Below are 72089 nucleotides of genomic sequence, written 5' to 3'. Positions count from 1 at the left end.
TAGCTGTGACTCCACAGCTGCTTCTTTTTTTTTTTTTCAGAGTGTGCAGCACAAACCATATCACAGTCCCCTACATGCTGCAGAGCCCAATGTCAACCCTGCCCTTGGACTTCACAGTGCAAAAGTCCCCAGAGGTCACCTGTGCCAGTTGAGTGCCACACTCCGCACTAGCTTTGTGATGCATGACAATGTCAACATCTGCTCTGATGTCAGACTGCACAGCCCACATAACCCTAGCTCCTTCTGGTATGCAGGGCATCTGAGAGATATTCCGACTGGAAATGACCACAAACCAGTCCCCCTGAAAGACTGGAAAGCACACCTAAAGAAAAAAGAGGAAGAATAATGTCCAGGCTTTGACCTCTCCAAGAGGTACACAGCCTAAGACAAGAAGAGAAACTCTGATCACTGTGGTTGCAAACATCCACTCTTGCCTGCATAATTAAGCACCTCAGTAGAGCAGATATTTTTAATTTTTATAATTTTTATTAATTATACAATTTTTGTTATTGTTGTGTATATATTTTTTCTATTGTTGTTATTGCTGTTGTTTATATATTTTTCTCTCTTTTTTAATATTTAACTTTTTTCTTTACCTCCTTTTTACTTTCTTTTTTCCTTTTTTCTTTTCCCTTTTTTGACTTTCTCTACTTTACTCCATTTCTCCTTTTTCTTTTTAATTTTTAATTTTTCTTTTTTTTATTTTCACTTTTTTCTTCCCTTTTAAAAATTTATGTTTTATTATTTTAAAAATTTAGTTTATTCCATTTTATTTTTGCTTCCTTCTTTTGTGGTGGTGGTTGTCATTTGGTTTTTACTTTATTTCTTTATCTTTTTATTAATGTTTTGATGTTTTCTTCTTTCTGTGCAGTGCTGAGAATCAAGTTCTGGCACTCTGAGCATGTTTGGTGAGTCTTCTGATGCTGAGCTACATTCCCAACACAATTCACAAAAATCACAGTATACTCCAGTAACAACCTAGCCCTGCTTGAACCTTGACAGATACTTAAGAATAGGAAAGATAATAGTCCCCAGCCATTGACCCAATCCCAAGTATACATATCTGGGGGAGAGTCTGAAATACTACTCCTAGATATTCACCACCATAGCAGTAACAGAGAATAATACACAATAGTGTGGAAACTGCATCTGTGCAGAACCTCAGCACAGGTTACTCCCACACCCTGTAAGACAGCATTGCTGACAATACTGAAAGAGTAACCCATATACCTGAACTACCAGAGGGACCCCACTCTCATGAAACCTGCAAAGAAAGTGCATCCTTCAGGCTGCAACATAGTTTGTCAAAACCTACTAATCACAGCCAAAGAATCCACAGGGAAACTACAAGTCAAATTGGAATTTAACTCAACACTACACAAACTGATATCCCAGGGCACTTTGTCAAGAGAAGGCTATTTACTACGAAGACCCTCCTATAAAAGTGTAAGAGATATTCATCCCAACATATGCACAAATATTAAAATAGAAACACAAGAAATGTGGAAAAAAGGCAGCATGACAACTCCTAAAGTTTGTAACTCTTTTTTAAAAAAATATTTTTAGTTATAGATGGACACAACATCTTTATTTTATTTATTTATATGTGGTGCTGAGGATCAAACTCAGTGCCTCACATGTGATAGGCAAGCACTCTACCACTAAGCTACAACCTCAGCCCAAAGTTTGTAACTCTTTAGTAACTGATTCCAAAGTGGATGAAATGCTGGACAAAGAACTCAAAAGTATCACTTTTATAAAGCTCAATGAGCCAGGTGTGGTGATTCCAAGAGGATTCAAATAAACAGCTGGGTTAATTAAGAAAGACAATGAAGGAAATAAATGAGCAATTCAATAAAATATAGAGAATTTGAAAAATAACCAAATGGAAAATTCAATAAGCTCAATCATCAGATTTAAAAATCAGTTGAAAGCCTCACCAATAGACTAAATCAAGCAGAAGAAAGAATATCATAGCTTGAAAACAAAGTCAAGGAATTGTTGCATTTGGATAGTAATGAAGAAAAAAGAACAAAGAATGAATAGAACACACAAGATCTCTAGGACACCATTAAAAGACCAAACATATCCATCAGTGGAATAGATGAGCAAGAAGAGCTACAGGCTGAAGAAAACTTGTTCCATGGAATAATAGCAGAAAATTTCCCAACTCTTGGTAAATACATGGACATCCAGGTACAGGAAGCATTGAACCCCAAATAGACATAACTAGAAAAGAACCTCTCCATAACATTGTACTTAAATTGTCAAAGTACAGAACAAAGAAAGAATATTAAATGTTGCAAGAAAGAAGTACCACTACATTTAAAGGTAAACTCATCATAATAAAAGAATATTTCTGAGGAAAAAAAAAAACTCTAAAGGACAAGAAAGTACACAATTATGTATATCATGTCCTGAAAGTAAATAACTGCCAAACTAGAGTACTATACCCAGCAAGATACCTTTCAGAATGAAAGAAGAAATAAGTAACTTCCATGATAAGCATAAACTAAAGGAATTCATGAATGCTAGACCGTCATTATAAAAGATACTTAAGATACTCTTACACCCAGAAGAATAAGAAGGATAAATACAATCATAAGAGCACGGGGAAAAAATAAATCTCATAGGAGATTAGATAAGCAAATGAGGACTAGGAAAGAACCAAACATTATTGTCATAGAAAACCATAAAACTTCTAATATGAGTAAGAAAGTAAGTAATGTATATAGAATTCTCAAAAAAAAAAAAACAGAAGAAAAACAAAAACAAAAAAAATTACAAGAATAAATACATACCTTTCAATAATAACCCTGAATGTAAATGGTCTCGATTCTTTGATTCAAAGATGCAGACTGGCTGATCAGATTAAAAAATAAGAACTTCAATAATATGCGGCCCATAAGAAACTCCCTTCACCAGTGCAGACATAAACAGACTGAAAATGGAATAACTGGAAAGTGACACTCTAATGGAATCCAAAAGCAGGCAGAAGTAGCTATACCATTGACAAGACAGACTTTAAGCCAAAATCTGTTAGACAATCATTATATATAGATAAAGGAAATGATGCATCAAGAAGATATAATGATTCTAAATATATATGCACTTAACTTCAGAGCACCCAATTTTAAAATACTAATGCTATTAGAGAAATAGGTCCCAGTGCCAGAATAGTGGGTTATTTTAATAATCCTCTCTCACTAATAGATCATTAAAATAAAAAGTCAACAAGAAAACATCAGAGTTATATCCACTACAAATGGACTTAATAGACATCTATAGGATTTTCATCTAATAGCTACAGAATATACGTTCTATTCATCAGCATAGAAAAACTTGATCTAAAATTGATCCTAAATTAGATCCTAAAGTGAGATCAACAAATTTTTAAATATTGAAATAATTACCTACGTCTTATTACATCATAACAGAATGAAACCAGAAGTCAATAGCCAGAGAAACTACACATATTATATAGACACTTGGAGATGGAATGATACACTTCTGAATAAAGAGTGGATCACTGAAGAAATCGGGAGGTGGAAAGGAATTTAAATTTCTAAAGATGATGAAAAAGGGACCATTACAACAAGATGTCACCTCAATTAAGAAAGATTCTAGAGGGAAAATGTTAAAGAATAGCAAAGTACCCACTGTAATCAAAGAAATAAATGAAGAAAATTTTTTTGTAGCTTGAAAATACTCTCAACAAGGCTCCGTGTGTGTGTGTGTGTGTGTGTGTGTGTGTGTGTGTGTGTATGCTATAAAGGACTAATCCTTTCAGAAACAATTTCTAGAAGACTTGACTAAAAGAACTGAGAACTTAAGCCAAGGAGCTGCTGGAAGCAACCTCAGCCAGAGCCAGGAAAGGCACTATTTCCTGATACAGAGGAGGTAGCCACCTGGTGTAGCCAGTCACCCTAACTATGAGTCAGGGAGCTGAGTTCCTATTTTAGCCCAGTTACTGCCTCCCTAGTGTGACCTTAGGTGAGTCACCTAAACTTGGTCTCCCTATCAACAAAATGGGAAGTAGGTTTTGAATGAGATAATTTTCAGTCTCTTCTAGCTCTGTCTTCAGATACTTTTATGATTCTAAAGCAGGATCTCTCAGAATGTGATAGTCAACTATGTGTATTAGAATCACATTCTGATTAAAAAGGCAGTTTGTCCTGAGGTGTTGTCTAGGTGGAGGGAGAAGTAAAGACCTCACATCTCCAACTCTTCTTATATAGCAAGCACCATAATAGGCTCTTTGATTATATTAAATGAGATATAATATGCATGATTATTATATTATTATATTCTGTATATTTAATATATAATATTATATATTAAATGAGAAATAATATATAGTTACCTAGTTCAGAAGGTGGCATCTGTCATATAGAAGAGAAAAGGAAAAACTCTTGAGAGTTTTGGTCACAGAACTGGTAAGTGATGGGCCCATCTGCATCGACTTCTCTAAAAGTTAGAAAGGAAATTAAATTCACTGAGAAGGTGTCCCAGGATTGGAAAGATCTTAACAGCATGGCCCTGTTACACCTTCACCACAGGCACACTCCCCATCAAATTTCTGTTTCTTTTATAAAGAGAAGGGCAGGTGGGGATTAACAGATAGGGGTATAATCTTCCCTTTGATTTACTTGGAAGCCATCAGAAGACACTTAATGCCTAGAATTTTATGATGCAGAGAAATAAGTAGCCAGAAAAATCTTAAAGTTAAATAGCCTAAATATGGAGAATGAAACATGCAAGATTGGCTTCTGACTCCTGAAGGTGAAGGGGGAATATGTAATAAAGCAACATATAGGCATGCTGATTTCTTTAAAAGTTGCTGTTAAATAAGATATTTAAGTATTGAGGTTATTTTGGGATCACCAAATAAAGAAGAATGTTCACCAAAGAGGACTAAAAGATATTGTGACTGGAAGCAGATCACGTGTTTGAGGCCGGGGTTCAGCATACCCAATATGAAGAGAGAGAAGTGTGTTTCCTTTGCTCTGCAGCAGCTTTTAATGATGATGTAATTCCGTTTGTTTGTTTTTGCTTTTGTTTTTTCTGCTTTGCAGGTAATGTCCCCCGAATCCTTTCCCATTCTGATGTCCTGAAGTATCTCACCTTTGTTTTCTTCTAGTAATTTCATAGTTTTCAATTTTTCACTTAAGTCTTTTCATCTTGAGTTCATTGTGGTAAATGATGAGAGATGGGGTTCTAGCTTCTTTCCTCTGCATTTGAATACCCAAATTTTTCCCACACTATTTATTGAAGAGACTGTTCTTTCTCTGATGTGTGCTCTTAGCATATGTGTTGAAAATCAGTTGTCTATAGATGCATGGGTTTACCTCGGGGCTCTCTATGTGGTTTCATTGGTCTGTACACCCGTTTTTATATCAATTACCATACGTTTTGATTGCTAAAGTTTTGTACTATAATTTGAAGTCAGGTAGTATAATGCCTTCTATTTGTTCTTTTGGCTTAAGATGCCTTTGACTATTTGGGGTTTTCTGTGATTTTATATTAATTTTAGGATTACTTTCTCTAGTTCTGTGAAGAATGTCATTGGTGTTTTGTTAGGAATTGAATTGAATCTATAAATCACTTTGGGTAGTATGGACAATTAATAATATTTGGTTCTTCTAAACCATAAACATGGGATGTCTCCACTTTTTGTACCTTCTTCAATTTCTTGCATCAATATTTTATAATAATCATTGTAGAGATCTTTTAACTTTTAGTTAAATTTGTTCTTAGGTATTTTTGTAGCTATTGTAAATGGGATTGCTTTTTTGATTTCTCTTTCAGATAATTCATAGCAACACTGCTGATTTGTATATGTTGGCTTTGTAGACTACAATTTTGCTATGTTCATTTATTAGTTGTAATAATTTTTGGTGAAATTTTTGGGATTTTCTATGGTGACAAGTTGACTTTTTTCCAATGTGGGTGCCCTTTCTCTCTTTATTTTGCTAATTGCTTTGACTAGGACTTCAAGGACTACATGGAATGAAAGTAGTGCAAGAGGATATCCTTGAGTTGTTACAGACCTTGGAGAAAGGACTTTAGCTTTTCCCTATTCAGTATAATGCTGGCTATTGGTTTATTATAACTGGCATTTATTATGTTGAGATATATTCCTTCTAGACTTAATTTGTTTGGTGCTTTTATTATGAAGGATGTTCAATTTTATCAAATGCCTTTTCTGCATCTATTGAGATGACCATGTAGAGTTTGTCCTTCATTCTGTTGATATGGTGTATCATATTTATTTATTTGCATATGTTGAGCCATTCACACTTGATCATGGTAAATAATGGTTTTAATGCCATTTTATTCTATTTGCTAATATTTTTGTTGAGCGTTTTTGCATCTTGTTCCTCAAGGATTTCAGCTTATAGTTTTCTTTTTGGTGGTTGTTGTGTCCTTCCTTATCTGGTTTTAGTATCAGGGTAATGTGGGCCTCATAGAATGAGATTGGAGAACTCCTTTCTTCTACTTTTTGAAATAACTTAGGATAATTGATATTAGTTCTTTAAATGTTCAGCAGTGAAACCATCTGGTCTTGGGTTTTCTTCGCTGGGAGGATTTTTATTACTAATTCAATCTCATTACTTGTTATTGGTCTGTTTGGATTTTTTATGTCTTCATGCTTCTTGGTAAGTTGTATGTGTCTAGGAATTTTTTCTTCTAACTTATAAAATTTGTTGGTATATAGTTATTCATAATAATCTCCAATGATCTTTTGTATTTATGTGATATCAATTGTAATGGCTTCTCTATTTTGTGTTTTCTCATTTTCTTGTCAAGTTAAAGGTTTGTCACTATTGTATATCTTTTCCAAGAACCAACTCTTTGTTTCACTGATTTTTTTAACCTTTTTTAACTTGTTCTTTATAAATATACATGACAGTAGAATGTATTTTGACATATTTTACATATGTGGACTATAACTTTCCATTCTTGTACATGATGTGGAGTTACACTTATTGTTTATTTTTATGTGTCTCATTGATCTTTTGTATTAATTTTTTAGTCTCCATTTCATTTATTTCTGCTCCAATTGTTATTTCTTCCCTTCTACTAATTTAGGGTTTGATTTGTTCTAATTTTTCTGGTTCCTTGAAATGCACCAATAGATTGTTTATTTGAGTTTTACTTTTATGAAGGCGTTGATTGCTACATACTTTCTTTTGATACTGACTTTAGTGTATTCCATAGGTTTTGAAAATTTTAAATTTCTTTCTTGATTCTTTCTAGATCCATTAGTTGTTCAAAAGTAAGTTGTTCGATTTCATGTATTTGTATAATTTTCAAAGTTTTTCTTTTGTTGATTTCTAGTTTTATTGTATTGTGGCCAGAAAAAGATAGATGATATGATTTAGATTTTTAAAAATTTGTTGAGACTTCCTTTGTGGTCTATCACACAATCTATTCTGTAGAATGTTCCATGTGCTGATGAGAAAAATATGCATTTATCAGATGTTGGGTGGAATTTCTTTATATGCCTGTTAAATTCATTTGTACTCTAGATCAAGATTAAGCCTGCCATTCTTTGTTAATTTTCTGTCTAGATGATCTGTCTATTGCTGGAAATGATGTATTAAAGTCCCCAGTGATTGTTGTATTGGTTTCTCTCCATGTCTTTAAGTCTATTAATATTTTCTTTAAATATTTGTGTTCTGATATTAGGGACTTAAATATTTTTGAATTGTTATTTCCTCTTGCTGAATCAACCCCTTTGTCATTATGTAACATTCTTTGCTTCTTTTTAAAGTCTGTTTTATGTGATATAATCATAGCTACTCCTGCTTTCTTTTGGATTTCATTTACATGGAATCTCTTCTGTCCCTTCACTTTCAGTCTTTGTGTATTCTAAGAGGTGAAATGAGTTTCTTGTAAGAAGCATATTTTGGGGAATTTTTTTAATCCATTCACTCACTCTGTGTCTTTTACCTGAATACATTAATTCACTTATATTCAAGATAATTACCAATAGATAAAGCCTTATGATAGCCATCCTGTAATTTTCCTTCTATTATTATTGTAGCTCCTTTCTTTCTTCCTCTCTCTTACCATCTTCCTTTGTGGTTAAGAGATTTATTCTAGAAGTATGTTTTGATTTCTTATTTATTATTTTTGGTTTGCCTATTACAGATTTTTGCTTTGTCATTACTATATGGCTTACAAAAAGAAATTTTTATTATAATAATCTATTTTGAACTGATAGTAACTTAAGGACTATAAAGGTAAGAACAAAAAACAAACTAAAGAACAACAGAAAATATGCTAATATGAAAAATACATTTATACTCATACCTCTCCAAATTTTTGAATTTTTGAGCTCCCATTTTACATTTTATACTATCTACATCTTAACAAGTTAATATAGTTATTATTTTAACTTCATTTTTGATTTTCATACTAAGAATGTTAAAGATTGATGCCTCATGCTTACAATATTAGAACATTGCAAATTCATTTGATAATCACATAATTACTCTTACCAAGCAATTTTATACCTTCATATATATGTATTTTTTTTACTCCTTAACATCTTTCTTTAAGTTTGAATAACTCCCTTTAGCATTTCTTTCTTTCTTAAACTTTTTTTTTTTAAGTTCAGTCTGTGTTGCCCTTGAACTTTCAATTTTCCTGCCTTGGCACACTGAGTAACTGGAATTACAGGCATGTGCCACCATCTGTAGTTTCCCTTAGCATTTCTTGAAGAACAGGTCCGGTGGAGATATGTTCTGTCAGCTTCCATTTGTCTGGGAAAGTTTTTATCTCTTCTTCTTTCTAAAGGATTGCTTTGTTGAGTGTAATATTCTTGGTTGGCAATCTTCTCCCTTCAATACTGAGAAAATCTCATGCTACTCTCTTTTGGTCTATAAGGTTTCTACTGAAAAATCTGATGTCAGGCAAATTGTAACATACTTATGTGTTGTTTCTTTTCTCTTGCAACCTTGAGAATGTTCTCTTTATCTTTCACTTTTAAGAGATTGATAATAAGATGTCTTAGGGTAGACTTGGATTAATTAAATCTGACTGGTGACCTTTAAATCTTCCTATACCTATATATTTGTATCCTGCTCTAGGTTTGGGAAGTTTGATGCTATTATTTATTTGAATAATCTTTATATTCCTTTGGCCTTCTCCAGTACTTTTTGAACACCAGTAATCCAAATATTTGCTCTTTTAGTACTATTCAAGAGTTCCTGTATGCTTTCTTTATTTCTATTTTTTATTTTTTCTCCTTCAACATGTGTTTTGAGTGGCCTCTACCTTTAAACTCACCAATTCTTTCTTCTGTTTGATATATGCTACTATAGATGCCTTCTATCTCAATTTTAATTGCACTGATCATATTTTTCAGCTCAAGAATTTCTGTTTGTAGATGGGCACGAAGGCAAGCACCTGTTGTCCCAGCTACTCAGAACAGTTGGGTAGGAGGATCCCTTGAGTACAGGAGTTCTAAAATAGTTTGGACAACATAGTAAGACTTGATGTGAAAAAAAAATCTATTTGATTTTTTTTAAAAGCTTCCATTTCTTTGTTAAATTTCTGTTAGAATATTAACATTTTTCTGTCTTTTCTTCAAGCTGATTGAATTTCCTTACAACAGTTGTTTTAAATTCTCTAAGAGTTTTCCCATATGATTACTATATGGTCAGTTTGGGGTGCCTTATTTCGATCATAAGGTGGTATCATGGTCTCCTGAAAGTTCTTGATACTGTTGGCATGTGACATCATCTGGGCATTGAAGAATTACGTATTTATTCCTGTTAATCTAATCTGGCCTTGTCTGTGCCTGTCTTTCCAGAAATTCTAAGCAGGCTGTTGTCAGGCACTGTAGAATTCTGCCTGGCTCTGGGCAAAATCACCATGGATAGACCAGCCCCAGGCTCCTATGTCATACTTGTGGCCACCAGAACTATCAAACTGTGCCATAGTATCAATAAAAGTAGTCCCTTGGCCACTGAGGCTGACCCTAAACTTAGTCATGCCTGAATCTCATAGCTGTAGGTACCTGCACAGTCTCAGGGGTGCACTGAGGCCCGTGCCACAGCTGGAGGTGATGCAGGCTGAAGCCCAAGTCCATCCCACTGAGGCACAGATCTCTGCCTCTAGACAGAGCAGTTCCAGAGCCATCTTAAGCACTTCTGTGATAGAAATAGTCCCTCAACCATTGAGGCTGATGCCAATCTAGGTTGTATCTGAGTCTCATAGCCACAGGGTCTAGCACAGTCTTAGGAGAAGGTAGGTGCTCCCCAGGCCATTTCAAGGCTGGCAAGGATGCAGGCTAAAACTCAAGTCTGTCCTTTGGTACACAGGTCTCTTTCTGATGCCTGGGTCATAGAGGCTCTGAGTGCCAGCCCATGTATGGCACTTTTAGTTTCTATGAGTTGCTGGGTCTACCATGACAGGCATGGTATGAGGCTCCAGGACAAATCCCTAGCTTTTGTGTTCTGCTCCCCAGTAGTGCTCCTCACTCTGCCACCTATGTTTAGAGAAGAGGTAGTAGAGGCAGTCTCTGCATCCTGGCTCATTTCTAGTGACTCAGTTGTGGGTAGTGGTCTGGGTTAGTGGTTGTGAGGCTCTGCCCAGTGCTGGATTCACTATAGAAGGCCTGGTACTAGATTTCAAGTCTAAGAGCTGGACTTATTTCTCTCTCCCTCACCCAAGCAGGAGGCATCTCTGTCCATGCTGGGCTGCTTGAGATTGAAGGAAGAATGTTGCAAGTAACTCTTCCCCTCCTGCCTTTTTCAATAGGTATTTTCATCTTATTATACTAAAAGCAAGCTCTATGGCCTTTTATCTGATTTCCTTGCTCTTGTGAAGGTGGTTTGGCGTATAAATGGCTGTTCAACCTACTATATCTGTGAGGAGATGATTACCAGAGCATCTTAGCTGCATCTTCAGCAACTGTCTTAAAAGTTAAATCTACAAAGAACAAACTCCCAGCCAAGGGAATAGCCTTGTGGGAGGAGCATGAAATCTGCTTGTAAGTATCTGTTAAAATATTTTAAAGTAAATAAAAGGATTGGAAGGGGCTGCAATGTAGTTAGGGCCTGGCTCTCTGGACTGTGAGAAATTCTCAGAAATCCTCTGGATGCCAAAGTCAGGGTGTGAAAAGTGGTTTAATCAAATGGGCAGCCACTGAGGTCACAGGAGGGTTGCAGCCTACTAGTGTTAGGCACTGAGCTTGGCACTGAGAGAGGTATGTCTGCCCTCAGGAGCTTTTCAAGCCAAAGAGAGCTAGTAACACATCAGAAAATGTAAGCCCTCTAGGCTTAGGGATTCCAGCAAAGCAGGTTTTGAAAGTGAAGCCAGACTCCAGATGGGAGCCATGTGAGCAAAGGCACCATGTGAGCACTGCACTGCATCACACAGTTGGGGGACAGTGAATTGGCCTGGGAAGGTTTCCTACAAGAGAGATAAGGTTGAAAAGGGCCAAACCAAGGATGGAGTAGAGGGCTCAAATGATAAGATTAAAAAGTTTGCAAGTTAACTTATAGGTACTAGAGAAATACTGAAAGATTATGAATAACATAATCATTATAAATCCAGATCCTTGCATCCAGTCTCTATATAAAGTTACAAAAAAAAGAAGTCCAGTCAAAATGAACAAAAGTAAAGAAAAAATAAAAATTCCAGTTTTTTATTTTCATGTTCTCAAATAACCTCCAGCAATTCTTTAACCCTTTGTTGTCCCCTCCAAACATACTACTTCATAACCTCTTTTTTGCTATGCAATGAGCTCTTTTGCGCTACTCCCTTCTTTCTCTTCCCCCCTCTCTCTCTACATTTTACTATAACAATCAACTTCAGTTTTCTAGTTCTGGTCTTTCCCCTCCCACTTCAACCTTTCTGTTCCAATCTTTATTGCAAAATTCTCATAACCCTTTAGACAAATGGAAACTCCCTTACTCCCCTATCATGGAAATGGGAGTGGCTGATGTGTGGGAAGCAAAAGTTGAGGTGTAAAGACAACATTTTCTGAATCAAAACGAGAGATGGGTATATTGCATCACTGTGAGATAGGGTACTGAGGAAATTTGGGATCTTAGGAAAATGTCTACAATTTTTGATCTGAACTAGTGATGTTCAGTATTCCCAAATATTCTGTCTGTTATGATCCACACAGAGAGAATCTTACCCAGATACACACAAAACCATGGTCAGGTAAATTGGATATGACACAGTGTTTTGATGTTGGGGAGCCAGTGGGTGGATGGACAAGTTCAATGAAGGAAGGGCAAGCGTGGGAGACATTGGTGAGTTGATGGATTGTGTGTCATCAGGGCTGGCAGGAAAGATGGTGAGTGATCGGCAACACTGACAAAGAAAGCTAAATTTTGTGGGGTTTTTTTTTCTTCAAGGTTAATGAGTCATGAATCAACCATTTCCATGTCAACAATTTCCAAACATTTTAAGCTTCATGTCTCAATCTTCTGACAGGAATAAAAATGAAAGAGTTTAAGTTTATATTATCATTAAAATTTATTTTATTTTTTAAACTTTAAACATAATTTCAGACTTTAGAAAAGTTGCAAGAGTAGCTAGTTGTTTTGTAGAATTCCAAATGTTGGTTTGTTTGCTGTTTTTTTTTTTTTTAATTTTTTAATATTTATTTTTTTTTTAGTTTTCGGTGGACACAACATCTTTGTTTGTATGTGGTGCTGAGGATCGAACCTGGGCTGCACGCATGCCAGGCGAGTGCGCTACCGCTTGAGCCACATCCCCAGCCCATTGTTTGCTGTTTTATCGTGCCTTTGACAGCAATGCCACACATATGATGCCATGGTCCTTCTCTATATCAGAGTACCATATTTTCATTTGAAAATAAAATATATCATGTGGACTGTTTCTTTTGAGGATGATTCTGTAGAAATTGTGTTTAGATATAAAAAAATAGAACAACAGTTCCTGAATGGAGGGAAAAATGAATAATGGAGTTGTTTTCCAAGATGGCACCAGATCTGGGGGCTAGGTTTTCTCTCCCTATCTCTCTTTCTGCTCCTCCTCCTCTTTTTCTTCTTCCATTTTCATAATGTATCTATGTGTCCAGTCCTAAGTGCATGTAACCCCATTTAACTTTTAAAAACTTTAAAAATCATGCATTATAAGGAATATAATTCTGTATTAATATCTTTATGATACATCCATAAAATTGGATGCTATGCAGCCATTAAAATGATAATGTCTAATCATATGATTAGACATGAAAAGATGTTCAGAATAAAGTTTTAAAAGCAGGGTACAGCTCTCTCTGCTTCCTGTTGTCATGTCCTGAACTGTTTCCCTCTGCCATGCCATTTCACCTTGATGTTCTGCCTCACCTTGGGCCCAGAGAAATGGAGTTGGCTGTCTATGAACTAAGACCTCTGAAACAATAATCACCAAATAAACTCCTTCTCCTTTATGTTGTGCTTGTCAGTTACCTTGGTCAAAGCAATGAAAAAGCTGACTAAAACAGAAATTGATATCCAGAAATGGGGTCATTGCTGTGACTAATCTGAACAAGTGGTTCAAGTGCTTTTAGAGCTTTTTGAAATTTATGGGACGAATTTTGAAAAGTTTAGATATGCAAGCTGGACAAGTTTTAGAATGTTGTAAGTGGAGCTTAATGGGCAATTCTGGTGGGAGCTCAGAAGATCAGAATGCTGAAAGGACTATGGAAATTAAAGACGGGGCTGATGGGGTTTCAGAGAAAGAGGAGGACTCCATTGGAAATTGGCCTCAAAGCCATTAATGTCACATTTTTGCAAAGAAGTTGTCGACATTTTGTCCATGTCCTGAGGTTTTTGCTGAGGCTGAATCTAAAGATAATGGAATAATTAATCTGGCAGAAAAAAAAATTTAAGGCAGCATTCAGTGGATGGAATGGATATTGCTGGTAGCTTTTAGTCAAGTTTACTGTGATAATCAGGAGCAGAAAAATTTGAAAAATTTGGAGTATGGCCAGAAAACTCTGAATATAATTGGGGTTATAGAAGGTTTAGTTGTTAAAAAGATGATAGCTACTAAAGAAATGGCTTGAGGGTAAGATCACACCCATCTCAGGGTCAAGAATGTAAAAGTAAAACTTTCTTTGAGAAAAGACCAGGAGGGCCTAGGAAATTGTTTCACCATGCTCAGCCACGCAGGCAAAGACTGTGGCAGCCATGGTCCCAGGAGGCTTGGCTACTGCTTAAGATGGTGGCAGACCTTGGTATCAACCACATGGTACTATTTCTTCATGAATACAGGATGCTGGAGTTGGGGAGCCCTGGAGGCTTCCACCAAGATTACAAAGGAAGGCCTAGAAGACCAGGCAAAGTACAGCAGAATTTGAGTTCCTGTGGGCAGCCTGTGACAGGGCAATGCATGGAGATGTCAGAAAGAAAGTAAAGCTGCAGTGGAGACCCTCCCAAGATTAAAATATGCTGGTAATATGTGATGGCTTCCAAGGAAAGCTGCAATCATCAAGAAGAAACAAGCCAAGAGAGAGGCCATGTGGGCTACAACCAACAAGGGCATAGGGACAAAGCTATACAAGCCCTTTGGAGAGAACATCATGATGTCATGTATCCCATATGCTGGATGTGGAGCTACAGGACTTGTTTGCCCAGCTGAATTTCATTCTTTGTTTGGTCCCATCCCTTCTTTCTATGCCCCTATTTTCCCACATGGAAATCTTTACTCTGTGCCTTTATATATTGGATACATGGAACTTTTGATTTTGATTTTATAGGGGCTCATGCTGAGAGTTTGCCTTAAGTCTGAGAGGAGACTTTGGACTTGTTAAGGGCAATGCTGAATCTGTTAATACTGTGGGGACTCTTGAAAATGGACTAATTGTATTTTGTATTGTGAAATGGGCGGTCAGGGGCAGAATGTTATGATTCAGATATGTGGTATCCCCCAAAATCTCATGTGTGAGACAATGTAACAAAGTCTAGAGGTAAAATGATTGGGTTGTGACAACTTTAATTTAATCAGTACATTAATCTACTTATAAGGATAAACTGAGAGGTTAGGGTGTGGTAGGCAGGTAGAGTGTGGCTGGAGGAGGTAGGGGCATACTTTTGAGGTATATATTTTGTCCCTGGTGACCAGAGAGTCAATCTCTCTCTATATATATATCTATCTACCCATCTTCTATCTTTTTTCTTCTTTTTCTCTCCTTGTTGTCACATACTGAGACATTTTCCTCTGCCACACCTTTTCACCTTGATACTCTGTCTCACCATGGGCCCAGAGTAACGAAGTTGCTCACTATGGACTGAGACTTTGAAACTGTGAGCACTGAGTAAACTTTTCCTCCTGGTGAGTGGGGGGACAGGGTACAAAGTTATAATCACAGTCCCATTTTTGTAACAAAATCATAAGAGAGAATAGAAATAGAAATGAGAGAGAGAGAGAGAGAGAGAGAGAGAGAGAGAGAGAGAGAGAGGGAGGGAGATCTAGAAAGATACATACCTAAGAGTGCTTATTTCAGGGATTGGTATATAGGCAAATTTCACCGTTACCTGTCTATATTTCTGAATAATTGGAAATTGCATAAGTATTATCACTCATGATCAACAAAAGCAACAAGGAATTTTCCAAGAAAACTGCTTGTAAAACAAGTTTTGGCAATTTTGGCATCTCTTTAAGAAGATCCCCTCTTACACACTAGAAAGAAAGGGAATCCCCCCCCCCCATTTCCCTGCACACACCTCATCATTTCTCTGCACTACTTTCAACATTTGCCAGCTGCAATGGACAGAATTACTTCCCCCTTTCCCTGGCCCCTTTGCTCTGGTGTCTCTACCTCTCTCTTTCCCCTGAATTCCTCCCTTGCAGAGAGGTTCAGGACTCTATCCCCTTCCCTCCCTTCCCCTCCAGTCAACCTTCCCAGAGAGGTATCTACCTTCACTGCCCTGAGTCTTGAGATCCTTCCACTCCCCACCCTATCATATTATGCTCTTAAATGCATGTCAAATCTAATAATGGCCTTTCCTGGAAGGGTCCTTCAGCATCTGACATCTGCAATGACCTTTTTGAAACACTCTCTCCCTGGCTTCTAGGTTAAGCTGCAATCCCAGATTTCTTCTCCCTTCTCATTGCTCATCTCCAAACCCTACCATCCCAAATGAGTTGTTCTCCCAAACTCTGTCCTGGGCCTTCTGCTCTCCTCTTTCACATCCTTTCTTTCCCTGGACGATCTTACCTTTCAGAAGCTCATCAGCTTCCCTCCAAGTCTCCAAGGTTCCTCTTTCAGCTTAGCATCTGGTCTTTTCTGTCATAACAGACAGACAACGCTGGCATTTTCACTTCCTCAGCTATCTGCCTACTGAGTCCAGGTAATTCCACCCTGAACTCTCTCTTTGTTTTTTTCCCTCCAGTGCTAGACAGGTGCTCTACCACTGAGCAACAACCCCAGACTTGAAATGTGCCCCCTTTTTTGGTTCAGCTTTATTGAGGTAAAATTGATTTTTAAAAAATGCTCACATTACAGTGGTGCCCTTTTCTCCCACTCAGCTGCCCCTGCCTGGTTTAGGCCTTTGCTTGCTTGATTGTGGCAGATGCCTCCTCCTCAGCTTGACACACTACCCCTCAAGCTGTCACTGGAGTTCCTTTCCTGAAAACATCAGCCTGTCCATGGCATTCCTCCACTCAGAGTCAACATTCAGATTTCCCACAGGATGCCTGTTCCGTGGGATATTAATAGCTGACAGGCCAACATTTTTAAAAAGCTCACAGAAGTTTGACTTATTGGTAAACACTGGGTTTAACTAAGTCCAATAGGCATCTCTACTGATGACACTCATCAGGCTAATGGACACTTTAAGTCTCCAAGATGGAGCTTATAAGTATATTGTTTCTCAAATTTATTTGACCTCAGAATTCTTTAAATTTTCATGGAGCATTCAAACTTTGGGAAAGGTTCTGGAGTGGGCGGGGTCGTAAGGCAGAAAGAACCGAGGCCCCTAAGTCACCACTGGGAGCTGAAATGCCAGCAGAGCAGCCCTACGAAAAATACCTGTGCTGGATCATTGGGTAGGTGAGACACTCTGTTGTGTTCAACCACTTAAGCTTCTGGGTTATTGGTGACAGCAGTTAGCCTATGCTGCCCAATGTATAATGGGTGCAGATTTTTAAGTTATTTGCCAGTGAACAGATCATCCTTTTCAGCCTGGGGAGTTTGTCACAAGCAATAATAAGTCACATGAATTTCACCCTTATTAAATGTTGGGACACTGCAATAAGCACTTTGCAAACATTATCTCATTTAATCCTATGACCATCCAGTAGGATATTATTGACCCATTTCATAGATGGGGAAAGTAAAATTTTTAAAAATATTTTATTTTTCAGTTGTACATAATACCTTTATTTTGTTTATTTATTTTTATGTGGTGCTGAGGATCGAACCCAGGGCTTCGGATGTGCTAGGTGAGTGCTCTACTGCTGAGCCACAACCCTAGCTCCCCTAGGGAAGTAAAATTTACAGAGGCAAATAACTTAAGAGATTTGAATGCTAGTTGTTTGTCATCTTAATTCTTGATCTTAATCATATCAAGGTACTGCCTGCTGAATCCAGGTGATGACCTCAGAAATGCTGGAGTTCAGGTGTAATTTGGTTAGTTATTATACTAACAGAATATATGGATGATTTATTCATTTCTAGTCTTTTTATTTAGACCAGAGGTTCTCAACCAGGGTCAATTTAGCTCCCCCATGAGCTATTTGGCAGGCAATTTGGCTATCTATAGGCAATTTGGTTGCTACCACTGGGAGGTATTACTGGGGCTCAGTGGGTAGAGGTAAAAGATGCTTCTAAAACATCCTAGAGCTCACAGTACAGCCTACACAACAAAGAACCATCTTCTCACAATGCCATAGTGCCAAGGTTAAGAAACCTTAAATTAGACATTTTATATGTTTATTTAACAGAGCACAATGTTCACATTAAATCTACACTATTACTTAGAAGAAGAAGCATGCTTTAAAACTCTGCTTTATACTTTGATACCTAAAAGAGCAGGAAAAGCCAAGGCTAACAAGTAGCTTTTGGTGCTCAGAGATGTTGAGCCCCAACCAATTTTGGAGAGAATCCAGCTCAAAGAAGACTGGCCAGGGATAAAGAATTAGGTTTGGCAGAACCTCAGGAACAATGTATGGTGGCAGAATAGAAATTCCTCTTGAAAGAATGCCAAACCTGTTTGGTTTCCTAGTAACGTAATTTTCCTGAGATTCCTCTCATCTTTGAATCTGCAGCATTTCTACACCTATTTTAAATCAAGGCAACAAAAGAATTTTTTTTTTTTAAGGAGACAGAATCAGAGCTTCTTGGGGGAGGGAAAGAAACCTAAAGGACATCTGGTCCACCTCTGCTCATCCATTCTGGTATACAGTGCCCCCCATTTCAACAATCATATGATACAGGGATGTCACCATACACAGATCCAATCCATATCCAGAGTGCTCTGTCAGAAAGTTCTCCCTCCCAAGAACAGAAACCTGCTCTCTGAACTCTCTGCTGCTTCTAATTCAATCCAGATGTTAGGGGGAGGGGACTTGGAGATGGGTACACAGAGGACAAGGGGAGACAGACAGTGTTCTCCTGTGAAGCTTGCTGAGTCCCAGTGGCTGGGCTCTGTGCCTTATTTTTATGTGCCTTATTTCTAATCTTTCAGCAATCTCTGGAAGCAACAAAAGGTAACAACCATGCATAGACTCCCCGCCCTCACTCCCAGTTATCTCTTTTGCAGATGAAACATCAAGAGATCTGTTTTCACATGCATACATTCCTTTTACATCTTGTTCATTCATTCATTTATTCAGCATGTATTTAGTGGCCACCAACAATATACTAGACTTATGCCAGATACTGGGGATGCAACTGTGGGCAAAATGGCCTTTCAGACTAGCAGGGGTGAGAAGCCCTCAAGGAGAGGTTATAAGTATTATCTATAGCAGAAAAAAAAAAAAAAAGTCCCACACCAGAACTCTAACAAGGTAGCCTGGACATCAGGGACACATTGCAGAGGAAGTGCACCTAAGCTGAGATGCAGAGGACTTCACCAGGTGATGGCGTGTGGACTGCTACAAGCAGAGAGAATAACCTATGAGGATACCACAGATAAACTTGGGGCACTGAAAACAGGTTTGGGTGGCTATTTTCAAAGAGAGGCAAGAGCAGCAGCAGTGCAAAAGAGGCAGGCCCAGACTGGTGAGCTCTGTAGGTCATGTCAAGGATGTGAGTCTTCCCCAGAAAGGTGAAGACCCATAAAACTCAGAAACAGTATGATTGGATTCAATTTTCAGAAATGAGCAAAAACATCAGAGGCCCAGGATGGAATTCAACACAGTTGTACCAACCCCTGGGAGGTGAGAAAGGGGTTGCCATGGTGACCATGGGGACTGAGAGCAGTAATGTGGAGGGGTTGGGAAATGTTCACCATTTTCCCTGTCTCCATCAAGTCACCTCCCAAAAGTCACCCCAAATTAACAATCAAATTTAAAACAATGTGTTGGCTATGCAACTGCAGTTAGAAAATAAGCCCCCATCACCTTAGGATTACTCCCTGGGCTGCCCAAGTCGAAATCCCGTATCCAGCCTGGAGAAATAGGACCATTTAATGTAGACAGGACTTGGTATTTGGATGTGGGACACAGAGAGGGAGGAGGAAGCAAGGATGGCTGGCCCCTGGCTTCAGTAGCAGGTAGAAGATGGACGGGTGCGTTTCCTGAGGATGAAGACAGATTACTGGGACCAAGCAGAGCACGAGGCACCTGAGAGTAGTCCAAGTGCAGGGAGAAGAATTGGAAGCCCTGGAAGAATCAGGTTGTGAGAAGTCAGAGGACAAAGAGTTGAGCCTAATGGGCCAGTGAGCCCTCCTGAAAATCTTCAGGGGTCTCTGAAAAATTCACAAAGCATTTACCATGATGGTCACCCCTATGAAAACCAGGATGTGGCTGATCTCTGCATCGGGATGGATGAGAGATGGGATATGGAAGCCAAAAACTGAGGGACCACAAGACTGCCACACCCCAGAGCTTCACTGAACTTGGGAATTAGTTCAGATTAGGAGAGGAAGATGTCTAAATGATGTCAGCTAGAAAAAAGAGAGAAGGAGATCCTTAATTCACACCTAATTCACATACATCTGGGTCTTTGGTACAAGACATTTAAATGCAAAAAGAGCTCCATTGCATTCTGTCATTCCCCCAGAAGAGTATGGAAACATCATCAAAGAAATAAACAAGTTCCTAGTGTTGGAATTTTAGAAAACATGTAAGGCTGTTGGGGTTATAGGTGACAGGGAGGGCATTTTGGCCCCTTACAAATCACCCAGCCTGTTGCTCCCTCCTTGTGCCCACAGGTGACCTTGAAGGAATGATCTTCCAGCTGTACCTGATGGACCCTCTCCCCATCTGTCAGTCTCATCATCTCTCCTGAAGAAGAGGAAAGACCCAGATGAAACAGCAACAGAAAACACGTTACACTTTCTGAGACCAGCAAAACTGTGTACAATTCTGTTTTTGTCATTACTTCTGGAAATGGGCATCAATTTTCCCTATGAGTTTCACATCTGGAGACCGAACAAAACTAACCTTAACAATTGCATAGGAGCTCTCCTAATCTACTGGAAAACTCTTGAAAATCCATGTGAAGTAAATGTGGAAAATTTTCGAAACACGAGTTTACTACAAAATAATTTACCATTTGAATGTTATATAAAAAAAAATAATATAATTTCCATTTTCATTGCAGGCTCTTGTTGAAATAGTGTCGTCTTTGCTTGTTTTCTGTTTTGTTTGTCAAGAAGTGGCCTAGGGTAGGTTCTGCCTGCCAGCACAGTGTTTGGGGTTCTTGTCTGGCATGGGCCCTTGGCTTGCCCCGCCAAACTAACGAATCAATTCCTTCAGACTGAGAGAATCTCATTTCTCACTGAGCCCTTTGGAAGCTGGAGACCATGTGTTCTCACTGAGAACTCAGGGATCTGAGGGAATTGTGATGAAGACGGCAGAGTGGGCTTTTCCTCAGGAAAACAGCCATCTCAAGGGGTTACTTGGTCCTCTGTTCTGGGTAACCCAGGACTGCAGGGTCCAGGTTGTGATCAGCTTTGCGTTCCCCAGTCCTTGGTACCCAGAAGGCACTCCACAATGTTTGATGTAAAAGGCTAGGCATCAGGGCCAGGAAAAGAGAACGTCTAAACATAGGGGGAAATCCTACAAATGCAGGCCTTCTTCTCCTTGGAACTGGAAATCTCCAGGACAGAGTAACAGCACCTTTTTGTATGTTGTAATAAGAGAACAGCCACTGGTGGTGGATGGTAGGAGCTTTTTCAGGCAAGATACACAGATCCACTTGTCCATGCCCAGGACAATTAAATTAAAGTTCTCAATTCAGAACCTCCCTCTACACGCATTCAAGTAAAAGAAGCTCAGAGGAAAGACAGATTTGTATTTCAACAAAAACTTCACCATTGACTAGCTATGTCATCTTAGGCAACTGCCTTAGCCTTTCTGAGCTTCCATTTTTTTCATCTGTAAAATATGGGTAAAATCTCACTGGGAAGTTGGGAAGATTCCGTGAAACCTTGACACCTGTAAAACACAGTGCCTGGAACACACCAAGCACTCACGGAATTTCAGAAGGGCAGGAGAGGCTTAACTTAGGGTGGACCCTGACCACAAAAGCCAGGTGGAAAGTGTTTGTCCATAACCCTGCTAACAGCCTCTTTGGTGATATCACGGCCCAAGCTCAAGAATGGGGTGGGAAGATGGTTGGGAGGGGAAGCAGAGAAGCTGGGGCAGGGAGGGGCTAGGGCTGAGGGCACTGCCTGAAAGGTGCCTGCTCCTGGTCTTGTGTAGGGGAGGTGGGAGTTGGGGGTGGTTGACTGAAGGCTTCTGCGGGCCATCACACAATGAGGGCTGTGAAGAGAAGCTGCATCCTGGATGGGCCTGCTGATGCAGAGAGGAGGACTGGGGTTACAATCCTGAGGGAACTGACAGGCATTTCCAGGGCCTCTGCCAGAAGCTGACTCTCTGGCTGGAGCTCCCTTGCCTTCTTGGAGAGAGGCTGAGCTCTCATCTACCAGGGCTTAACCCAAGCCTTCCAGGCTCTAGGACTGAGACATTAGGAGTGACTGCTCCTTCCTGCCCCGCCCTCTACCTTCCCCAAGACCACCCCTCTCAGCCCTCCCCACAGCCCACCAGGCCTTCCTTCCCTAGCTGCTCCCTCTCCCACCAGGCTCACCCCCGTGGCTCGCTCACAAGCCTGCTCACGCCTACCTAATTGTCACTTTAGCCAAAAGACTGTCCCTGTCAGCTACATAGAATATCAAACCCATTATTCTCCACCTATCATTCTCCGGTCCCCTTATTTTCTTCAAGGGCTGATCACCCTGTGACTCATTGTACGTCACTGGCGAATTCTCTTCCTCCTACACAAGCTCTATGATGGCAAGGACGCTGCTCACTCCAGTATCTCCAGAGTCCGGCCAAATACCTGGCACTTGAGCATGTTTCTGCTCAAATGAATTTTTGATGGGTCAATGAATTTGTGAAGGAGTGATTAACTGCCACACGTAGCTGCTGTTATGTGAAGAGCATTAACATTCTAAACGGGTTCCAGAACTCGCCAGCACCAAACCAACCTGCTAGCAAATAGAGGTTGTATATACTTCTTGCTAGCAGGTTGGGAGAGGGGAAGAAGGGGACTGAATTTTGTTAAGGAATAAACTCACCTTGGGGCTCCTGGACACCTGCTTCGAGTATCTATCCTGGGATATTTTTATTAGGGGATAGTTGTACACTGGAATATTCCTTTGGATTCAGTGGTGTGACCTACTGATGGTGGAACTACAGGCATTGCAGCCAGCAGGGAAGGTGAGATGGCAAACTGTTTGGCTCACTCAAATCAGACTCTTTGACTCACTTAAGGTATATGCTGTCTAGCCTTAGAGAAACCTGAGAATCGAAGTCAGTTTCAGCAGTGTTCCACCGAGGAATGACAGCTGTGGTTACACGTTGGCTGGAGTTCTTGCCCACAAGTCTGGGTTCTCCTCTCTGGTGTTTAAGATCACTGCTGTGCCAAGGAGGCAGCAAGCAGGGTAGCATTACAGTGAGCAACTTATGACACAGAAATGCAAGAATGTCCACGCCCCACCCAAAAGCCCATGGTCACGATGCGAGGCTGATCTGCTCATGACTGAATCCGTTGAGAGGAATTATTTCAGTACCAAGAGCACATTTCTCCAGTTCCCGTCCACACATGGGGAAAACGGCACAGGCCTCACTGTGCAGCAGTGCCCAGGAACAAGCAGGCGCTCAGACTGCAGAGTGACAGAAGCCTCCCCTCAGTCAGGCCCACAGCCTGGAGGCTTTCCAGGGAGCCTCCTTGAGGAAGCAATGATTTTCCAGAGAAGGGAGGAGCACAGGGGTCACAAAGTGAAAGAGAAGAAAACTGAAATGCTATGTTATGAAAGTGCAAGCTTAGAAAGTGGTGGCTATGTAAGAGGCTGTCCCTTGCTGGAGTGTCACCCTTTCCTGGGGCTCTATCTTCCCTGCTTGCTACACAGAATTCCTCCTGGGCCGTGAACTAGTTACAATGAAACCCCATCCCCACAAAAGAGTTGCACCTGGACAGAATTCAGGAGAATGGGATGTGATCTTTGCCGTCAGCAAAAACAGATATACACATGCTCATGGAGTTCTTTGATCAGGATTAAATGAGACTAAACGAAATTGTATACATAAAAGACCTAGAAAATCTATGCCTAGAAGATAGTATGTGCTCAAGAAATTTTACTTTTTCTAAGCACCTCATTGTTTTGCTTACTAAATAATATTAGATTACTTTGTAATGATTATTATTTCTTTTAACTTCTGTTTTAGGCTGTACCTTTTAGCTTCTTACATTTTTCTTTTAAAGAATATAAAAGATAAAATATGAAAGGGTTTTAGTGATAATAAAGCTATATGCTACAATATAGTTTTTAGATATGAAAGTAATTTAAGAAATATTCATTTCCCCTATGAATTCATATTTATCTCCCCTTGCTCCAAAAGCATTTTGAGGTTCTTCAAAAAATAAATACAGCCAGATACGAAGGAAGAAGATAATTATAAGTTGGTCACAAAGCTGGTCCCAAGCTTCCTAGAAGGCAAAGCAAAGAGGTAAAGCTAAGCAATAATAAATCCACAATGCTCAAGATACCGTGGAAACTATTTTTCCTCCACTCATAACTGCCTTTGATCCTGCCTGGTGGTACAAGCAAGGGCAATGCACCTGAGGGCTGCTAAAGTAAAGATCCAAGCAAGGTGGGTTTCTCCTAGTTTCCCTTGATCAGGGGTGGGATTTCACTCACAGGGGAAATTAAATGTTTGTTAGTGTTACTTAAATACTAAACAAATTACCCCAAAACCTAGTACCTTAAAACTACTATTCTATTTTGCTTATAATTCTGTAGAACAGGAATTTGGATAGGGTACAACATGGATAGTTGATCTCTGCTCCATGGTATTGGGACTCACCTAGGGCAAGGTGAAAGCTGGACTGCGGAGGCATCTTCATGTCTGGTAGTTGACATGACTGTTGGCTGGCACCGGAGCACTCACACGTGTCCTCTCCATATGGCCTCAGTGACCTCACTGCCTGGAGGCTCAGAGGGGTCCAAATTCACACATGACAGCTCAGGGATCCAAAGGAGGGTGTCCTAGAGAGCCAGACTGCATTTGGTTGGTTACAAAGCAAGTCACAGGCCACCCAGATTCAAGGAGAGGTGACAAAGACCCCACTTCTTTCTGTGAGACATGTCAAGTTCATATAGTAGAAAAGCATGTGGATAGGAGAATTATTGCTGCCATCTTGGGAAAATTCAATCTGGTACCACATCCTTTTACCACAACCACCCATTAATACTGTATTTTACAACCAAGATTTGATGAACATTGAGCAAATGTAAGGGGCCTAACGGGTGTCTTCCTGGTGTCAAACAGTAGGTAAAGAGATCTAAATAAGCCTACAGAATGTTTGAAAGTCACAGTGACCAAGCTAAGTAAATCGTCAGAATATGGGTCTTCATGTGTATGAGTCTTCTCAGGCTGCCATAACAAAGTTTCATAGAGTAAGTGACTTAAACAACAGAAATTTGTTTTCTCCCATTCTGGAGGCTGGAATTCAAAATGAGGGACAGTCTCTGTTGAGGACTCTCCTTTGGGTAGCAGCTAGACACTTTTTCTCTGACTTTTTCTTAGTGAAAGCACAGAGAAATAGAGACAGAGACACAGACACACAGAGATGGATCTTACAAAAAAAAAAAAAATTGCTTAGGAGGCTGAGACAGGAGGATCACTTTAGCCTGGGAGTTGGAGGGCAGCCTGGGCAACACAGCAACATTCCAACTCAAAATAATAATAATAGAACCCACGCTTGCCTCCCTCTAATTACCTCCCAAGGCCTCATTTTCAAATACTGTCACATAGAGGCTGGGGCTTCATATATATGAACTTGTGGGGGACACAAACCTTTGACAATGACACCACAGTTACAGACATACTAGCCTTCAGTAGAAAATGACATCAATCAATGAATATTTCCAAATATCCAGAGTCTTTAATCAAGTAGACAAATCACCCATACATGTGAATTTTTCACTTTCTTTCCATCTTAGTCTTATAGCCAAAATTCAAGCCTGAGATTATGACACAGATAAAAATAGACCCAGAGCATCATTATATATAATTTGGAAAGGGTTTCACTGGCATACATCTGTAAGCAGTTCGGGAACACTTTCAAGCTGTGTTTACATGATATTAAACATCTGGATGAAAACTGGAAAAAAAATAATCAATTTGGATTGGAAACAAAACAGAAGTACAAATCTTGATGCACTGCCCCCTTGGAATTCTGAATGCAGAGCTGATCCCCATACCCCAGGCATGAGATAATGGTGCACAAGAAGGGCCATTGAAATGGTCAAGGCGGAAAGGAGGCTTCCGTGGGAAGACAGACTTTAAAAAAAGAACTCCATTATGCAAACAGGAGATGGGAAGGGATGAAATCAAAGGCTATGAAAAATGTGAAGAATATGAATCGTAAAAGAATTGAACTGTTGGGGCTGGGGTTATAAGCTCAGTGGTAGAGCACCTGCCTAGCTCGTGTGAGGCAGTGGGTTCCATCCTTAGCACCACATAAAAATAAATAAATAAAACAGAGATATTGCGTCCATCCACAACTTAAAAAAAAAAAAAAAAAAGAACCAAACTGTTGAGCCCAGAAGCTTTGAAGCTTGAAGCAATGATTTTAGTTCAACGAAAATCCAGTAAGTCTTTACTATCAGGACAAGAGGTCCTCAGGAAATGTGGGCTTCCAGATAACAATGAATTGATTATTCCTTTAAGCATCACAACCTGTTTTTGACTCTTTCAAGTAGAAAACTTTCTAAAATGTTGAACTTATCAACATTTTTGCCCTTTAAAGAAGATATAGTGCACCCAGGTCACCACCATAGCCTCAGTGTGTTCAGAAACTGTCACATAACTACATGTCTCGGGCCCCTGGTAAAGAAGCCCAGGGCCCTGAAATACTTCCATTCCTATCTCCGTTTTTTCAGAGTTCCTTTTTCTCTTTGCATCATTTCTTGGCTTTTCATTCTGGCAGCACATCTTAGGGTAGATTCTGTCAGAAGCAGATTCTGAGGTAGGTATTTGAGGACAGGTAGCTTCTACGCCCCACTCTGGTGCTCCGCTGCCCTCCGGTTCTCACACTCCACAGAGATTTTTAGTAAGAAAGATAACTCGGCAATGAATGAGAGCATAAGGGACTCTCCACTGAGCAAAAGATAACTTTTTTGAATAGTTCAGGAAGACTTCCTCCATGATTTCTCCCCGGTTCTTGGTTATATTGTTAAACGATGCTATGAGGGAACTAATAGTTTATAAAAAAAAAAAAAAAAAAAAGTTTTTGTCATTCAATATATCCAATCAAGGGCTGGGATGTGGCTCAAGCGGTAACGTGCTCGCCTGGCATGCGCGGGGCGCTGGGTTCGATCCTCAGCACCACATAAAAATAAAATAAAGATGTTGTGTCCACCGAAAACTGAAAAATAAATATTACAAATTCTCTCTCTCTCTTATATATATATATATATATATATATATATATATATATATATATATATATATAATCAAATTAGCTTTTGAATCAAAGTACAAATATACTAAATGGCAGGTTGTGTTAGATAAACTCTCTGGAGATGAACACTGACTTATTTCCTGTTTTTTCAAGTAATGGGGAAATGGCTCTACCTCAGAAAGAGTCAGTGTGCAGGTCGGGGCTATTGTTCCAAGACAGATGGCATCTGAATGCAAATGGAGGCACTGAGGCAAAGCCCAAACAGGAACTAGCAGGGAAGGGTTGGGGGTGAGCAGGAATGCATGGTACTCAGAACTGTCATCTGAAGAGGGCTGTGACAGGCAGCCCTTGACTTATACCAAGTTCATGAACAGCCAGGACAAAAACCCAGGTGTCTTCACTCCAACACAGCAGAAATTACCCAACACTTATTTGTCCAGAGGCAAAGCCAAGAAGAGGATATGTGTTCCAGAACACCAGGGCATGCTGGCCAGAAGTTCCCATGAGGATAATGAAGGGGAAAAGGGCTTGAGGCCAAGCGGGAGTCCAAACCTCCAGCCACCACAGCAAAGCTGGCAGGGAGGAGACAGACCCCAAGCTGGAGGAGGCTCTGGAAGCCTGCACACCAGGGAGGGGCTGCTGCAGACAGAGCCAGAGAAATGAAGTGTGGCCGGGGCAGGCAGCAGAGAGAGACTGAAATAGAGTGGACATGGGACAGGGCTGGCTTATGACAAACCTCTCACTGCCTAGACTCTAGGTAGGTCTTTGTTTTGTGGATGGGGAGTGATTAAGACTGTTAAGAAGTAGGCTCTCAGACCAGAAAGATTGACAGTTGCAGAAGCTTGAGCTTTGGTTTGGTGTCCCTGAATTTGGGCAAGGCTGGAGAAGGGGAGACAAACCAAAAGGGAGATGTGACAGCAATCAAGACATGGGTAAAAGCTGGGTATGGTGGCACATACCTATGATCGTAGCTACTCAGGAGGCTGGGTTCATTGAGCCCAGGAGTTCAAGACCAACCTGATGGGAACTTGGGTGCCAAAATAGAAGATAAAAATAAGGGAACTAATTTTTAAGACTGTAATCCTGGGAAACTGGGAGGCCGTTGGCACCTTGGACTTTGGAAAGATGGCTTTTTGGAGCTGAGAGTCTAGTTGCACTGACCCCACCTCTGCTCTGTCAGAGGAAGTCATGGTGGGATTGTGAGGTTCAGATTCCTGAGATTCCTATTGAGATTCCACTGAGGCCTTCCTTGTTTCTGCCAGTGACTTCCCATTCTAGCTAACTCTTGCAGCAGTATCACCTATACTAGGGAAGAAAGCAGGTGTCCTGAACACTTGTTTTCTGGGACGCAACCTCAGTACTTGATTTTTGGGCCTATCAAATTCATCAAGAGAAATTAAAGTATGAGTTATAGGAATGTGGAGGATGAACTTAATTCCTGGGTTCTCAACAATTATGTGCCTGAGACAAAATCCACACAGGAATAAAGAAACCTATTTGGGAATGATAGAACAGCATTAAGCCAACTGGAAACATCTGGTCAACGTGTCTGTGTTGGAAAAAGACTAGTTCACTTGAACGAGGTCACTGTGACTCAAATATTATATTTTAAATGGCATTATTCTGAAAAAGCTTTAATAAATCTAACCACTTATGGATGTCTAGATAACACAAATTTGGCAAGATTTAAAAACCAGCTAAGATTGATACTAACAGCCAAAGGAAAAATTTGTTGAAACCCTTTCATGGGATGATATATGTTAATGGTTTGAATTAAAATAAATTTGACATTTTGGCTACAAGAGGCAAATAGTATTTGAGGTATTAAGATACTCACATTCACAGTCAAGAGCCAGGGAATAACACAGATAGGCCCAGGGGTCCTAAATCTAAGAAATGACATTAATTTATGCCTTTCCTCAGAGAATGAGCAAAGGTTTATGGCAAGCAGGGATCAGATCCAGTGCTTGGAAGATTCCTCCCTTAGGAGTGTGGATAGCTCCACCAGACAGATTGGCCTTGAACCAGAAGGGAGGGATCAATTAAAGGACAATGCCAAGGGAAAACTGGTGAAAATAAAATGCTGGCTAGACAGGAGAGAGGAATGGAAAGTTTGAAAACCCATGAAAGAAGGGAAAGGGAAGGGAGGGGAGAGAGTCATTGATGAAGAAATTGAAAAAAAAATTTTAAAAAGAAATTGAACAGAGATGTTTGTCCTGCTTTGGATAGTTCCACTCCAGGTGGAGATGGGCCACTGGATGGGGTGAAAAGATGGGAAAGATCAGTGTTGAGGACAGAGTATGTGGAAGCCAACTGAAAATAGGATGCAGGCAAGGCGAGTAGAAGGACCATAAAGGAGAATGGTAATGTGGTGGGACGTCCTAAACTAGAGCCAGAGACCTGGCTTCTATCCCAGTTTCCCTCTAACTTTAGTCAAGCGGCTCCATCTTTCTGGACTTCTTTCTTCATTCTAAAGGGATAGCAATAGCATTAGAGTAGGTGACCTTGAACATTCTGTCCCCCTTTCACTCCTCTATTCAACATAGACGTTATGAAATCAGACATACATAAGTGGAACCTTCCATATTGGAACATGTATTTAGCTTTTCTATGTAGAAAATGTTTCAAAGGGAAGAATAAAAGGTTCTACTCAACACTTGGCGAGCAATATTTGTTCTGTAAAATAATTAGCAAGTAAGCATTATTGAACTGGGTTGTCACATAATACAAGAGAATTAAAAGGGGAAAAAAACCCACAAATTTAGGAGACTCAATTTTCCCTTCCATAGAGATCAGAAGGATGAATAACATAAACCATGGGAGAGTGGTAAATAAAGATATGTGCAGGAGGAGAGAGCCAACATCAAATAAAAGGAGTGCTGGTGTAGAGATGAAGAATCTTGAGTTCTAGTGCCAACTCTGCCACTACAAGGACTTGGGCATATCATTTCCCTTCTATGCCTCAACTTCCAAAGAAATCCAAAAGATTCTGGATTCCACTATCCCACAGTACCCCTGCCTGTGACTATCCAGTCACAATCATTTAAAAACTTCTTCTTCTTGTGTCTTTGTACCAAAAGGGTCTAACTAGGGAAGCATTTTAAATATTTTTGACAGAGCTAATACAGGGAACTGGCTGAACATGTCATCAAAGAGCTGAGAAACCAAGCAGAAGACAATGAGACAACTTAAATAACTGCAGGAAGCCACTGACACTCCAGGCTGTCATAACTAGAGGAAGGAGATGCAGTTATTGGAACTCAGAGACTAGAGTCACCTGATGGAAACTGGAGCCACAGAGGAGGTACAGCTACTGTCAGAGCTGCCAAGACTCAGGGATAGAGGATTGGGAAGAACATCCCTGCTATCCTTCCTCTGCACTCCAGTCTCCTGCCAATGCTTCCCATAAGCAGGATCCAGAAACCAGCTGGCACAGGAACCAGGCAAATGCACCCTACAGGGTCAACCCTTCTTCCATACAAAACAGGGAAAGGACAAGGAATGGTTCTGAGATAGACATGCCAGGAGTGGTCCAAGATCCAAATTCACATTCTTATAACTTCCATTATTAGTACTGCACCTATGTGGAATCTAAGCCATTATGCATCCGAGGACGTCAATCCAGTCATTCCTTGCTTTTTTCCTTCCCCAGGGTGACATTCAAACTTCCTCATAAGGAATGGTTTCCAAATTTCTTTCATCCTCCCTCTTCAGGGACCTCCCTGATATGCCTCCTTAAAATGTGGCACCACGTGCTCCTAATACCCCAGGTGTCCATAATACCAGCTCCAGTATAGTAGGACTATTCCTAGCTTTCTGAAAGTAATATAGCTACAAGTTATCCCTCTGTTGACTCATTTTTATCTATAGACAATGAAGACCCACATATTTTTTCCATGATTCCAAACTTTCCCTGAATTGTCCTAGCTAGGGAATCTACACATTTGATGAACAGAATCATCAAATTTTTCTATAAATCACTTTTGTTGTTTTTGTTTGGTTGGACCAGATCTAAGGGCAGAGCTCTGTGTCACTCCACTGAAGACCTCCCTCCAAGTTAACCCTTTGCCATGAGTCAGGGCTCACTGGGTAGCATTGTTCAGCCAACTCCAGGTCCACTGAGCAGCAAGAGAATTGTATGGGTATCCATTATATTCTTTACTTAAATCACAATATATGATGTCTATGGCAGTCTGTTACCTTTATCTTGCACCTAAAGCAGAAGGGTGCTCAGCTAATACTGGCTACGTTGAAGCTAAAGAAAATTATTAGAGAGTGACAAAAGAAATCCCCCAGTGGATTATTTCTGAGATCCACTCTTTTCTTTTATTTAAAAAGTGGGGCAACATTGCCCCTATCCAGTCTTTGGGTACTCTTCTGTTTCCTGAAAACTGCCTATATTCTAGTTCTTTCTGAAGCCTTATGAGACTTGATTCTGTCTTCTCTCCCATAGGAATAATACTGACCCTTCCTATGTCACAGAGCTGTGTAGGGGTCCAGAAGAAAGGCTCGGCACAACAAAATAGTCACTTAGGCTGCCTGCACAGGGGCTGTGTGGATCTTTGGAAGAATAGTTACAGCATAGCAGCATAGTCACATCCTGCAGCTCCCAAAGTAAATGTCACACATGGGACCAGACACCATATATGATCAGGGAGACATCCCATGGGGAGGAACCTCTCATCATGGTGCTGCTGTTTCAAGGTTAAAAAAAAAAAAAAAAAAAAAAAAGGAAGCTGGGCTGGGGTGCAACAGAGGTTTGGTCTCAGGTTTTGTTCTTTCTCCTTCTTTGTCAACTTCCCTTTTTCTCTGAGTGCTTTAGAATCACTAAAATGGCATTAGCTTCTCAGGAAGCTACCCTATGGTAGCTCATGAGGACAGAAGCTAAGAACTCAGGAGAACAGCCTAATGCCCGCATCACCAGCCTCATCCACCCTCTGTCTCCCATGAGGTGTCTGGACTTGGATGGGGTTGCACAGAAAACACACCCATAAAGAAAGTGTGGAAAGAAACATTCTACTCTTCTCCTAAACTAATAGGAATCCCCTCCAAACTCAATTGTGTAATGAATGCAAGAATGAACTCCAACAACCCACCCCCTGCCTACCGGTGATCATCCCTCTGGAATTCTTACTAAACTTAACGTCTTGGGATACATATACAGCAATTATTTTGTTACCTACAATTTTTTGTCTTCTCTCTTCCAAGGTGAACCAAAGAGGGTACGGAAGGTTTGCAGACATTGATTAAATATGTTTGCAAAGATTTAGACATGAGGGTATTTACTGATGCTACTATAACAGAAAACTGGAAAAATGTAAATGCCTGACAACAGAGGATTGTTCAAATACATTATGGTACAACCATCCACTAGACTGCTATACAGACATTAAAAATCAGGTTGCCAAAGAGTAAATGAAATGATGTTAACAACATAAAGGTAAAAGAAAAAAAGCAAGTTACAAAGGCAGAATATTGTACATACAAAGAGGATAATTTTTCTAAGAATATGTTAACAATGATTACAACTAGTGGAATTATGAATAGATTTTTTATTTTCCTCTTTTTTGCTCATATGCTTTTTCCAATTTTTTTTAACAGTAACGTGCATTGCTTTTGAAATAAGGAGTGGGGCATAATAAAACTTGTTTTTGCTAGCAAAATAGAAGTAGGAAAACCCCTTCTTTCAAGGCACCCTGGAAGTTGAATGGATATGAAGCCAGTTTACAGCCTGCTCTCCAGATTATCTATAGTCCCACGGAAGCTACCTTGAATCCTGGCAGAAGCTTCCTTAAAATCAGTGTCTAACTTGAGATGAGTTATTAAAAATGGGACTCTCCTGCCAAACCCTAGGGCTGTGGGCCACTCAGCCCAGAGAAAAGGGCAGTGGCAGAGCCCCTGGGCTTTCAAAGCACAGCAGCAGCCCTAGCATGAGAGGAATCTCCCTCCCTCCTGTTTCTGCTGAAGGTTTGCAGACAGCTCCCTTTCCATCCCACAAGAGGAGACAGGCAGATGAGTCACTGCACTGGCTCGGATTAAAGGAGTATTATTGTGTGAGCAGAAATGGATCTATTTTATTATCTGTTTCTTGACACCTTACAGATAGATATGCTTTTCCCACAAGACAGGCAATTTCCTTTAAAAGCCAACGATTTTGTTTGCTGAAGTTAAGAAATGACCAATGAGAATTACAAACTTGTGCATCTGAAGAGTTGCCAGGCTGAAAAGATGTAGTGGAAATACTGAGGGAGGTGGTTTATAACTCTCAGACTCTAGGTTTTCAAATTTGCAAAGTGATGCCACTCTTCTAAAAATATACAGAGGAACTGCAGAAACCCATTCCCCTTTTCACTTTCCTAAGAGTTCCCCCCACCCCCTTTAAGAAAAATACCAGAATTGATTTACAAAGGGACATTCACCACTTCAGAGATTTCACTGTTTTTCCTTGGGATGATGGTCAGGGGATGCTATTTTAAGGACTTCCTTCTCTAACACAGATTTTTCCATACTGAGAGGACAGATAAGGTATGTTCTACTAATGCTCCTCATTAAATTCACATGCATGCCAACAGTCATTTCCCTTTGTCTTCTTGTCCCATGACAACAGATTGCATATCATAGGAAATTGGAGCGGAGACATTATTTGGTTTGGATCTCTCTTTTCCATTGTTTAATTCCACACTCAATCTTTCATTCTATGCCTGCCTCCTTTTGCAGAAATATACTACAAGTGAACATAGGAACAGCTAAATGAATAGGTATTGTTATTTTAAGTCTGATTTCATAGACTTTTCAGGACACTTTGATCAGTGCTTCCTCCTCCCCACCCACAAGCACTTATCTCTGGGCCAAAATGTACTGGTATTCCATAAAGACCTGATGACTGATGGGCATATATGTGTTGTCAATGTGCATTCCCTTTTCTTGTCTACTGCTATCACATTCCAGTACAGGAGCATCCCTGTTTAAGTTACTGCTGTTATACTTTATACATAGATGTGTCTGTGCAGCCCTTACTCTGTACCACCTGTCCACTGAAAACACACAAAAAAACCCCAAAAACAACAAAACAAAACAAAACAAAAAACAACTCCCACCAAGTGCAAGGAATGAAGTTCTAAGGCAAAAGAGGAAGTCTGACATTCCTGAACCTGGACACAGCCTTTTCAATCCAATGAATACTGTTCCATGAAGCTGCCACTGTTGCTTTACCTTAAGACAGAAAAGCTCTTACAGCAAACTTTTAAAACTATCCCAGCTGTTTGTTTTCTGAGTATTAACTTGCTTCCAAATTTTGCTATTGTGTTTTCTTTTCATTTTAGAAAGTGGTTTTAATACATTTTCTTGTTCCAAACAGGATCCATCAGATCAAAAAATGAAAGTTCTTTCTACTTATCGAATATTAACCGTGTGCCAGACATTAGGTAATAGCTTCCACACTCATTATTTCATTTACTCTTTTACAATCTCTCTATGAAGGAGATGCCAACACATAAGGAAAGAGAGAAGTGAGCCGTTTGTTCTAGAGCGTGCATCAAGTGTGGGGGCTCTTTTGACCATTTCGTCAACCTCCATCCAACTTATATTACTAAGTCCATGAATTTGGTCATCCAGAAAACTTTTTCTTAGAACTCAAAGCAAAGTGTTATTTGCACTTGGTAAAGCTAGACCTTCACTAAATTAGGAGGGCAGCCCCAGCTAACCCAGAAGCCAAAACTCACTTGTTAAGTGACACTAGACCACAACAGTTAGGAACAGGTGGCCACATCAGAGAGATCCAACTTCAAGTCTCAGCTTACTCACTTTTTGGATATGAGATCACAGGGAAGTTATTTGAGACTCGGTTTCCACATCTGTAGAAATAGGTGGAATTCTACAAAATTGCCAACTTTCAACCATGTTTTTTTAACCTTCAAAAAGAATTTTCAAATGGTTCTACTTAAATTCATCACTGGTTCCTTATACAGATGAAATCAATGAGCACAGGAAACACTGTAAATGGAACCATTTAATGGACCCTGTATTACTGATTTCTTTTTACTAGGATCAATAGTTTGCAATTTCTTAACAATATATATATATAAAGGCTAGCGTGAAGTTGTGTAAATGTTGGAGCCTGTAAATTAGGGAGACAATAAAAGTGCATGGATAATCAAGAATTAACAACTAAGGCCTCCCTGCTCTGTGCATTTCTCTTCTACTTTAGTCTCTTAATTAGTACATAAATTTACAAATGCTTTTCTTTCTTTCTTCTTCTTTTTTTTTTTTTTTTTTTTTTTAGAAAGTGGAAGGAGAACATTGAGGAAGTTTTTACATCGTTTAATCCCTTCAACAAAATAAAGGTGTAAAATCAATTTTTGCCTCTCAATTTGGGAATGCGAAGTGGCCAGGCAGCTTATTGGCAGAGCAGATTGGACCTTCCAGGCTAGGCAGTGCCTGGCCTCACCCAGACATCAGAACCAGCTCCACAAGGACTTGCCTCACCTGTCCCGCCCAAGAACAGTTCGAGTTACCATTACTGGCCTTGCGTTGTTCACTTCCTCGCTAGGTGCCAGGCCCTGTGCTTGGTCCCTCACATGAATTATTGTATTCACTCCCCACGATATTCCTACGAGAAGGAAACTGCCATCCCTCTCCCCCTTTTCCCATTTTCCGAGTGAGAAAACAGACCCACACAGGTCTCGTCCAAAGACTGAACGGTGGACTCGGACTCGAACCCGGTCAGTCCCAGAACTCTGAAAACACCGAACCTTTTAAAAGCGGGTAGAGGCACTTTTTCACTTAAGAATCCTGCAAACTTGGCCACACCCAAGGAAAGGGTCTCTGCATCGCTGACCCGCACAACCTTGGGTTCCCGGCTTTCGGCGCTGGGCACCGATGGTGGGGGAGGGAAGCGGGGTACTTAACCCCAGCCTGGAGCCCGCGGGGCGCCGGACGCTCCTCGGCGCTCGCGCCGCCTCTGCCTCCTCCCCACTCTCTCGGCGCGCCCCACCCTCCGCCCCGTGCTCGCCTAACGCAGGCACCGGCCGGCGGGCGCGGGGAGCGGGACACCGGTGGCGCTCGCCTCAGCGGAGCCGCCCCCTGGCCGCAGCCGCCGGCCACGCACTGCCCAACCCGCGCCACCCGGACTCCAGCCACCCTGCTGCCCGCATCCAGTGCGCCGCGGCAGCCCGAGCCGGGACGCCGGCCCCAGCGCCCCGCAGACGGGCAGGCGACGGTGGACGTCCGGCCAACAGCCTGAAGCATGGATTCGGATTCCGGGGAACAGAGCGAGGGGGAGCCCGTGACCGCCGCAGGTACTGAGGGACCGCGACAACCCGGCTGGGAGGACTGGGACTGGAGAGGAGCAGAGACTGGGGCAGAAAATCTGGAGTGTTTCTCGGAGCTGCGGGACGGGAGGCCGATCCCTGTAGCCCGATCCCTTGCAGGCCAGGGCTGGGGATTGCTCGGCGCTTTGAGTTTGCTTTGGGGCTTCCTCCACCATCCCGTTGCACTTGGGCAGGCGGGAGGGAGAGGAGGTGCGTTTGCGGATGGCTTTCAGTGCTGTGGGTCTCCCGCGGCGGGCTAGGGTCGCCCGGGCTGGGTGGGGGCGGGGAAGGGTTTAGGAAATCCGAGTCCTGTAGTTTGCTGCAGAGAGGGTTGCAACACATCTGCCTTCTGAAATAACTTTCCAAGAGCCGGCCGGGTGCTCAAACCCGAGATGCCGGAGCCACGCAGCAGAGCAGATGACCGGGTCCCAGGGCGTGACAGGGGACACTGGAAAGAAAAGACCCCACGAGTGGACCGGCAGGAGTCAAGCCTCAGCTGGTGGCTGCGGTTCCCGAGGCTGATAAGCAACCCAGTGCAGAAGAGCTGGCGGTCCCTGCCGTGCAGCTGGCAAAGGAAGTCCCCGAGGAGGGGTCCCCGAAAACAGACGCGGGGGCGCACTGGAGCCGGGCGTCGCCTCTTAGAAGCGCCGCCGGCTTTTCACAATCGATGGTTATCGAAGCAATGGGAGGATGCTTACTTAGGAGAAAAAAATGAATGTCCTCCCCCGCCTCTCCCTGATACTGAGCAACAGGAGGAAGCCACCCACAACCGTGGGTCGACTTACCGCAGATTCTGCCCACCTCCACCAGCCCGCCCCGCCCCCCGCCCACAGGTCCAGGCACCTGGGACCCGCTTGCCCTCCTTCAGCGCCCCCAGCTCCCGTTGACCTATGCGTCACTGAAAGTTAGCCCTGTGCCTGTAGGCTGGGACCCTCCTGGTACAGAATGAGGTCTGGGTCTGATTCCCACTTTCCCCAGTGTTACACCTGAGTGCCAAGGGTGGGGACCAAATGACCGGAGGCACCATCCGACCCGGAGTGGGTACGGAAAGGCTGGTTAAGGAGCCAGGCAGCATAGCACCCCACATATTATTATTCCCTTTCGTCCACATAGCACCTAGCCTTGCGATTATCTACATTTTGTAGAGGTTCAGTGGTTAAAGGACTTGCCAGACTCACAAGGAGTAGCCAAGGCCCAGACTCTCTTCTGCTGCACCATACCCCTCATAGAGCAGCTGTAGTCATCTCCTTCAGGTGGGCAGGTGGGAAGGAAGACTAGCAGAAAGGAAATGTGACACATCCCCAAGATGCCTGTACGTGAGGATTAATGTGTGTGTGCAAGAGCCACCTGCTTTGCATAGATATGTGAGGATATATTTCATAAACACAAGTCCTTTGCCTGCCTGTGTATCTTTGACTGTAAAGCACCAAGATTTGGCTTTACAGGTTGCTTATCGATCTTCTTTCATCCTTTAAAAGTTCCAGTGTTTCGTGTACATCTAAGTATATTTCCAGAGCTCAAAGGGAAGGGGGAACATTGAAACTGACACTTTACTCTCTCAATTGCAGTAACTAGAATTCTTCATGCTACCTCTACTCCAACCTACAACCTCTTCTGGTGGCAGAAGTTAAGTATTGAGGGAGAGAGGCAAGAGGATAAAAATGCTTAGGCTAAAGGAGGGAAAAGAAATGGGGAGACAGGAAAACTCCAGGGTCTTTGGTATTTGGGGAAAAGGGGTGGGAAAGAGCTCCCATGCACCCTGGTGTCTTCTCTTCCAGCCTGCCTCAGTTTTGAATATCCCTGCCTGTAGATGTTCATGTCAGCTCATGCCCAAAGCACCTCTGTACAGCTGACAGCAAACATTATCACTAAGGTCAGATGCATCTGATGAAGAACAGGGCAGCCAGTTCTCGTGAGCTTGCACCATTTGTTTGCACATTACTGTTTTCTGCCATCATTTCTTCTTTCTTCATGTGCTTGACTCTCACAAGTTGAATGTTTTTTTTGTAATGTCATGAGCCATTCTGCTAAATGGCATTCAGTCTCTTTATTTTCAGTCTTAAAGTATTCTCCTTTGTGACAAAGCTTTAAAACTAGATTCTAATTCTCCATCTTGCTTTGGCTGCATCCTATCAAATGGAAATTCTTGTTGCAGAATCAGACCCCAGTTAATTGGCAGGTATGTTATCCATAGGGGTTGACCTTTGTCCTTAAGAGGAACTTGAAATTGATTTGTGGACCTGCGTCTTTTCAAGGTGAATGGGTCTGCAACCGAGAAAGATAACACTGAGAATGTGTGAGTGTACACGCCTTGTAGGGAGTTGAGATGTAAGACTGCTACCTCCTCAATTCCCTTCCCTCTTGGAACTTGTGAAAAAGCCATAAAATGGACCTTGTAAGGTTAAGAGACAGAACTCTGGAATCATAAAGACCTCAGTTTAAGTTTCCATTTGATGGGCAAGTTACTTAACCTCTACAACCTCAGTTTCCCCCTTTGTAAAGTGGGGATAACTATAATACCACAAGGAGGTTATGAGGAGTACATAAAATAACACATGAAAGGTATTCCTAGTAATCATTCAATAAAATGGAACTGTTATTTTGATTATCACTGGATTGGATTATTTGTAAGGATACATCTAAATAGTGAACTCTAGTCTACTATATTACACTAATTTGTAATAAACAGATCACTAGGTATACATAAAGCAGTTAGTAATATTGTCATTATGATCGCATTACTATAATTACCTGAAGAGATATATTTTGAAACTTTTTCCTTTTCAGCAGATGCATCCTGCTTGTGTGTGTGTGTGTGTGTGTGTGTGTGAGAGATTTTTAGTTCACATCTCTTATCTGCATTTGTCTTCCAGCTCAAGGTATGAAGATGGGGACAGCCCACCCTGCTACTTTCACCACCCTCTCCTCCAGCTCTAGGGAAAGTTGTATAAAACAGAGAACCTCTTCTCAATCCACCTGCCAACCTAGAGATGGGATGGGTTCCTTCTTCCCTATGGCTTCAAATGGGAAAAGAGTGACAATGCCCTTCCCTCAGCTTCTTTTTCCCTTCCCCACCCCCAGAAATCTTACCCCTTTCAGATGGCAGGAGGCATGGGAGGTGCTTGCCTCCCTCCCTTCCACTTTTGTCCATCATGGCCATCTCCCTGGTCTCCTTCCCATCACCTACTGGCTGGCATTCTTTACCCCTATGAAGAAGCTCTACCAAATCTCCCCACATCGTGCAGTGAAGATCCATCACACCCCACAGAACAGAGGGCTGGGGGCTGGGGATGAGATTTGTCTTGATCTGCATTGTTTTGTTTTGTTTTTTAAGAAGCACAGGTGATGCTTCTGTGTCATTCTGCTGCCTGCAGCTCTCTGCTGCCTTTCTGTCATTTTATGGTTCTTTCTATGATTAGGAAAGAGGCAGGGTTTATGGAACACTGGATTCATTCCAGAGACCCAACTTGGCAGTCTTCCCTTTGGCAAACCCACCATCCATCTCTCAGAAATCCTAGAGCTTGGTGTATTAACTCGAGAGTGATTAAGAGTCTTTCCTAAGAAGCAACAGGGGAGTAAACATTAGCCATGTCAGCTTTTTTCCCCATTCTGGTTTGGAAGACCAAGATAGTCTGCTGAAGGCAGATGAGCTCCTTCCACCCACAACTAGGTAGTCCCAAGCAGTTAAGCTCATGGGGCATCCTTGTGCCTGGATGGGTGTTGCAGAAAAGCATTTCCAGCCAGGCACTGTGAAACATGGTTGTAATTCCAGCAATTTGGGAGGTGGAGGCAGGAGGATCACAAGTTCAAGGCCAACCTAGGCAACTTAGCAAGACCCTGTCTCAAACTTAAAAAGAGCTAGGGATGTAGTTCAGTGGCAGAGTACCCTGGGTTCAATCCCCAGGACCAGGGGGAAAAAAGAAAAGAAAGAAAAGCATTTCCACAAAAGGGGATCTGTGTATGATAGAGGAACTTCAAGAGAAAAAAAAGAACTAGAAACATCCAACCCCTAACTCTGCCCTTCCTGTCTCTATAAGTCCTCAGCTTGGTCCAGGTGAAAGGAGTAGATAGATTCAATAGGTAGATTCAATAGGACATTTCAGGAGGTAGACACAGCTTGAGCAGAGGCACAGATAACAGGGAGACAACTGGAGGTGAGGGCATATATCGGGAGGTCCTAAGACATAAAATGATATGAATGTAGGTAAATTATAAGAAGAATTATAAACTCGATTCTGATGGTAGCTGGGGAGACAGAACCCATGATTGTTAAGCAGAGACATGACCAAATGAGAGCTGGGTATTCTGAAGGTGTGTTTGGCAGAGATACAGACATGCAGGGATTGCTTAGGCTTGGAGCCTCAGCTTCCAGGGTGTGGCCACAATATCTGAGAGGGTGGTAGCACTAAGGCAAGGCAGAAGAGGAAGGATGCAAATGGCATTTCAGAGAAATCAACAACAGAAGTTAGTGACAGATTGTACAGAAGGAGTGGAAGGAGAGTGGAAGGAAATGGTGGCATGTTGAGTTGGGGTGAGGGCAGAACAGCTGAATGGAGATGTTCTGCAGGCAGAGATATGCAGAAGACAGACTCTGCCACCCTATACATGCTTACCAGCACTGGGTACCTCTTTTTCTGTAGACACTTGGCAGTAAGGTTTTGGTTAAAGGGTCTTTTCCTCTTTAGACAGCAGACTCCTCAGGTGCCTTCGTTTGGAGGGATTGTTTAGGGATTTTCTATTCCCATGGTTGGGTTCCTGATAGAGTCATTGAGTAATCTTTGTTGACAGATTGATGATGGATGGATTGGCCAACTAAGGGCAGGGACTACATGGGGAGGATGTACCATTGGCTGTTAGTCATATTCCCATTTCTTGTTCCTGTTTTTGAAATTTGCAAGATTTCAGACTCATCCACACAAGGAGCTGTAACTGCTTTGACAGTCAAGACCATGACTTTTACTTCTTCATGTTCCCAAGATGTTACTGGGCTGGTAATGAATAAGCATTTTGAGGAGCCTCTAGAAAACTTTTCACTTAAAAACTAGACTAGCAACCAGAAACCTGTTCTATAAATTAGAACTGCCAGAGCTTTCCTTCAGTGTTGTGCTGTGTTGTTTCCGGTGTTTTAAGATTTCTTGCACTGTCTTGGACTGTGTTAGAAATTATGGGCAATGTGAATAGAGATAAGGACACAGCCTGTTCTGTCCTCCCAAGCTTGAAATTGGATGGGGAGGCAGTACATAGGTACCGATAGTCACAACTAAGCCAGTGTGTGAAGACTCCTGACCTCCCTTGCCTAGGGTTACACCCTCAACGATGTTACTGTTTATGTGTTCTCCCTTGGCACCAGCCACTTAATATTACATACTTTATAGTTGTTCCTGTACTGAACTATTAGTTAGCTCCCTTAGGGCAAGGATTGGATCTTTTTCTTCTGTATTACCTACCTCCACACCACCCAGGTGCCCTAAACATAGTAGCAGGATGCTGGCTGGCTGGATAGATAGATGGATGCAAAATGCATGTATTGGTAGTGTTGTAGGTTGGTTCCCCAGGAAGTAGATTCTGGGGCAGAGGTTATCATGTAGAAGGATTATTTGGAACTTTTCTTAGGATTAATACCTGCAGAAGGGAAGCGGGGGAGGGAGCCAGACTGGGCAGAGGGAGAAGCTGAGCAGCAATGTAGACCCAATGACAGCCCCAGAAGAGCCCACAGGAGGCTCTGGAGCTAGATGGTCCTTCAGAGCTGTCCTGAGGTGGGATGAGGGACTCAGACCTTCTAATAATGTGTGACCTTGAGTCAGACTGTTTCCTTCAGTTGTGGGCTTCTGCAGGCAGAGCTCCTAGAAACTTGTGGAGGAAGTCCTTCATTCCTGAAGGGGATCTGGATAGTACATGATAGCACAATGACCTACCTGAATCTTTAGGGAAGTTTCAATAGTGGCAATGGCCCTGTCTACCAGCTGAATTCAGTGGATGACTGCTGAGCTGCTAACTTTACCTAGACCTCTTTAAGACAGTGAAGACTGCTGGATTAAATTAGTCATCCTAGACCTCATAGCTCTGCACTCACTCAACTGTTTAGTCCTCACAATCCAACAGACATTGGTAGATCATCTTTTTTGTTCAGAGAGGTGCTGGATGCTATGGTAGTAAACAGAAATGAAATTAGATATGGTCCTGCTTTCAAGAAGTTTGTAGCTGAGTTAGGGAGAGAAAAACACTCACCCAAAACGAACTGTAAGATTGGGTTGCACCAGCAATAAATAATGTAGGATTTGGCAAGTGGGGCAATGTGGTTTTGGAATTTTATGGGAAGGCTTCTGGAAATGGAGAATGTATGCAATATGTACATATAAAGCTCTATTTCCTATGCTATTTTTCTCTTAAAAAAAAAAAAATATATATATATATATATATATATATGTAACACCTGCTTTTTCATTTGTCAGCCAAACTAAATTATAGTCACACTTTCCATTAGCACTTTTCTGTTTCATTTTCCTCCAGAGTTACCATTGACTCCTTTTGGAATTCACATGTAAATCTCTATAAAAATACTATATAAATAATTTTGTTTTGTTTTCAGTCACTTGCCTTCCAACTTTTTATGTAAAATGCCTGTGTAGGTGGGTGTTTGGGCTGTATTCTATACCAGTATAGAAATAAAAGGGTAGGATGGGGGTGTGACTCAGTGGCAGAGGGCTTGCCCAGCATGCGCCAAGCCCTGGGTTCAATCCCCAGCACCACCGAAGCAAAGAAGAAAAGAAGGAAGAATTTAAAATACAAACTTCTTCCAATACCCCCCCCAAAAAAAAACATATAAGAAGAGTGAATACTCTTTTCCTTCTGCATATACTAAAGTATAATATGTTTTTTAATACATCAGAAATGTTCTTTTTAGGCAACTGCATGGCACAAATTCTGAGGCTACTTTAGAACAATCTTCACGCTCATCTTGGGTTTCCTAAACATCATTGCCTGGGAATAAATTTGAGCCTGTTCATGGAAAATCGACCAGTGTGCAGACTATAAAAATGGAGGGCTTGGCAGCACAGAAAGTGCTAGACACACCCTAATAGAAACCAGGATTTTGTAACTCAGTTCTCAGGCAGGGCGGGGGGAGGCACTTTAGTGGTATCCAATATTGCTTTAAACTGTGGAAAAACCACAAGGGCAACCACTGGCTGCTAGGTTCTGTTTCAAAAGTAAAATATGCTTTCTGTGAACTGTTGTAGCCCCCAAAAGGAAGCATGTTAGCAATACAAAGCCGGTGGAGACCCCCTGTTTATATTTTTATAGTAAAGGCATTCAGTTTCACATGAGGCAGAAAATTCTGTAAAGAGCTATTGCTGGTGAACATGCATTTCCCATGCTCCTGAATTGAGGTCTGTGGGTTCTGTGGGGGAAGGTAAGCAAATATGGAATAGAATAGAGAAGGGAGGAATGGTGGCTGTCTGCGGCAGCTTTCCTACCACATTTGAGGCCTAGTTCCTTGATTTTCTGTGAATTGGATTGATAAAATCAGGGAGGAAAGACTGGGATAAGAGTTGCCTGGTAAGAGAAACTAGAGTTTTAAAGAGTTGTGGTCAAACAAGATGAGAAACCACAAAGATGGTCTTGCCAGCTAAGGGCCATCCCTAGAGGGCTGATACTGGTGAAATAATAGTGATATATTACATTTTTATTATTTATCTTATATTTACTAAGAACTTTCAATGTCTTGGAGACTCAGTTAATTGTATGGTATTTAACCCTCATACCAAGCCATTTTCTGGGCTAAGGACTATAAATAGTCCCATTTTCTAGATTAGGAAATGGAGGCACAGAAAGGTAACTTCCTCAGAATTACACAATTCATACTTGGAAATGAATCCAAAGACGCTTCTGTTGTAAGGGGTGGACTACATAGTTGAATTGATGGATGCCACCAGGCTGCTTTTCATCCTCATTAAACTTTCATAGTGCCCAGAACCCTGACCCTGGGGCTTCCTCTGTTACTTAGGGCATTGTATCTCACGATGTTATAAGCTGCAGACATTGCCTGCATTAACCCAATAACACACAGGCAAGGATCGGCTGGTTTAGACTCCAGAACAGGGGCTCGTAAAGGGTGTTTGGGGAGGTTTCTTAGTCTGTTTTCTGTGGCTATAACAGAATACCTAAAACTTGGTTATTTATAGAGAAAAGAAGCTTATTTTGGCTCACAGCCCTAGAGGTTGGGAAGGTCAGCATCTGATGGTTGAATCACCACAGAGTAGGAAAATAGAAGGGCAAAAGGGAACATATGAAAGAGACAAAACACAAGGGGCAGCCCCACTATGTAATGACCCACTTTCATGGCACTAATCCAGTCTTAGAGAGGATGTTAACCTATACATGAGGGCAATGTCCCCCTCACCAGGTCACTTCTTAAAGGTCCCACCACCTGTCAGTACTATTACATTGGCAATTAAGGTTCAACAGAGTTTTAGAGGGAAAAAAACATATTCAAACCACCGAAGGAGAGAAGAAGGGGAGAGTCAGCACAAAGCATCTGCCAGGGAGAAAAGTCCTTGAAAGACCCAGAGCCATGGGCATCCCTCATGGGAGTCTGGTGAGAGGAGAGAGAGAGAGGAAAAAAAAAATATGATCAACAAACAGAGTGAAGAACAATGCCAAAGACAAACGTTCCCTTTTCAGAGTGGACTTAAGTTGGGTCTAATTTTGTTCACACCAACATTTAGAGTAATTTCAGATGTAGACTCTGCAGGGCATGGTGACCACTTGGACTACATGGGAGAGAAAACTCGAAGCTGAGGCTGCAGCATTAGTGGAAAGAAGCTGAGATTCTGAGCTAGATGGCTCATGTTTAGTTTCCAGAGTTATCTCTAAGTTTTTGATTTTTAGTGACATTATTTTCTGACCACAAGAGTGCAAACTCAAGGTGGACTATGTGAAAAGAAGAAGAAAATTGGATTGAGCCGCAGAAGCAGATGTAGTTTTTCCAAAGAAAAGAGAGTAGTTCAAAAGGAACCCTGAAAAGATGTGAAAGAGCTTTATTTGGGAAAGAAGAGGGTTTGATAAGAGAACAAGAGTCGCCCTTCTGAAATGTTTACATTGGGATCCAAAAAACATCTGGCTGCCCTGCAACTGGAGACCACATTCTCTAGCTTGTCTATCCTTTCCCCCAAACACACAACTTTAAAAAATAGGATCAGAGGCATTTTAGGTTTTAAAATATCAAAAGATTGCTGCTTTTTTTTTCCCCTTCTGACACCTTCCACTGTGTTCTTACCACCCCTACCTCTTGCCTCCTTTTCCTGTCTTAAGTTTCTTCATCCTGTGTGTATCCACCCAGAGATCAGACCACCACAGCCCCCCACACCTGCACTTGGCCCAGCAGCCTCCTGCCCTGGGCCAGGCCCACTCCTCTTTCTCAGTCAGAGGAGCCCTACATGGAATCCTTAGGTTATTACTTTTTAAAAAATATTTGAGATGGGGTTGGTAGGTTTTACAATGTCCAGTGACAACTTGAAAGGTAAATTTACTTTGATATTTAATAGCTACTAGCTTCAAGAGACAATTTATTGGCCTCTAATTCTCCAATTATGTTTTATTTTTCTTTGGATTAATTTTTAATTGTAAAGAAATTGGGAAATTTGTTTATCTGCATTAGGCCTCTCTACCTTCAGGATTTAACTTCATATTTCATTGATTAGTTCTTATTAAATGACACTGGCAGAGCTAAGTTTAAACGGGGACAATTTTTAGAGAGTCCAGAACCTGGATTTCCATAATCCCAACCTCATCCCCATTTTTTAAAACATTTTGCTTCCCTGCCTGTATATAATTCTGATTTCCCTGTGCTTTTCCTCCATGGCTACTGCTATCTCCCTCATAATTACCCTCTTGGCTCCTCCCCTACCCCCACCCCCCCATGGCTATGTCCCCCACCACAGGGTCTTGGCCTTACTCTTTTCTGACAAAACATTTTCTTTTGGAAAAGACCATTCATTTTCATGACATGAAACTGAAGATTCCCTGAAGCCAAAGTCCAGCCCAGTCCTATTCCTGATCAAGATTCTCATCTTCCAGAGACCCTGGGCCTTTCCTCATGGTTCAGGAGAGACCTCAGCACAGTGAATCCGGACAACATTGTCTTTCCCTCACCTTTCCCTGCTCTGCTAGAGGCCACCAAGTCACCCAAAGTAAACTCTTAAGAACTCTTATATGAAATAGCCTTCACATATGATCTCTTAGCAAAATCATGACATGGATAAGGCAGGTATTATTAATCCCAATTTACAATAAAGAAACAGAGTCAGAGACATTGAATTATCCCAGTTGCAAAGCAAGTGGCACTTTTTACTATTTAAAACTGTCCCACATGGGTACCATGGTGCACACCTGTAAACCCAGCAACCCAGGAGGCTGAGGTAGAAGGATCACAAGTTCAAGGCCAGCCTCAGCAAGCAACAAGACCCTCAGCAACTTAGACTCTGTCTCAAAATAAAAATAAAAAGGACTGGGTATGGGCTGGGATTGTGCCTCAGTGGTGGAGCACTTGCCTAGTACTCATGAGACCCTGGGTTTGATTCTCAGCACCACATAAAAATAAAATAAAGGTATTGTGTCCACCTACAACTAAAAATATTTTTTAAAAAATAAAAAGGACTGGGGTTGTAGTTGAGTGTAAAGTGCCCCTGGGTTCAATCCTCAGTGCTGGGGAAATAAATAAATAAATAATAAAACTGCTCCAAAAGGCAGGAATTAGAGAGAAAAACAAAACTCAATATACAACCTAAATAAGCAATTTCAATATTCAATATTAGTTTACTGAATAATTAAATACATAATGATATTTTCACATAGTATACTATTTTATTCAACTGTTATTCAAATTTTATTAATTTGAAGAACATTTAATGGTATAGGGAAGTGTTCACATTATAATGTTATACAAAAAAGGATCAACAATCAATTTTTTTAATATTTATTTTTTAGTTGTAGATGGTCATAGTACCTTTATTTTATTTATTTATTTTTATGTAGTGCTGAGGATTGACCTCAGGGCCTCGGCATGCTAGGTGAGCGCTGTACTGCCAAGCCACAACCCCAGCCCTGAAAAGAGTTGTTTTTTTTTTTTTACCTTATTTTTTTTTTTTTGGTGGGGTTCCTTTTTTTGGTTTGTTTTGTTTTTTGTTTTGTTTGAAACTGGGGGTCAAACCGAGGGCTTTGCGAATGCAAGGCAGACGCTTTGCCACTCAATTTTGTTTTGTGTATGTATATACATATATGCATACACACATACCCCTGTCCACACACCCTTTTGTATATGGAGTAGAGAAGAAACACCCCTCACATTCACACACATAACCACTTAAGTTATTTTTAATGCTCAAACAAAATAAATCACTCCAGGTGACAAATTTATTGGTAATTTTAATTTCCTTGTTGGTTCTCTTCTTCCAGATTTTTTTCTCAGTAAGTCTACATAGCTTTCAGCAGGAAATGTTTTATAAGCAACAACCATGGGCTGGGAGTGTGCTCCATGGTAGAGTGCCTGCTTAGCTTGTATAAGACCCTGAGTTCCATCCCCAGCACCATAAAACAAAATAAAAGCAACAGCCAAGAGTGATCCAGCAGTCTGGTTCACTGCTAGTCCTTCTGACTTTCTGGCAGTCTCGTCCCAGTGCCCTCCGTTCTCTCCCTTCAATCTTATTCTTGTCCCAGTTCCTCTTCTTCCTCTGTCTTTTCTTCCAGGTGTTCTCATGGGCTTCCCCTACCCACCTAGTGGGGATCATTCAGGCTCTGTCCTCAGCCCTCTTCCGCTCATCACTGACCTGACTTCAACTCCCTCTTTCTCTGGTGCCTCCACCCATCACCATCCTCTCCTATGGTCCCCACCTGGACAGGGAGAAGTATGGACAGGTTAGGTAATGAAGTCATATATTTGAGGTTACAGACCGGCCAACAGCACTGTGCCTTGCAGGCTAATAGGACCTGCTGGGTGAGCTTGTGGACTCAGCCTTTTTGGCTTTCTTGAAATGTGAACTTGCAGTTGTTTGCTGACTAGTATGTGAACACCTGGTGTCTCTGACCCTCACTCGCTCTGTGACCCTTTCTCTATAATTCAGTCTTGACCTAAATATGAGCAATATTCATTTATATATTTGGATTTTGTATTACTTCTAAAATTAGGGGGAAAATAAGAACATTTAAAGTTTGTTTTAACAGGATTATTAGCTTTTAGGTTGCCACCATCAACATGATTCCATCATTCTCCCCCCAAAAAAAATTTATTGAGGAATTGTGTGATATTATGTATAATGTAATTAGACAGAAATTTAATTGAAGATTTCTTGTATATTTTGGAGCTGAAAATAAGAGACCATATGGTAGCCCCAATTCTTTATTACCTCCCTACCTCCCCATTCCACTCTAGCCTACCAAACAGAGGAAGCCCTGTCAGGAAATTTGTAGAAAAAAGAAGTGCTCACTGGTTAGACTCAAATTTATCAGCAACTTAACCCAGTTGTAACTTAGCCCCAATCACCATGGGCATTTACCTATCAGCCCTGAGGGCACTGAGACTGCCAGAAAATGCCTCTGGGCATTTACCTATCAGCCAGGATTTTGTCTATATTTATTTTATTGGTTCATGTTATTAAAAACTATTATTTTGACCCCTTTTCATATACAAAAACTATAATAGACTATTCTCTCTCTCTCTCATTTAAAAAATCACTTAGTTTTCAAGTGGAAAGCAGTTCCCTTATTATTAAGAAACTGTCTTTCCTAATTATTTGCAAATAAGTGGATATGACCAGTTCGATTTTTAAAGGAGAGATCAGAGAAGATGAGGCAGAACAAGATAAGAAAAACAGGCATGGTGCTAAGAATGATACATAGCACATGCTAGGCCTAGCGAGTGCAGTAAGATCATGGGCTATTCCCAAGTACCCCTCACCCAGATTTTCCCCTCACCCAGGAGTAGGTAAATAATGAGATGAGGCTCAGGGATGGGTAAAGAAGTCTTGTTTCTAACTATCCTGGGTGCTTTGTTGTTTTGTTAAAAAAAAAAAAAAAAAGGCTGGGGGAATGTAGCCCAATGGTAGAGCAATTGCCCAGCATGCATGAGCCCTGAGTTCAAGCCTTAATACCTCAGAAAATAAAAAGAAAAACTCCGCATAAAAATATCTTTGTCAAATTCCCATAGTCCCGTGAGAGTGGAACGTAGTCTGAGTAACGTCTGAAGCTGGATGATAACTAGAAGGTAACTAGAAGAATCAAGGCCAGGAAAGGAACAAGGAGTCACTGGCCTGATGGTCAGGACATGAGGGGCATGTGGCAGGGGTGCCATAAGACAGGCCCATTCTCTCCAAAGTCATTTGGCCTGCAGCTGGTCATCCAGTCATTGCTGCCCTAGCTTCTGTGGGCCCCTCCTCCTGGAGGAATACTCCCTCTGAATCTTAAAAAGTCTGAAACTTAGAGAAAAGCGTGCTTCCCTGTGGGGCCCTATCCCTCTTGCCCCCAACCCCTGCCACAAGCAGTTTCTCCTCCTGACTTTTCCTCATCTTCCCCAAACCCCTGGTCCCAGTTCTCTGCCTCCTCCTGCTGTCCCCTTCTCCTGCAGCATTTGGGACACTAGAAGTTCCTCTCCATTTCCTTAGCCTTAGGCCCCTACCCTCCCTCATGAGCCCTCTGGGCATCAAGGGACTAGGATAGCAGAAACTCCAAATAGTGTGGCCATTCCTGGAGACTAGTCCTGAAGTAAAAGTCTTAAAAAGCTTCCAAAAAAATCAATCAGGCCTTTTACCAACATACTTGTATTCTAAAGAGCAACCAGAGCACTGGACAACAGTGGTACAATGTCTCTGCATCCTCCAGGTAAATGATTCCCGACCGAGTTCTCAATCCAGTGCAGCCACCTGTCAAGTGCATAAGTGGAATAAAGTCATTGTGAGAAACGGTAGACATTGCTTACATTTTTAAATAGTTGCACTTTAAGTGTATATAGAAGAACCAACATCATATTCTGTTTTGCTTTAGCCCTTTCTTCTCTAGCATTTTAAGGTAGTTTACTGACATCTGTGCTAGCATAGTGCTGCACTGGAAACCAGGTATAAAGAAAAGAGGAGCCATAGAATCTGAGAACCAAGAGACAGACACAGGGAGAAGGGGCGAACAAGGAAGGAGAAGCTGGGATGACAGCCTATATAAGATGTAGAGGGAAACATGCCCAGATATGAGGTGCAGGGACGGGACAGGGTTCCCAGGAGGACCTCCAAGGAAAAAAATGGAAGTAGTCAAGTAGTTGATGTGTTTGAACTTATCAGGAAGAATTTTATATTCTGCTGGACACTTTGGGAGTGAGTAAGCTCCAGACATATAGAAAACTAACCAAAAGATAAACAAGAAGTGTTAACTCCTGGGAAAACAAGACAAATAAGAAAGGAAATGCAGACTGCCATGACTAAGCTGTGAGTGGCATCTAAATCCCAGTCATATAATTGCTGAAGTGTGATTTAACCAAATGTTGAAAGAGAACCAAATTGGAAGGTGGAAGGAGAAATGAATGAGGAAGAGAGCTAAATTCTCTTCTTCCATAGTAGGAAATTGAAAGTCAATAAAATCAAGAACTAACAGTATAAGCATGTAATTTAAATACATAGAGGTAATTACTCATCGAAACAGCTAAAACAGTTCAAAATGTTTTCTCTTTAAAGAGCCAGCCAGCGTCAAAGGCAGGCCAGAAGAGGCCACATTTTGTTTTTGACTTTGAAAATAATAATGTACTATGTATTACTTTGAAAATAAATATTTTAAAAAGTTAAAAAATAAAAGTAGCCAGTTAGTCTAGGGAGTAACGTGGCAAACATAGTCCCTTTCCCTGGTCCCTCTCACTGGGGAAGGAGCACGGTGATGGGGCCTCAGGAACCCAGTTGGAGGAAATAGGTTTCAGTGTCCAAGGATATGCCGGTTCCCCTTACCATTACTGTTCCTGACATGAGTGCGAATGCCTTTCAATAAAATGTCAGGACTAAGAAATATACATTCGTATAATGAACATTTTCTGTGTTTCAATCCTGGGATGCAGCTGCTGGGAACATGAATAAACCACGATTCCTGCCCTCTGGGAGCTCATAGACTGTTGGGAAGATGAAGTTGCACATCTAGCTAGTGGATGATTAATGGATGATAGATTGCTATACAAGGGAATGAGTGTGCTGGAGGGCAGCTAAGGGTAGAGAAATCACCCAGAGATCCAAGGTCCTTCAAATGGAGCCCTGGAGGTTGAGTAGGAATTGGGCTGGGAGGGGTTAAGTTGTCCACACATGGGGGACTGAAGGTGCAGAGACAAAAAGGGACCAGGCATGAGAGAGCCTGGTACAGGTAAGACCAGAGTGCAGCCCAGAGTTGAAAACATGTAGTGGGTGAGCAGTAGATAGATCATCAGCTCAGCGGCCTGTGCCCTGCTCTAGAGGCTTCTTCTTTATCCTGAAGGTTATGGGAAGCTAGTGAAGGTTCCTTCTAAAGGACTAACATGATCCAAGCTGCACCCAGGCTTGGAAGCTGGGGTAGAGAGATGAGTGAGGAGGCAGATAAGCATTCAGATGGGTAATAATGAGGATCTGTGCTACGCAGTGTGTGAGGAAAACAGATGCATTTGAAGATAATGAAGGGAGCTGAATAGACTCTCTGGTACCCTACTAGATGTGGGAACTAAAGGAGAGAAATAAGGCAAGGATGGCCCCCAGATTCCTGTCTTGACATGAGGCAAGGGGCAGTCACACCCAATACCAGGAGAGGGCTTCTGGGGTTAAAGAAAGAAGATGATGAGATTTTGAACATGTGGAGGTTGATGGGTCTGGGAATACAGGAGGAGAAACCAGGCAAGCAGTTAGAAATGGGGTGGACCTCTGGAGAGAAGACTGGATTGAGGACATATTGAGAAGGGATCAACACATGGAAGAGGAGTGGCACCTATCACTCACAGAGAGTGTACGGTGGAGAAGGTCTTAAGGAAACCCAGGAAGACACACAATCTTAAAGCATTGTCAGAAGAAGAGGAACCCAGAAGGAGTCTGAGAAGGACCCAGAGCTGTGATCAGGAAGACAGAGACCTGCTGGAGGCCAGGTTAGATGAAGACTGAGAAGTAGGTGTCTCAGGACAATCCCCTTGGCGTTTTCTGTCCTGGATTACAGGATAGTTAGCATACCTGCCCGCTCCCAACAGCCTGAAAAACACCCACTCACCCTGTGAAAATAAAAAATGCCCTCCCATGTTTCCAAACACTTCTCAGAGACAATTAAAAGACCATTTGGTAGGCCAATAAATAAATGAGAAAATGTTCAATATCATTAGCCATCAGTGAAATGCAAATCAAAACAACGAGAGACCATCTTACTCCAATTAAAAATGTCTATTTTTTTAAAAAGTGTAATCTCATACACTATTAATGGAAATGTAAATTAGTATAACCACTATGGAGAACTGTGTGGAAATTCCTTTTAAAACTAAAATTAGAGGTCTGGGGCTATAGTTCAGTGGTAGGGAGCATGCCTAGTAAAACTAAAACTAGATCTACCACATGATCCAGTTATCCCACTCCTGGGTATATCCAAAGGAAATGAAGTCAGCATACAAAAGAGAAACCTGCATATCCATGTTTATTACACTGCTATTCATAATAGCAAAGATATGGAATTAGTCTAGATGCCTGTCAACAGATGAATGGACAAACAAAATGTGGTACATATACACCATGGAATACTATTCAGCCGTAAAGAGGAATGAAATCTGTCATGTGTAGCAAAATGCATGGAGCTGAAGGATATGATGTTTAAGTGAAATAAATCAGACACAGAAAGGAGAATACCACATGTTCTTTCTCAAATATTGAAATGTATTTAGAAAGGATCCAAATGTAGAATACTGATTACTAGAGATTGGGAAGAGGGTTGGGGTTGGATAAAGGGAGGCTGGATTTGATCAGTGGACACCATATGCATATATGCATATTGAAATATCACATTGAACTCCTTCACTATGTATAATTAATACATGTTAATAAAAATAAAACCAAAAAATGAGCTATACAATAAAATAGTATTCAGCAATCCAAAAAAAAAAAAAAAAGAAGAAGAAGAAAGAAAGAAGGAAGAAGGGAAATAAAGAAAGAAGAAAAGAAAAGAAATGCCATTTATGGCATTGGTGACAGCAGTAACTATCAAGTTCCGAGTGAAAGCCAGGGAAGGACAAAGCCACAGTTCCCCAGGCTGGAGGTTTAAATTCATTATCAAGATCCTTTGGTTCATAAGCGTGATGATTGGGTATTCATGCTATCAAGTGAGATGTGCCTTCCTCTAAACATTTGTTACAACATCTGCACATTACCTGCCTGACAAAAGAAAAAAAAAATCATTATCAAGTTCCTGACACATGTTGGTGGCACAACAGTCAAAGGTGCCCCATCCTGAAACTGCCAGGGAAGAAGCAAATGAAGCCAGGCTAGAGGTCCTTGAGTAAGCCCCACTGTGGGGAGGTGTTGCTGGAGGACAGTAAGTGATACTTGCATCTAGGGAGCAAAATGGGGTGAGCCTCGGGGAAGGATGAGCAACTTCTCTTGGAGACACAGGGATGCCAGACCGAGTGGGAAGAGCTGGCCTTGAGGTTTCCAGACAGTTCCCACAGGCAGCTGCATCAGTGCTGGCTGGGGCTGGAAGGCCTGGCAGGGTTACCAGTCTGCAGCTTAGTCTGTGGGCACTGAGGCCAGCACAGGAAGAGGTATGGGGAGAGCCAGCATGCCCCATGTGCTCTGTGGTCAGCACAGGATGAGGCCTGGTTGGGGAGTCAAGGGCCCCAAAGAAACCAGGGAGAAGGAGGCGTGCTGGAGGAAAGCCACAGGAAGGGAAAGCTAGAGGCTCTAAGGCCAGATTGTTCAAAGCAGGGGGCATTCCATTTAAGAAGATGGCAAGAGTAGAACAGGGCAAGAGTTTGCAGGGCAGGGAGCTAGCACAGGAAAAAAGAAAAGCTGGTGACCTGGTCCATGCTCACATCTGATGTTGCCCTGTGCTGTTTTTTTAATGGAAAAAATGCACATATTCAGTTTCTGATTCTGTAGGGGTTACAACTGAGAATATAAAACAAATCAGCAGAATCATCTAGTCGGCTTCTTCATTTAACAGGCCAAGAAATCAGGAAGGTGAGGATGAGCGCTCCCATGAGTACTTGGGGGTGCAGGGGTGGGACTGGCAGCTGACTCTGTCCTCCTCTCCCAGCTCAGTGGCCTGAGTCAGGTTCCCTGATCAGCTGTCTGTGTTTCCCTGTCTTTGGGGAGCAATCCCATGCCACATCCTGGCTTCTCCATTCCTCAGGACAACCTTTCTCAGCATCTTTGAGTGACTATACCTGGTGACTTGGCTGGGAAATGGTGAAGCCTTTTGGTGATACTGTTTTACATTACCCTAAGGTCTAAAAATTTTTATTCTGAGCCATTCACTGCTGTAGAACCAAGTACAGGGACAATCTAGTTTAGAAAGGAAGCCTCAGAGAAAGACACAGTTCTTGGTAACTTCCAGGAAGTCAGGCTGCCACTGCTGGTTGGTCCTTTCTCTTGGGCAATATGAATGGGTCTGACCCTTGGCTCCATCCAAACAGGTGTCCCTGGAGAACTTGGGAGCCATCTCAGGACCCCCTTTAGGGGCCATCTCACCTCCCATCTACAAACTGCATCCCTCAACACTGTCATTCCATAGGCTTGGCACCAGCAGAAATTAGAAATGTGATTTGACTCTTGTCTCAGATCTCAAATTCATGAAAAAAAAAGACCCAACAATTTTACTACAACATATACATAAGGGATATTATAAGTAATATATTACATCGTCCCCTTTCCTGCTGTTACACATTCAATGTGACTGAAACCCAAAATATCATTGTACAAAATTCATATTTTACCCCTCCCTCCAAAATAAAGTAGAACATTGAACAAGAAATGTCTCCCATCCAGAAGTACCTTCTGGTTTATTCTCCCTCATTTGTTCTAACTTCCTTAATATAGCTAACAGCTTTTTTATTTTTTTTAACCTTTTGTAACCTTACTAAACTGAGTTAAATGTTGCTGTATTTAACTGTGGTATCTTTCAGGAGCCTCAGTCCTTTAGACTCAGATACCTACTGCCTCAGGTCACATTTCATTTTTCCAAATTAGACTAGATTTTGATCCATTTTATTGCCTGCTTTTTAACATTATAGGTGGAATTCAAAAATTGAATTCCAGACTGACATTTTTATTGCTTCAGTCTACTTACTAATTTCACATATTACCCTGTTGGCATCCTCCCATGACTCTGAATATGGCATCTTACTGGCGTCCTTGTTAGCAGTCTGGTGGCGTGAGCCTGGGTTTTTGAGCGCCTGCTGTGGTGAACAGTTTGGGAGCTGCCAGCAGAGAGAGAGGATCGCCAGAGAGACAGAACATGACTTGTGCTATTCCCATGCCCAACAACTCCTCAATATTAAAATAGCTCATGAGTGTGAAGGGGCACAAATGGGGAGGCTCTAGGTGTGGCAGGAGGGATAGGTGCTACTGTCATGGAGAGGGTTCCTGCTGGAATTAAACACCAAGGGTGTGGTAGGCAATGCATCTGGCCCCAGGTGATGCTACTGTTTGATGGGCTGAAGACTAGGCCAGGCAGGTAGCATGGAGTGAAAGGCAAGGGGTAATCCTGTGCTGAGGTGAGAAGGCATTGGAGTATATGCAATTCGATCTGCATTTTGTCAATACACACCTACTTCCAACTGTGGATCCTGAACAATAGAATGTGGGCCTCAAGGAATGAGAAAGACCATGGTAAATCACTCATTTTGTCACTCATTTAAGAGACATTTATTGAATTACTTCTACAAAGCAGGCACTTGTAATGTCACGTAAATCATCTGAGCATCAGTCTCCAAGAACTCAGCCCCAGGTGTGGAAAGCAGAGTCAATTACAGTGCAGCACGGAAAGGATTGAGGTGAAGATGAATGCAAAGGACATCCTCCCTGGGGGAAGGAGTGGGGGTTGGCCAGGGGCTCATGGTGGGAGGGGGCTTTCAGCCACCACAGACAGGCTTCAGTTGTGCCTCTTCCACCTGGGCAGGGTCCATCAGACTTGACTGTAGGCATGAGAAGGTCAGGGTGTGGTTGGCAGCTAGGACACAGGGCCTGATATCTGCTATATTTGGCTCTTGTTGAACTGTCTTCAGCCAGTGGGTTAGGGCAAAGCCATCCTTATGAGCCACCTTTGACTTCTAATTTCAGCATGTTCTCTAACTGACTTTGGATAAGCAGACCTCTGCCAGGAGGACTGGAATGAACAAGAGGGTGGGAAGAACCAGAGGGTCTGTTTCTGAGACTCCTCCTCAGTGTCTCCAGCCATCTCATGGTCTAGGAAGGGGCATTAGCAGGGACTCCTATCATGTGCGAAAACATACCTTTAGACAACTTTCCCCAAAGCATAGAGCTGAGTCATTTACTATTTTCCCCAGATTCTCAATAGCAAAAACTGGAAACAGTTTGAAGTCTATCAAGAGGAAACTGATAGGGGCTGGGCTTGTAGCTCAGTGGTAGAGCGCTTGCCTCCCATGTGTGGGGTACTACGTTTTATCCTCAGCACCACAAAAAAAAATAAATAAACATATTGTGTCCTTCTAAAACTAGAAAAAAAAAAAAGAAAAATTTAAAAGAGGGAACTGATAGAAGTAATGGTGACAAAAATGTCATTTAAAAAAGATAATATATATTTATTGACATGGAAAATCATTGTCATAATGTTGAATGAAAACTCAGGTGAAGAAAAACAAGTGTTCATAGATCCTACATTTGTGAATATGCATGTTTGGAAGAACATACACTTGCTAACTGTGATGCATGCTGGGATGATGGGGGCTCATTTTCTTCTGTTAGCTTATCTATATTTTATGACTTTTTGCAGTGCTCATGTAACATTTTTGATGAGAAAATTATTAAAGAAAGAAACAACTTTGAGAAGAAATAACTGCTTAGTCTCCCCCTCTTAAAATAAAACAAGGAGAATAGTAGTGAATCACGTTTATCACTTTATTCCTGAGAGTGATCTGCCATTCAGAGCAGCTTCCTCCTTTGTGGATGCTCTCTGGAAGGGAGGAAAATAAGGAAGGAAGGAAGGGAGAGTGGGAGGGAGAGAGGAAGGAAGAAAGGATGGAGGGAGGGAGGAAGGAGAGAGACGGGAGAGAGGGAGGGAGGACAAAGGAAGAAAAGACTGTTGTTAAATAAAATATCAAAAGTATTGCTATTTTAGGAGATTATTGCCTGCTACACCTGAATAAACAAATATTACATAAACTGAGTCCTCACCTTTTCAAAATATACACTAGTCTTAAGTGGGCAATTTTTACTAAAAGCATCAAAAACTGTTAATCCCACCTTACATATCTTACATAAGCAACCTCAGAGAATAAGAAGGAAAGCTATTCAATTCATTTTATGAGGCTAGTTTACTCTAACATCAAAATGGGACAAGGAAAGCACCAGGGAGAAATTGTAGGCCAACCTCACTTTTGAGTATAGCTCCAAAATGCTAAATACAATATTAATAATAGATTCACCAATATAGTAAATACACACACATTAAGACCAGGAAAGGCTTACCCTGGGTATGCAATGATGGTTTAAATAAAAAAGCCTTTTTATAATTGATAAGTTCACATATTAAAAGAGATAAACTGTATGATCATCTCAATGGGTACAAAGAAAGTATTATAGTTATGTGTGCATTTCTACTTTAAAGCAAAACAAAAAACCTTAGCAAAATAGGAACAGGAGAAAGATTTTTTAACTTGATAAGTGGTACACATCAAAAGCTCATCATATTTATTGGGAAAATTTTAGAGGTAATCCTGTTAAAATTAAAGAATAAAGCAGGGATGCCAAATAGCACTCTTACTATCCAAATTGTATGGGGTGTTCCCACCATGGCATAAAGCAAGAAAGAAAAAAGGAGGTAGAAGAAAAATTTTATGCAAGCAATGTTGTATACATAAAAAAATCCAAGAGATATAAATAAAACCTAATAACAGAGCTCAGCAAAATTTCTCAATTAGAGATAAATATACAGGAACCATTTGGATTCCTATGCATCATTAACAACCATTCAATGATTGTAATAGAAAAAAATTTATGCTAACAGGAGCAATTGAAACTCTATGCTACCTTAAAGGAAATCTGGTGGAAAAAAATGTAAGAGCTTTATGGAGAAGAGCCATAAGCATTACTGAAGAACAAAGAAGGTCTAACTAAGTGGAAATAATATCATGTTAATGGATGTGGTGTTTCTATATTAAAGATAACAGCTTACTTAAGATTAATAAAGGGTGGTATTGCATTTGATCAAATGATTCTAAAATTCATGTGGAAGCCCAGTACAGTGGCGTCGTGTGTAATCCCAATAACTTGGGAGACTGAGGCAGGAGGATCACAAGTTCAAGGCCAGCCTCAGCAACTTATGGAGGCCCTAAGCAATTTAGTGAGACCCTGTCTCAAAAAATAAAAAGGGCTGGGATCTTAGCTCAGGGGTAAAACGACCCTGGGTTTAATCTCCAGTACAAAACAAAAATTCATATGGAAGCAGAAAAGTGAGAATCAAGACAATTTCTAAGCAGAATAAAGAGAAGGGACTTCCTTTTGTTCTATCATAATTTAAGAGTATTGGTAATTAAGAAAATATGTTATTGGTAACAAAAAATACTAGTGGAATGGAGGAGTAAAAAGCTTAGAAACAGATGCATGAAATATGGAAACTTGATAAGAAAATGGAGGGGCTAACAGATCAGTAGCAGAAAGGATAAACTATTCAATAAAAAGAATAAATTGTGAGGAGAAAAAAAATCTTGACATCATAAAATAGATTCCAGATGGATCAAAGATCTCAATGTGAAAAGCAAAACCTTAAAACTTCTGGAAAATACATGACTCTTTTATCACCTCATGGCAGGAAAGGAATTTTTAAAACGAGATATAAAAACCCATCAACCATCAAGGGAAAGACTGAAAAATGTGACAATGTTAACATTTAAATCTTCTGTATGACTAAAGGCACCATAATAAAAGTAAGAGTGAATACTACAGACTGGCAGGAGGTATGTGCAACTCATGTGAGATCAGTGGAGGATAAGAATCCTTAGTATATAAAACTGCTATCAAGGGCTGGGATTGTGGCTCGGTGGTAATGCACTTGCCTGGCATGTGTGAGGCACTGGGTTTGATTCTCAGCACTGCATATAAATAAATAAAGGTCTATCAACAACTAAAAACAAAAAAAAAAAATTTAAAAAAACCTGTTACCAGTGAACAGGAAAAAGACATGCAATCTAATTGAAAAAGTATGAGTATATTATATGAATGAGCATTTCACGGAAGAGAAAAACATAAATGCCCAGTAAACAAAAAAACATCAAATTTCACTAGCAGTCAGGGAAATGCATATTAACACAAGATTCCACTTTGTACCTATCAGATTGGCAAAAATTAAAAAGTTGGACCACTTGAAGTGTTGATGAGGAAGCAGAACCCCAGGAACTCAGACACTGCTGCTGGGAGCGAAAATGAGTGCAGTGTCACTGGGGAGCACTTGGCAGCTCTTGCTACAGACTTGGCAGGCTTGCCCTAGGTGTAGACTCTGGGAGGCTGTTGTGAATGTGCAGAAAATGGAAATAATTTAAATGTTCATCAACAGGAAATACATGGATATTTTCATACAGGCAACTAAATGACTAGGTAAATTTGGAAAGCATGATGTTGAATGAAAAGGATATGTGTAATATGTAGTGACACATTTTAATGTGAAGTTTAAAAATGATTCCCAATATAACGTTGATGCAGGCACACTCGTACAATGAGGCAAAAATTTTAAAAACAAAACAAAACAAACAAACAAAAAAAAACAGAGATGAGCTAAGGCACATCAACTCCTGGATTCCAGTTAGATCTGAGGAGGTAGAAGCAGAAGAGAGGAAGGTCCCCTCTCCTTACTTCCCCCTGTCTTTAAGGCCAAAATATTAAGACTTGTTGCTTTTGAGTGGTGACCACACAAATGTTTGGTTTTTTTCTAGATGTTTTAGATGTGCTGTGGGTTTTTAAAAAGAAATTAATTCTTCCGAGGGGAAATAAAACTGCTCTAACTCCATTTTTAAGTGGCAGCAATTCAAGAAGCATTTAAACTAATTGGTTTGTCACCCCCTGCATGGTAGGTCAGTATGGTGGGTTGAAGCATAAGACTATAAGACAGATGGCACAATCCAGCTCTGCCACTTCCTAAGTAGTAGGTTTAGACAAGCTATCTCATCTCTCTTTGCTCATCTCAAATGTTATAGCTGCTGCTGCTGCTGCTGCTGCTAATGGTGATGACCATGATGATGGTGATGGTGGTGGTGGTGATGATGATGATTAGTGCCTACTTCATAGAGTTTCTGCAAGAATATGATTAATTGTTGTCCATGAAGCACTTCATATAAGCAACACCACATAAGTAGATTCTATTATTATTATTGAACCTGAATATGATCTACCATTCAGAGAGATACTAGTTATTTGTTAGATGCAACAGGGTGGGGGTAGATAAGCTTTGTTTAAAGGAATCATGTAAGTAGATGTTGTTTTAGTGATGGTTGCTCTTCTGCTGCAGTGAGACAAAAATATCTCTCAGATCTCCATAATTAACCTGTTGAGTTGGAGATGATTCACCCCCCAGTGACTTCACAAAGTGTCTGCTTCAGTTAGCTCTGGTAAGTAAAATTATCAAACACTCATTCACTTTTCAGAGCTGGCTATAAAATCAATATGAAAAACAAAATCAATATATAATTCTGTTGAAAAATATATAATCCCCCTCTAAAAATAAATGCTACATCTATCTTCAAGTTTTGATGAATACACAATATTGTGCTATCATAATATTTTTTTCATAGTATTTTTTTAATGATGAGATGTTAACTCTCCTAGCTACTTGGAGATTTAAATTGAGGCCTACTTAACATTTCTAATAAGTGAGAAATCATAGTCATTAGGAAGCCAAGAGCAATTTTCTGAAGGTAGATTCAGAAAGGCTAAGATTGCAGGCTTTGTTTGGTGTCTGGTGAACTTGGGCCCAATGGCAGCTCTGCTACTTATTAGCATCAGAGCTTTGAGTGAATTACTTCTACAGGCTGTGCCTCAGTCTCCTCCTCTATGCAACGGAAGAGAGCTTCCTCTCTTGCAGAATTGTTGAGATTCAAATACACGGTGTATGCCACCTTAGGTACAAATTCATGCTAAAAAGCTTTAATAAAATGATTTGAAATGTAGATTTCAAACACCTTTACTTGCCTTGAGTTATTTCCCAAAGACAGTAGGAAGCCTTAACAGGAAGCAAGATAGTTTTTGTATTTTGTGTTTGAGATAGGGTCTCGCTGTGTTACGCATGCTGGCCTTGAGCCCCCAATCCTCCTGCCTTGACCATCTGAGTTGCTGGGATTACATTTTTACACCATTGAGACCAGCTTTAGCAAAACAGTTAAACAAATTGTGGTTTTGATCCTTATCTCTAGCTTATCCTTAGTTGAGTTACATATTTCTTGGTGCTGATAGGTGTTTGACTGAGAGGTTGAGGACCAGATGAGATAATGAACTAAAAGTTTTTACAACTATCCCTGCCAGTCTCTCTTCAATATGTTATTGAAAGATAGTAAGAATGAAAAACCTTTGGTCGTCTTCTTACTGTCTAGTGCTGCTTTTCAAGGGCGATTACTCATTGCAAGGTTTTTGAAGATATCTGAATCTCCTTTCCTATAAGAAATGTCTGTTTTGACTATAGCTGCTTTTATATGTCCTTGCTTAGCATGCTGAAACGTCCAGTAAAACTAAGAAAGTCCACCATGCCTCATCCCCACAAACACATCCATCCCCAGTTCTGTCTCTGAATGAATCAATTGCTAGGATTAAGCATCCACCATGGGCAAAGCCAAACTCTGCCTGCTCACAGGCTTGAGGAAAAGGCAAGATTTGGGGGTGCTCAAGCATAAGTTGGAGGCGAAATGACTAACCACATGTCTCAGGAGTGATGATGGTCCAGTGCAACACCCTCTGTTATGGGTTTGTCTCAGGTATTTCAGTCCTTCCTTCTTCCCCCCTCCACACCAATCCTCCTGCACGCAAATCTGCTTTTGCCTCTCTACCCTATTTTTTTTTCTCCATGCATAATGGTTTTTATTTTTTCTGTAGAGTACACACTAAATTTTAAATCACCTATTCTCACCGGGTGGAGAAAGGGTGGTTTTGTGGTGGGCCACAAAGGGAGAAAGAGAATTCCAAGAAGGATACAGTGTGGCTCTAACTACAGGGAATAGAGAACCCACTTTAATAGGATAAGCAGGTATTTCCATTTTGAAGGAAGAGTCTGATTATTCCTCAGGGTCCCTAGCTAGATAATTGTTTCAGGAAAATTGTCATCTTATCATCTGTTTCTTAGCATTTTCATGGGAAAATAGGAAGCTTGGGGTCATATGAGTGAGATTTAAGGTGCCTGATTGAACAGTAGTGCACCCATCTCCGCCCAGACACCCAGGGGCACTGGCAACTCAGGTTGAATTCATCTTTCTGCTATACTGGCTTCTCCAAGATGCCTATTTCAGTTAATGGCACCTAAAAGTCCCCCTACTCAAATGAGTCTCCTGGTTAGAAAAAACATTCAGTATCATCCTTGGCTTATCCCTCTCCCTCAGCCATCCATGCCACTCTTTATTGCTTTTCCTGTCTCCCAAAGGAGAAGCTAAAGATCAATAACACAACACATTTAACTGTTTTGCTAAAGCTAGTCTCCATGGTGTACAAATGTAATCCCAGCAACTCAGGGAGCAGGATCCTAGGTTCAAGGGCAGCATGAGCAACACAGTGAGACCCTACCTCAAACATGAAACACAAAAAACTGTCTTGTTAACTGTTAAGTCTTCCTATTGCCTTTGGGAAATAACTCAAGGCAAATAAAAGTGTTTGAAATCCATATTTCAAATCATCTTATTAAAAATTTTGAAATGTTTATGGCTCATCTCTTATCAGATCTGGTTAGACCATTACTTTTCCCTTATAGTTTGGCTGTGGAAAAGCTCTTGCCACGAGGAACACAATCACCAGCTCTGCCATCCCCTCATGGTTTGCATGTACTTACATGATTAATGCATGGTCTTCAGTCCTTGGTTTTGTTTCTTACAGAAATCTTTCTAAACCACCAGTCTGTTTTGCAATGGTTAGTTTAGTTAGAACTAAATAATATAATCAGTGAGCCTCTTTAACCAAGCATACATAAACATATGCTGAAATAAAGCAAAACTTCTAAAAGGGCACAGACAAGTGAGGTATACGCTAAACACCCCCTACACACACACACACACACACACACACACACACACACACTCACATACCATGCTGGGTAACTTTTTCGTCCTTCAGAATGCCACACACCAGTGGGGATCAGGGTCAGTCTCTGTATTAGATATTAGTAAAGTTTATTTTCTCCATTACAATAAAACATAAATAAAGGTTCTAATGTTTTCATTTTGTGCACCACACCAGTGGTGTTGGTGGAGGCTGCTGCCCTTTAAATCATGGTGTCCCTGTCCATAGAACACACAAACTACTTTCTTCTTGTTGCAGGTAATGGAAATTTAGGGGAGCTCAGGTCTTCTTAGAAGACCTTTCTCATCATTCACCAGAGGATCTGTCTTTAAGGCAGGTGGGGCTCTTCTGGAAAGTTAGGGAGAGACCAAACCAACAGAAGTCCTCAAGGACTAACCCTAACCCCTCCTTGTTCATCTAAGTTATATTGTGTATGCATTTTAAATGTCTCTGAATGCCTTTCTTTTTTTAATATTTTTTCAAGTTTGTAGATGGAAATAATACCTACCTTCCTTCCTCTCTTTCTTTTTTTATTTTTATGTGGTGCTGAGGATCCAACCCAGTGCCTCCCATGTGCTAGGCAAGCACTCTACCACTGAGCCACAACCTCAGCCCTCTGAATGCCTTTATTAAGCCTCAAAAATACCATCTCACTCAAGTATGAAAGGGATCAGATCAACAAAAAGCATTTCTCATGAGTTTCTAAGCTTTGATCACTTTTCCATGAGGTTGGAGATCAAGGTTTTTGCTTGTCCCTAACTCAAAGGCCCCACCATCCCTTAACAATTTCATTTTATTCTATTTCCTCCAGCTCCCTGTTCTTTCTTTGATATTCCAGTAGTATACAAATAACAGTTTTATACTAGGGAAGGAAAATGGTTTGACTAGATTGACTCCCCTGAAGATGCCATAACTCAATTAGTCTTTCTGGAAACCACAACTGTGTTACACTTACATTTCAAAACATTACTCAAGGCTCCTTGATAATCTTGTCCCCAATCTCTACTTAAGGACAACCAAAAATTAAAGCAGAAACCATGTCTTCTTGTCACGGGCATCCCTTCCTGCCAACTACCTTACTCCTGTAGCCAATCTCTTCCTCATCATTCACCCAGAGGAGAAAAGGAAATGAGAAGGAAGAGGGGAGGCCCTCACCCCCGCTTCCAGGTCCTGGCCCCTCATCAGTAGTGATGGGTATAACATGAGGGACATAACAGGACCACTCATCTTTTCTGGGTGCATAAGCAGCTGAGCAGGATAGTTCCTATAAGTTCAAAGTAGTTGTGAGCCTGCTCCATCTCAAGGAAGCTTGCTTGTAGTTTTCCCCCCAATATTTAAAAGTAAGTGATTGAGAGTCAGAAGCATGGACTACCACAGATCTCCCTCTGGCACAGGGTCTTACCCTGCCCCCCACGACCTGGGGCCTTCCCTCCCACCTTCCCTGTATCCTGGGTCCTCTGTCGTGACAGATGGTGCTCATAAAGCACCACAAGTTATTTTTGTCTGGATACCATGTCCACTGTTAACTTCTACTTAACATTTTTTAGCTAATTTGCTTTCCTGCCTTCATCTTAAGCTGTTTACAGAAGTCAAGTGATACTGTCTGTATGCTGGCTATTACACATAATTTCAAGCTATCTAATTTTGAAACAACTCTCCATATTTATATTCAAGTTTTTCCCACACCCTTCTTATAGAGGTAGAGAAGTTGCAGAGTCCTGTGAGTGACAGAAGAGCTGTCCCCTGGTCCCTCTCCACCTCCACATCCTGGGTGAGGCTCAAAGTACTCTCCTAGGCTATAGCTGACAGCTCAGAGGCTGTAATCTTCTATAATCATCATTTACTTCATCTTTCCTCAAATCTATCACCTTGTTATTACCATGCTCATCTTACCAGGCTCATCTGCCTCTTTTAGGCCCATTCATCCGCTTGGTAAGATCTTGCTGTTTATCACCATCAGTGTGGCATTTCACCATCTGAGAAAGGTTGGTGTTTTCTAGAATCATGGAAACATCACTTATTCTCTGGATGAACATCATTTATAAAAGCAGTAACTCAGACTAGTCCCAGTGAAGTCCCCACTTAGATTATCTTTTGCTTTCTGTCTCCCTAAACTAGTTCCCTATTCCTGTCATACCATTCTCCCAACATAGTCCTGGTACTTTTCCTTTTTTTATAAATGTCCTAAGGATACTTACTTTCAAAGCATTGACTTCACATTCCTTTACTCGAGCTCTCCCATCAATCTTAGTTCAGAAAGTTTCCATTTCTTTCTACAAGGATGGATTTTTCAGCTTCATCAATGTTGTCTCATTATGCTTGCTGGTCAGGGGAGCTATATTATTGCTATATAATCATATTTATAGCTCTATGTTTAGAGGCTCTGAAGTATCATATTTAATCTCCTACCTTTCGTGGCTTGAGAATGGGAACTTTTGTTCAAACCTAGTCAAAAGAAATTTATCCTTAGCCAAAAGAGCTTTCCTCAGGATTGTATACAGGGATGAGAAAACGGATTTTGCCAAGGCCTATCCTGGATATCTTGGTATTTTCCACCAAGAAGCATATGTCCACTAGTTAGGCCTATTCCCCCAAATATTCTAAGCATACTCCTGACCTTGATTCTCAAAGCCTAACTCATGCTCTTCCTCTCTGCCTATATTATCACTTCCTTATGGGTCACCAACACAGTCCCTTTGCAGAAGACTGAGACAAAAGGATGGATGGAAGCAAGGCCAAGATTTCCCTTGCTTGTGCAAAAACTTCTGAATCGGACTGCCCCCCAGGGCACACCCTCTCCCTCAAATCATTGTAACATCATGTATGCATGGTGGAACGGTGGTATTTTAGTTAGCTTTTCATCACTGTGACCAAAATACCCAACAAGAACAACTTAGAGGAGGAAAAGTTTATTTGGAGCTCACAGATTCAGATGTCTCAGTCCACAGATGGCTGACCACATTGCTCTGGGGCCAAGATGATGCAGCACATCATGGTGGAAGGGCCCAGAGCACAGGAAAATGGCTCATCTCACAGATGGGTCAGAAGCAGAAAAAGAAGGACAGGAAGGGGCTGTAGGAAGAACAAACCTTCCAGGGAATGCCCTCAGTGGTCCACCTACTCCTGCCAAACCCCACCTGCCAACAGTTTCCACCCAGTCAGTTCATTCAAACTAGGATGGACTGATCAGGTTACAGTTTAATAATCTAATAATTTTACCTCTGAATATTCCTGCATTAACAGGAGTTTTGGAGGGGGGACATACCTCATATCCAAACCATAAGAAGTGGCATCTCCCCACTGTGCCCTGACATATCTTTGGGAGGTATTAAAAGTGTTCTGTTGACCAGCCTGTCTTTATTTTATTTCTCTTCATCCTTCCCATTATTTTCTATATGTAAAAGATGTGTGGGGTATGTGTGTGTGTGTGTGTGTGTGTGTGTGTGTGTGTGTTTGTCTCCAGAAAGTTTGGGAAGTGGACTAAATAAAACTATACATGCAGCTATCTTTCTCACAGGACTGCTCAAAGCCTTAGTAAACTACTTGTATGGTGAACCATCAAGAGCCAGCCTTAATATTTAGTCATCTACAAACTCATTTAACTTGACTACAAATCCTTCTATCCTAGAGGACAGAACAGGACTCACAGGATACATAGTGGGGCACATTTAACATGTCATAATCACTTACGGAGCTTGTGACAGCTTAGGATCATTGGTGTTGGTGGTGAATTTTTTTCCTTAAAGCTTTCCAGTGATTTTGTTTATCTATAACATTTTTGAGTTTTTCTGCTGTAGAGTTTTGATCTTTAAGTCTTCAGAGATGTTGTTCACACTGCGATCCTTCTAAGCTCTCACCCTAGAAGTTTGTACTCCCAATTCACGTGTAGGTACAAAATAAGTTTGTTTGTTTTTGTTTTGTTTTGGGGGTTTTTTTGTTACAAGAAAGATGACTGTAAACATCAGGGAAACCACCAAGGGACTTACCATCTTGGTGGAAATTACTGGCCTGTATCCTGACTTTAGAAACTACTTTCTAACATTGTAGCTGTTTCCATCTACCTACATTCAAATCTACCTTCAGAGTCCTCAGAGCTCATGCCAACAATTACCACTCACGCTAATTTAGGCTGTTTTCATGTTTCTGCATTTTGTTTTGTTATCTATATCTTGCCTCCTTGCAGAACCATATTCAGAATAAGACCCAACTGAATACTTTTGGGGGGATTTTTCCATAATACTTCATACAGAATCAAGCTAATAGTAAGTGCTGAATAACTATAGGAAAAAAAAGGAATAAAGAGTCCTTGGTCTAAAGGGGATGAAAAGGGTTAGAGTTGACTGTAGAGTTAGTTTAATTAATTAATCGCAGTGCTGGAGATCAAATTCAAGGCCTCACATATGTTAGGCAAGCCCTCAACCACTGACCTACACCCCCAGCCCATGACACTAAAATTGAAAAGCAGGTACAAAGGGGTGAGAAGTGTGGCAATATGTAGAGTGTACAGCTTACCCTGCTGAGATATCTAGAAGCATCTTACCCATTAATTAAACATTATCTGCTTTCACTTTCTGAAATGTTTTCTTTTTTTTTTCTCTATTCTTCATTTTTTAATCTCAATGATACACATATCACTAATACTTCAAGAATAAAAGTAAAGTGACCAACTTGTCCTAATTTGCCTGGGACTTTTTCAAATTTGTCAGTGAAGTCCACTATCTGGGAAACTCCTGATTGCTGGCAAACCTGACAGGTGATTGCTCTACTAAGAAGACAGAAAGATTTCCTTGATCAAATAATATGGGGAAATGAACATGCACCTACAGTTCTAGCTACTCAGGAGGCTAAGGCAGGAGGATTGCTTGAGTGCAGGAATTTAAGGATGGCATGGACAACAGTAAGATTCTGTCTCAAAAAATAAAATAGGAAATTTGAATTCTCTCACCTGAATTAATTTCCGATTGCTTCTGTAACAATTTATCACAAGATTAGTGGCTTAAAACACTAATGCACCATTTTATATTTCTAGAGATCAGAAATATGAAGTAATTCAAGTACCATTGTGATATGATATCCATTATTGTCCATTTAAAGGGTGCACAGCAAGGTCTTCTTTAAAAATTAGACCAAGGTGAAGCAGAACATCATGGCAGAGGGTCATGGCAGCCAGGAAGCAGAGAGAGAACAAGAATCCATGGATAAGATATAGTCCCCAAAGGCATGCTTCCAATGACCTGCATTCTCCAGCCATTCCCACCAGACTACAGTTTACCACCCAGTAGTCCATTCAAATTATCAATCTATTGAATGGATTAATCCACTGATGAATTACAGCTGTCATAATCTCATCATCCCACCTCTGAATATTCCGGCATTGCCTAACACATAGGCTTTCCAAGGTACATTAAAGATCCAAATATTAACAGACCTTATTCTTAGGCAGTTTTTAGAAGCTGTGACTATAAAGTAATGACTCATTTTTTTATATTTCAAGACAGATCCATCTATATTTCATTGTTCCTTTTGGAATAATCACCTGAGGAGACATAGACTTGTTTCAGTGACAGGGCCATTACTGACTTTAAAGCTTACAGCACAATCTTTTGAAAATCCTAGTGCTTCTAAATATTTGTCATAGGGGGACATATTTGTTTTTTTGGTTTTTTTTTTTTTTTTGAGCAAAAGTTATTCACACAAAGTCTGGAAACCACGGTGGATGATCACACTGGGCAAGAATAACATTTGTCTCAAACTCTGGAAAAGCATAAATCAGGAAATCAGAGCTTTCTTGGGGTAGTCAGGAGTCACAATTCATTCCTTTTATGTTCTATATGATATGTGTTTATTCTCTTTGCTCTGAGGCTGAAGGGAAAATCCTGACTATGTCAGGTTCACTTGGATGTCAAGTTGCTTAAAGATCCTATAGTCTTAGACTTTGGAGAGAGAGCTTACTGGGGCCATGGAAGGCCCTTGGTGCCTACTGCTTTGGTTCTACTGATCTCTGTCGTTATGCAATAATTTGCTCCTGTGTAATTTGTGAAACTGAATGTTTCCATGGTGGCAGCAATTGTAGAGAGTTCTCCATGAGCTAGTAGAATCAAAAAAAAAAAAAAAGATTTTATGCTTGAAGATCTAAAATAGTGAGATGTAGCCTGGACAAGAGGAGACCACTTCCCTTGCAAAGAGCACAAGAACAGTTAAGAAGGTTCCAAAAGGCAAAGAGGCACAGCATGTGAAGAGAATGTGGGGCCACCAGGCTTGTGTGGAGTTCAGTTAGGGAGTTATGGTATATAAAGACATGAGTTTTTAGAAACATAATCAACAAGTCTCATATTCCTATAACATTTCTGTCTTTTCTTACTATAGGTTCTGATGTGTTTAGTTCAAAGAGTCTTGCCATTCAAGCCCAGAAGAAGATTCTGAGCAAAATAGCAAGCAAAACTGTGGTCAACATGTTGATTGACGACACCAGCAGTGAGATCTTTGATGAGCTCTACAAAGTCACCAAAGAGCACACCCACAACAAGAAGGAAGCCCACAAGATAATGAAAGACTTAATCAAGGTGGCAATAAAAATTGGAATTCTCTATAGGAACAACCAGTTCAATCAGGAAGAGGTTGTTATTGTGGAGAAGTTCCGGAAGAAGTTGAACCAGACCGCCATGACTATGGTCAGCTTCTATGAGGTAGAATACACTTTCGATAAGAACGTGCTCTCCAAGCTCCTGCATGAGTGCAAGGAACTGGTTCATGAACTGGTGCAGCGGCACCTGACGCCCAGGACCCATGGGCGCATCAACCATGTCTTCAACCACTTTGCTGATGTGGAGTTCCTCTCCACCCTCTATAGTCTAGATGGAGACTGTAGGCCCAACCTCAAGAGGATTTGTGAAGGAATCAATAAATTACTAGATGAAAAAGTCCTTTGAATGGCTACTCTCCTCCTGGACTTTGCTGCTTTAAAGTTACAACATCCAACATGGTCCAGGTGAGAATCAAGAAAACAAGCAGAAACCCATGTCAAAGATGTCCATGTTCTGTCCTATTCATCCATCTAATGCTGACGCTGAACTGAGCTCAGGTGTGTTTATTCCGTAGCTCTCTGATGAGGTCTATACTTTAAATTGCCTGTGTTTGCAAGCCCAAAGGACAGTTCATTTATTCTAAGCAAAAAGGCTGCTTTGCTCATGATGTGAGCTCAGTTCATCTTAGAGTGGAAGGAGCCCTGGACCAGGAGCCAGAGGACATGAATTCACTTATCACCTCTCCCAGTTACAACTCTGTCCTCTGTGTTCTGGAGCCATGATGCCTGTCTGCCTACCTCACAGGGCTCTTGTGAGGATCAAATGAGATGATGTATGGTCATGCTAATGTTGAAAAGTCTAATGTAAGATCTTAATATTTTCTCTTTGAGTGTGAAAGGGATAAACCTAGGTCTAGATTGTTTAGCAGCATTAAAAATGGGTCAGGCTTGAATCTCTCTCTAAATCTGCTGCTTCAAACAAAATAAAATGAAATCCAAAGGTGTGAAAAAGTATGCTTAAAAATAAAAAAAAAATGTCTTTAAAAACATTCTAAGTTGTTTAGGTCTTAGATGAGCAGACTTATAACCCAGTGGAAGGAAAGTTTCCACAGGGTATGGAGAACAGAAGCAGAGGAACACTATGCTCCCCCTGCAGGACCAGCCTTCCCTCATGAAGGGGCTCCATCCTTTTGACCCAGGGAGGCTTTATTCCAATAAGCACAGGAGAGTCAGGCAGAGTGAACCCCTATTCATCTTTCTTGGCTTTTCATGGTCATTTTGTGCTGTTTTCTCTGATTCATTAATAAATTCAATTTACCCTTCAAACAAGTCTTGGAGTTGTGATTCAAAAAGAAAATTCCCTGGAGTTAGAGTAGAAGTATTGGAAGAAAGAAGAAAATGAAGAGCAAGAGGTCAACACTCACACCCCAAGGGGAAGTAGCCCCAGGGAGCACATGTGGGTGTGTCTTGGAGGGGATCAGTGGAAGCTAACACACAGGCACTTAAATGTCTCAGCCTCACTTTCACACTGAGACCTTGGGCATCTTGCCATCATAGTCTTAATCAACGATGCTTATATCTTATGATCATGTAAACCACACTAAGCTGTACGTGGTAGCACACACCTGTAATTCCAGCTGCTCCTGAGGCTGAGACAGGAGGATTGCAAGCTTGAGGCCAGCCTGGGCGACTTAGAGAGACCCTGT

The 72089-nt window shown here is 41.2% G+C and overlaps 1 protein-coding gene and 1 non-coding gene across 2 annotated transcripts; both read left to right on the top strand.

Moving 5' to 3' along the window:
* The first annotated feature begins 36147 nt into the window (after positions 1-36147).
* Tnfaip8l3 (TNF alpha induced protein 8 like 3) lies at positions 36148-71636 on the top strand. Its single transcript, XM_076848570.2, has 2 exons — positions 36148-36414; positions 70227-71636. The coding sequence occupies exons 1-2, from the start codon at positions 36363-36365 to the stop codon at positions 70787-70789; spliced, it is 615 nt and encodes a 204-aa protein (XP_076704685.1). The 5' UTR covers positions 36148-36362; the 3' UTR covers positions 70790-71636.
* On the top strand, positions 53717-53819 carry LOC143396183 (small nucleolar RNA U13). Its single transcript, XR_013091055.2, has one exon. It is a non-coding gene; the product is annotated as a small nucleolar RNA U13 (small nucleolar RNA).
* Positions 71637-72089: the final 453 nt, after the last annotated feature.

This window comes from Callospermophilus lateralis, chromosome 3 (genome assembly GCF_048772815.1).
Source record: "Callospermophilus lateralis isolate mCalLat2 chromosome 3, mCalLat2.hap1, whole genome shotgun sequence".
Classification (NCBI taxonomy): Eukaryota; Metazoa; Chordata; class Mammalia; order Rodentia; family Sciuridae; genus Callospermophilus; species Callospermophilus lateralis.
Note: the sequence above shows the minus strand (reverse complement) of the source record. Positions and strands in the feature narration are given on the sequence as shown.

Bases quoted from the DNA above. Each gene is read 5' to 3' on its own strand.
- Tnfaip8l3 (XM_076848570.2), top strand. From the start codon at position 36,363: ATGGATTCGGATTCCGGGGAACAGAGCGAGGGGGAGCCCGTGACCGCC. The intron at 36,415-70,226 runs GTACTGAGGGAC...TTCTTACTATAG, and splicing joins GGAGCCCGTGACCGCCGCAG to GTTCTGATGTGTTTAGTTCA.